The 66102-nt window shown below is 59.8% G+C and overlaps 2 protein-coding genes across 3 annotated transcripts in view; both read left to right on the top strand.

The window, feature by feature from the left end:
- The first annotated feature begins 5510 nt into the window (after nucleotides 1-5510).
- Nucleotides 5511-60866, top strand: SYNGAP1 (synaptic Ras GTPase activating protein 1). The gene is made up of 17 exons (XM_058822532.1): nucleotides 5511-5561; nucleotides 8896-9017; nucleotides 14650-14803; nucleotides 14906-15004; nucleotides 19441-19995; nucleotides 20418-20562; nucleotides 23883-24027; nucleotides 24134-24370; nucleotides 28432-28633; nucleotides 31403-31578; nucleotides 32917-32958; nucleotides 36539-37436; nucleotides 40448-40621; nucleotides 44073-44284; nucleotides 49087-49174; nucleotides 52745-52802; nucleotides 59884-60866. The coding sequence occupies exons 1-17, from the start codon at nucleotides 5526-5528 to the stop codon at nucleotides 60864-60866; spliced, it is 4326 nt and encodes a 1441-aa protein (XP_058678515.1). The 5' UTR covers nucleotides 5511-5525.
- Nucleotides 60867-63556: 2690 nt separating this feature from the next.
- The window catches only part of LOC131570246 (uncharacterized), a 4476-nt gene continuing 1930 nt past the window's right edge, over nucleotides 63557-66102 (top strand). Inside the window, exons 1-4 of one of the 2 annotated variants that reach the window (XM_058822609.1) lie at nucleotides 63557-63877; nucleotides 64293-64594; nucleotides 64973-65078; nucleotides 65553-66102. The exon at nucleotides 65553-66102 is cut by the window's right edge and continues 407 nt beyond it. In XM_058822609.1, coding sequence (XP_058678592.1) covers nucleotides 63863-63877; nucleotides 64293-64594; nucleotides 64973-65078; nucleotides 65553-66102 — 973 coding nt within the window. In that variant the 5' untranslated portion in view covers nucleotides 63557-63862. Of the gene's footprint in view, nucleotides 63878-64292; nucleotides 64595-64972; nucleotides 65100-65552 lie in introns of both variants that reach the window. The other variant, XM_058822608.1, reaches the window with a different exon arrangement.

Raw genomic sequence — 66102 nt, 5'->3', positions numbered from 1 at the left:
GCTCCGGTGAGTGTGCAAGGCCGGGGGGGGGGGGCTCAGGTGTGCAAGGGCTGACAGGGGGGAGAGGTGTGAGTGTGCAAGGGGGAATCGGGGGTGAGTGTGCGAGGGTCAGGTGAGTGTGCGGGGGGGGCGGCGGAGGTGTGCAAGGGCCGCGGGCACAGGTGAGGGTGAGTGTGCAAGGCCGGGGGGCTTTGGGGTCAGGGCAGGGCCTGGGGGGGCTCAGGTGTGCAAGGGGGGCTCGGGTGAGTGTGCGAGGCTGGGGGGGTCACAGTGAGTGTGCAAGGCCTCAGGTGTGTCTGAGCCCCCCCAGGTGAGTGCGTGCGTGCGCCCCCCCCAGGTGTGTCTGACCCCCCCCCCCAGGTGTGCCCGTGCCCCCCAGGTGTGTCTGACCTCCCCAGGTGTGCCCAGGTGTGCCCGTGCCCCCCCCCAGGGTGTGTTTGACTCCTCCCAGGTGTGAGTGTGACCCCCCCCCTCTCCCTCAGGTGTGTGCCCCCCACCCAGGTGTGCCCGTGCCCCCCCCCCAGGTGTGCCTGACCCCCCCCAGGTGTGCCCCAGGTGTGTGTGAGCCCCCCCCCCCTCCGGTGTACTCAGGTGTGCCCAGGTGTGTGTGCCCCCCCCAGGTGTGCCCAGGTGTGTCTGACACCCCCCCCAGGTGTGCCTGGCCCCGCCCCCCAGGTGTGTCTGACACCCCCCCAGGTGTGCCCAGGTGTGCCTGGCCCCCACCCCCCAGGTGTGTCTGACACCCCCCCAGGTGTGCCCAGGTGTGTCTGACACCCCCCAGGTGTGTGTGCCCCCCCCAGGTGTGTGTGCCCCCCCCAGGTGTGCCTGGCCCCGCCCCCCCAGGTGTGCGTGGCCCCGCCCCCCAGGTGTGCGTGGCCCCGGCCCCCCCCCGGTCTCAGCCGTGTCTGGCCCCGCCCCCCCCAGGTGCCCCCCCCCGCCGCCCCCCCCCGATGCTCTCCGGGGTCTCCGGGCCCCTCCGGGGGGGCTCGGGGGGGCCCCTCCCCCCCGGCCGCTTAGCCCCGCCCCCCATGTGGGGCCCCGCCCCGCCGCGCCCCCCCCCCCGCACCCCGGGGTCCCCCCGGAGCCTCCGCGGCCCCCCCGGGACCCCCCGGGCCCCCCCGGGCGCCTGCAGCACCCTGGCCGGTAGGAATTGGTTAATTGATTATTGATTCATTAATTGATTGATTCATTGATTGGGGAGGGGGCTCACAGGGCGCCTGCAGCACCCTGGCCGGTAGGAAACCGTTAATTGATTATTGATTCATTAATTGATTCATTCATTGATTGGGGGAGGGGGCTCACAGGGCGCCTGCAGCACCCTGGCCGGTAGGAATTGGTAAATTGATTATTAATTGATTGATTCATTCATTCATTGATTGGGGAGGGGGCTCAAAGGGCACCTGCAGCACCCTGGCCGGTAGGAATTGCTTAATTGATTAATTAATTAATTGATTCATTCATTCATTCATTGGGGAGGGGGCTCACAGGGCGCCTGCAGCACCCTGGCCGGCAGGAATTGGTTAATTGATTATTGATTGATTAATTCATTGATTGATTGATTGGGGAGGGGGCTCACAGGGCGCCTGCAGCACCCTGGCCGGTAGGAATTGGTTAATTGATTATTAATTGATTGATTCATTGATTGATTGATTGGGGAGGGGGCTCACAGGGCGCCTGCGGCACCCTGGCCGGTAGGAAACCGTTAATGATTAATTGATTCATTAATTCATTAATTGATTGATTGATTGGGGAGGGGGCTCACAGGGCGCCTGCAGCACCCTGGCCGGCAGGAGAGCATTGATTCATTAATTCATTAATTGATTAATTAATTGGGGAGGGGGCGAGGGGGGGGGGATTTGGGAGGGGATTTAGGGGGGAAAAGTTCGAGGGATCCCAAAATTCTGGGGAGGAGGAGCTCGAAATTTGGGGAGGGGCTCCGGAGTGGGGAGGGGGCTGAGAACTGGGGAGGGGCTCAGATTTAAGGACGGGGCTCCAAACTGGGGAGGGGGCTGGGATTTGGGGAGGGGGCTCCAGACTGGGGAGGGGGCTGGGATTTGGGGAGGGGGCTCCAAACTGGGGAGGGGGCTCGGATTTGGGGAGGGGGCTCCAGACTGGGGAGGGGGCTCAGATTTGGGGAGGGGGCTCCAAACTGGGGAGGGGGCTCGGATTTGGAGCCCTCCGAACTGGGGAGGGGGCTGGAATTTGGGGAGGGGGCTCGGATTTAAGGACGGGGCTCCAAACTGGGGAGGGGGCTTGGGATTTGGGGAGGGGGCTCGGATTTGGGAGGGGGGCTCCAAACTGGGGAGGGAGCTGGAATTTGGGGAGGGGGCTCGGATTTGGGGAGGGGGCTCCAAACTGGGGAGGGGGCTCCAGACTGGGGAGGGGGCTGGAATTTGGGGAGGGGGCTCCGGACTGGGGAGGGGTTAGAGGGATTTGGGCCTGGAATTTGGGGAGGGGGCTCGGGGGGAAAAGTTCCGGGGACCCCAAAATTCTGGGGAGGGGATTGGAGAGGAGGAGCTCGAAATTTGGGGAGGGGTCTCGGGGTTCGAGGGGATTTGGGGAGGGGGAGAATTTTGGGAGGGGGATTTTAGGGGATTGGAGGGGGGGGCACGATTGAAGGGACCCCGAAATTTGGGGAGGGGTCTCGGGGTTCGAGGGGATTTGGGCAGGGGGGAGATTTTGGGGGGATTTTGGGGGGGGGGGGGGAAAGTTCGAGGGATCCCAAAATTTTCGAGGAGCAGGAGCTCGAAATTTGGGGAGGGGGCTCAGATTTTTGGGGGGGGAGCTGGAATTTGGGGAGGGGGCTCGGGGGTTCAAGGGGGTTTGGTGGGAGGGGGAAGAATTTTGGGGGGATTTTGGGGGGCCACAATTAAAGGGACCCCAAAATTTGGGGAGGGGGTTTGGGGTTCAAGGGGATTTGGGGGGAGGGGGAAGAATTTTGGGGGAGTTTTGGGGGGGCCAGAATTGAAGGGACCCCAAAATTTGGGGAGGGGGTTTGGGGGAGAGGATTTGGGGAGGGGGAAGAATTTTGGGGGGCAAAAGTTCGAGGGACCCCAAAACTGGGGGCAGCAGGAGCTCGAAATTTGGGGAGGGGGCTCAAATTTTGGGGGGGGAGCTGGAATTTGGGGAGGGGGCTCCGGGGTTCAAGGGATTTGGGGGGAGGGGGAAAAATTTTGGGGGGCCACAATTAAATGGACCCCCAAATTTGGGGAGGGGGTTTGGGGTTCAAGGGGGTTTGGGGGGAGGGGGAAGAATTTTGGGGGGATTTTGGGGGGCCACAATTAAAGGGACCCCAAAATTTGGGGAGGGGGTTTGGGGTTCAAGGGATTTGGGGGGGGGGGGTTAGGGAGATTTTTTGGGGTCCCCCCCAATTTTGGGGTGGGATTTTGGGGTCCCCCCCAATTTTGGGGTGACATTTGGGGTCTCCCCCGGGTTTTGGGGTGGGATTTTGGGGGTCCCCTTGGGTTTTGGGGTCTCCCCATATTTGGGGAGGGATTTTGGGGTCCTGCTGCATTTTGGGTTGGGATTTTGGGGTTGGATTTTGGGGTCCCCCCCCAGGTTTTGGGGTCCCCCTGGATTTGGGGCTGGGATTTTGGGGACCCCCCATATTTTGGGGAGGGATTTTGGGGTCTCCCCCATTTGGGGCTGGGATTTTGGGGTCCCCCTGGGTTTTGGGGCTGGGATTTTTGGGGTCCCCCCATATTTTGGGGTGGGATTTTGGGATCCCCCGGGTTTTGGGGAGGGATTTTGGGGTCTCCCCTATTTTGGGGAGGGATTTTGGGGTCCCCCTGGGTTTTGGGGCTGGGATTTTGGGGTCCCCCCATATTTTGGGGTGGGATTTTGGGGTCTCCCCAATTTTGGGGTGGGATTTTGGGGTCCCCCCATATTTTGGGGTGTAATTTTAGGATCTCCCCAGGTTTTGGGGTCCCCCCTGGGTTTTGGGGCTGGGATTTTGGGGTCCTGCTGCATTTTGGGGTGGGATTTTGGGATCTCCCCAATTTTTGGGGTGGGATTTTGGGATCTCCCCATATTTTGGGGTGGGATTTTGGGGTCTCCCCCATTTTGGGCTGGGATTTTGGGGTCTCCCCAATTTTGGGGGTGGGATTTTGGGGTCTCCCCCATTTTTTGGGGTGGGATTTTGGGGTCTCTCCAGGTTTTGGGGTCCCCCTGGGTGAGGGGTGTAATTTTGGGGTCTCCCGGGTTTTGGGGTGGGATCTGTGTTCCCCCGGACTTTGTGGTGATATTTGGGGTCCCCCTCGGGCTTTGGGGTGACATTTTGGGGGTCCCGTTACATTTAGGGGTGACATTTTGGGGTTCCCCCAAGTTTTGGGGTGGGATTTTGGGGTCCCCCAAGTTTTGGGGTGGAACTTAGAGTTCCCGCGGGTTTGGGGCTGGGATTTTGGGGTCTCCCCAGATGAGGGGGTGGGATTTTGGGGTTCCCCCCCAGGTTTTGGGGTGCGATTTGGTCTCCCCAGGTTTTGGGGTGAGGTTTTAGGGTCCCCCCAGGTTTTGGGGTGGGATTATTGTTTCTCCTGGATTGTGGGGTGGGATTTTGGGGGTCCTGCTGCATTTTTGGGGTGGGGTTTTGGTTCCTCACCAGTTTTGGGATGGGGTTTTGGGTTTCCCTCAGGTTTTGGGGTGGGACCCGAGGTGCCCCCCCCCCCCCCCAGATTTGGGGTGCAATCTGGGTTCCCCTGGGTTTTGTGGTGGAGTTTGGGGTCCCCGTGGGTTTTAGGGTGGAATTTTGGGGTCCCCCTGGGTTTTGGGGTGGGATTTCGGTTTCCCCGGGTTAGGGGTGTAATTTTGAGGTCCCCCCCGGGTTTTGGGGTGGAATTTTTGGGGTCCCCCTGGGTCAGGGGTGAGATTATGGGCTCCCCACAGGTTTTGGGGTTGGGTTTGGGTTCCCCTGGGTTTTGGGGTAAATTTTGGGTTCCCCTGGGTTTTGGGGTGGGATTTTGGGTTCTCCCCCTGGGTTTTGGGGTCCTGTTGCATTTTGGAGTGGGATTTTGGGGTCTGAGTTTTGGGGTGTGATTTTGGGTTCTTCCCCCGGGTTTTGGGGTGTGATTTTGGGGTCTGGGTTTTGGGGTGTGATTTTCTCTCCCCCTGGGTTTTGGGGCTCCCTGACCCCCGTTCCCCCCCCAGGTTTTGGGGTGGTGTTTTGGGTTCTGCCCTGGATTTTGGGGTCTGGGTTTCAGGGCTCCCCCCGGGTTTTGGGGTGTAATTTTGGGGTCTGGGTTTTGGGGTGGGATTTTGGGTTCTCCCCCTGGGTTTTGGGGTGGGTTTTGGGGTCCTGCTGCATTTTGGAGTGGGATTTTGGGGTCTGGGTTTTGGGGTGGGATTTTGGGTTTTCCCCCTGGGTTTTGGGGTGTGATTTTGGGGTCTGGGTTTTGGGGTGTGATTTTCTCTCCCCCCGGGTTTTGGGGCTCCCTGACCCCCATTATTCCCCCCCTGCCCCACTCCCAGATTACCACGGCGGCCGCTCCCGCAGGAAGAGCGTTCCCGGGGGGAAGCAGTTCAGCATCAACATGGACGCGCCGCCCGCGCCGCCCTTCCGGCCCTCGGTGAGCGCCGGCGCCATGGCAACCGCGGCCTGACCGTCGCCGTGGCAGCCGCGGCCTGTCACTATGGCAATGGTGACCTGTTACCATGGCAACCGTGGCCTGAACGTCACCGTGGCGACTGCAGCCTGACTGTTGCCATGGCAACAGCGACCGGTCACCATGGTGACCATGGCCTGACCGTCACCCATTGCCGCGGCAACTTCAGCCTGACCGGCACCATGGCAACCACAGCCTGACTGTCACCATCGCAACTGTGGCATCACCGTGGCAACCGCAGCCTTACCATCACCATGGCAACCACGGCCTGACTGTTGCCATGGCAACTGCGGCCCGACCATCACTGTGGATACCGTGATCCCTCCCATCATGTGTTGCTATGGTTGCCATTGTCATCCGTTGCCATGGTTACAGTTGTCATCGATCGTCCATATCCATGGTTACCATTGTCATCTATAATCTGTTGCCGTGGTTACCGTTGTCATCTATAATCCATTGCCATGGTTACTGTTGTCACCCATCATCCGTTGCCATGGTTACCATGTTCCCCCCACCTCCCATTGGTTACCAGCGTAAAACCCATCATCCATTGCCATGGTTACTCTTCCCATCTATCATCCGTTGCCATGGTTACCATGGTACCACCCTCCCCCCGTCATTCCGTTGCTTTGGTTACTGTGGTCCCCCACGTGCCCGTTGCCATGGTTATCATGGCATTGTCACTGATCATCTGTTGCCATAGTTACGATGGTCCTGTGCACCCCCCGTTGCCATGGTTACGATTGTCATCCGTTGCCATGGTTACCGTGGTTAGTCCCAACCCACCCGTTGCCACGGTTACCCCATTCCACACCCATTGCCGTGGTTACACCGTCACACACCCGTTTCCATGGTTACCAATTGCCCAGCCCCTGTTGCCACACTTACACTGGTGCTCAGCTGTTGCCATGGCTACCCTGGTCCCTGTTCCCGTGTTACCATGGTTACCCACCACCACCCATTGCCATGGTTACTGTTGTCCTCCATCACACATTGCCATGGTTACCATGGTCACCCCATCACACACACCGTTGCCATGGTTACCCCATCACATGCCTGTTGCCATGGTCCTCCATCACACATTGCCATGGTTACCATCCCATTTCCGCGCTGCCATGGTTACCGCTGTCCCCACGTGCCCGTTGCCATGGTTACCCCATCACACACCCATTACCATGGTTACCGAGTACACAGCCCCTGTTGCCGTACTTACACTGGTTCTCAGCCGTTGCCATGGTTACCGTGTTCCCTGTCACCCGTTGCCATGGTTACCCTGGTCCCTGTTTCTATGTTACCGTGGTTACCACAGTCGTGAATCACCTGTTGCCATGGTCACTGTGATCCTCCATCACGCGTTGCCACGGTTACCATGGTCCCTCTTTCCATGTTGCCATGGTTACCACAGTGCCCCCCCCCCCAATCACACACTCGTTGCCATGGTTACCAAGTGCCCATCCCCCGTTTACACGTTTACACAGGCACTCAGCCATTGCCATGGTAACCCTGGTCCCTGTTCTGTGTTGCCATGGTTACCGCAATCATGCGTCACCTGTTGCCATGGTTACTCCATGACACACTCGTTGCCATGGTTACTGTGTTCTCTGTCACCCGTTGCCATGGTTACCCTGGTCCCTGTTTCTGCATTGCCACAGTACCGCAACACCTGTTGCCATAGTTACTTCATCACACACCTGTTGCCATGGTTACTGCGGTCCTCCATCACTCGTTGCCGTGGTTACTGAGGTACCCAGGCAACTGTTGCCATGGTTACCATGGCCCAGCACATCCCTGTCATTGTGGTTGTTATGGTCCTGCCTGTTGCCATGGCTACCTCATTGCACACCTGTTGCCATGGTTACCCCTCACACACGTTGCCATGGTTACTGCACCCCCATTGTTGCCATGGTTACCGTGGCCTGGCACATCCCTGTTGTCATGGTTGTTGTGGTCCTGCCTGTTGCCATGGTTACCCTGGTCCAGCCCATCCCCGTTGCCATGGTTACCATGATCGTACCAATTCCCATGGTAACGGTGACCCATTGCCTCCCCGTTGCCATGGTTACCGTGACCCCTGTGGTCTCCGTGCTCAGGAACCGCGATGCTTCGCTGCCCATCACCATGGCAACCGTGGCCCTGTGGTACCTGTTACCATGGTAACCGGGTAACCTGGGGCCTACCTCACCTGTTTCCATGGCAACCATGGCCCTGAATGACCCGTTGCTATGGTAACCAGGTAACCACACACACTTCCCCCCCCCCCCCCCCCCCCCCAGGACAGGATCCAGGTAACCTGGTTACCATGGTAACGGGTTATTGCAGACCCAGGTGACCCAGAATAACCTGTTACCATGGTAACCAGGTCACACACACACCCCCCCCCCCCCCCCCGGTCTGAAATAATTCATTGCCATGGTAACCAGGTAACTGGACCCGGACTGACCTGTTGCCATGGTAACCATGCAGCACACACACTGAGTGACCCGTTACCATGGTAACCACTTTGACCCGGATGTGGAATAACCCGTTGCCATGGTAACTGGGTCAACCGGGCCCTGCCTGAGCCCTTGCCATGGTAACCGGGTAACTGACATCCTGTGTGACCCGTTGCCATGGTAACCGGGTAACTGACATCCTGTGTGACCTGTTGCCATGGTAACCAGGTCCCCCTGTGCCTGAGCAGTCTGTTGCCATGGTAACCGGGTAACTCAGGTCCCGAGTAGTTTGTTGCCATGGCAACTGCTGCTCATCCCCATGGAAACCGTGACCCAATGACCACGTGGTGACCTTTTGGTGACCCCTGACCCCTCAGTGACCCCCTTGACCTCAATGACCCTGTGACCCCTGGGTGACCTCTTGACCCCAATGACCCCCGGATGCCCCCTTGAGCACCCAGAGCCCAAGGACCCCAATGACCCCTCGGTGACCTCTGACCCCCAATGATCCCAATGTCCCCTGACCCCTGCCTGACCGCTGACCCCCGGCGACCCCGCGTGACCCCCGGGTGACCCCGTCACCCCTGGGTGACCCCTGTGGCCCCTGACCTCTGAGTGACCCCTGGGTGACCCCTGACCCGTGAGTGACCCCATGACCCCTTTGTGACCTCCATGTGACCCCGTGACCCCGGTGTCCCCAGCAAGGCCCCCTGAGCCGGCGCCTCAAGAGACTCCCTGACCCCTGGGTGACCCCTATGACCCCTGACCCCCGGGTGACCCCTGGGTGACCCCCGAGTGACCCCCGGGTGACCCCCGGGTGACCCCCGGGTGACCCCCGAGTGACCCCGTGACCCCGGTGTCCCCAGCAAGGCTTCCTGAGCCGGCGCCTCAAGAGCTCCATCAAGCGCACCAAGAGCCAGCCCAAGCTGGACCGCACCAGCAGCTTCCGGCAGATCCTGCCCCGCTTCCGCAGCGCCGACCACGACAGGTGAGACACACCTGGGCACACACCTGGGCACACACCTGGGGCATTGGGGATACACCTGGGCACACCTGGGCACACCTGGGGCAGCTTCCGGCAGATCCTGCCCCGCTTCTGCAGCGCCGACCACGACAGGTGAGACACACCTGGGCACACACCTGGGCACACACCTGGGCACACACCTGGGCACACACCTCATACACCTGGGCACACCTGGGCACACCTGGGGCATTGGGGATACACCTGGGTACACCTGGGTACACCTGGGGCAGCTTCCGGCAGATCACGACAGGTAAATACACCTGGGCGCAGGTGAGACACACCTGGGATACACCTGGGTACAGGTGAGACACACCTCGTACACCTGGGTACGGCTGGGCACACCTGGGCACACCTGAGATACACTTGGGTACGGCTGGGATACACCTGGGGGCACCTGGGATACACCTGGGTACGGTTGGGTACACCTGGGGCACAACTGAGATACACCTGGGCACACCTGGGCACACCTGAGATACACCTGGGGGCACCTGGGATACACCTGGGTACAGCTGGGCACACCTGAGGTACACACCACACACCTGGGGCAGCTTCCGGCAGATCCTGCCCCACTTCCGCAGCGCCGACCACGACAGGTAAATACACCTGGGATACACCTGGGACATTCCTCATACACCTGGGATACACCTGGGGACAGCTGGGCTCACCTGAGTACACCTGGGTACACATGGGTACACCTGAGATACACCTGGGGCATTGGGGATACACCTGGGTACACCTGAGATACACCTGGGGTACACATCATACACCTGAGGCACACCTGAGACACACCCGGGGTATACATCATACACCTGGACACACCTGGGGCACACCTGAGGTACACATCATACACCTGAGATACACCTGGGATACACATCATACACCTGAGGCACACCTGGACACACCTGGGGCACACATCATACACCTGGACACATCATACACCTGGACACACCTGGGGCACACCTGGGGCAGCTTCCGTCAGACCCTGCTGCACTTTGGCAATGCCGGCTACAGCAGGTAAATACACCTGGGGGCACCTGGGCACACCTGGGGGCACCTGGGCACACCTGGGGTACACCTGGGCACACCTGGGGTACGCCTCATACCCCTGAGACACACCTGGGCACACCTGGGGTACACCTGGGCACACCTGGGCACACCTGGGGCATTGGGGTCACACCTGGGGCAGCTTCTGGCAGATCCTGCTCGGCTTCAGCAGCACCAACCATGACAGGTAAATACACCTGGGGGCACCTGGGGACACACCTGGGACACACCTGGGCACACCTGGGGCCATTGGGGACACACCTGGAATACACCTGGGCACACCTGGGCACACCTGGGGACACACCTGGGATACACCTGGGGCATTGGGGACACACCTGGGCACACCTGGGGCAGCTTCTTGCAGATCCTGCTGTGCTTCAACAGCACCAACTACAACAGGTAAATACACCTGGGGGCATTGGGGACACACCTGGGCACACCTGGGTACACCTGGGGCATTGGGGACACACCTGGGATACACCTGGGCACACCTGGGGCACTGGGGACACACCTGGGCACACCTGGGGACACACCTGGGGACACACCTGGGATACAACTGGGCACACCTGGGGGCACTGGGGACACACCTGGGCACACCTGGGCACACCTGGGCACACCTGGGGCATTGGGGTCACACCTGGGGCAGCTTCCAGCAGATCCTGCTGTGCTTCGGCAGCGCCGACCATGACAGGTAAATACACCTGGGGGCACCTGGGGCCATTGGGGACACACCTGGGGGCACCTGTGACACATCTGGGACACCTGGGGGATTGGGGACACACCTGGGCACACCTGGGGACAGCCGTGGGCACACCTGGGCACACCTGGGGTCACACCTGGGATCACCTGGGGACACCTGGGGACACACCTGGGCACACCTGAGGGAGTTTGGGGGCACCTTGGGATACCTGGGCACGCCTAGGACACACCTGGGGACACACCTGAGGGATACCTGGGCACACCTGGGGTCACCTGGGCACACCTGGGGACACACCTGAGGGATACCTGGGCACACCTGGGGTCACCTGGGCACACCTGGGGACACACCTGAGGGAGTTTGGGGGTACCTGGGGACACCTGCAAACACACCTGGGACACACCTAGGAGACCCGGACACACCTGGGGACACCAGGGCACACCTGGGGACACCACGGGGGCATTTGGGGACATGTGGGGGCACTGGACCAGCAGCTCCCACAGCGCCGAGCGTGACAGGTACCGGCAACACCTGGGGCACACCTGGGCACACCTGGGCACACCTGGGGGCACCCCGGGGGGATCTGGGGGTCCCACTGGGGGAGGGGCCCTGAGTTCCGCCAGGAACTGCCCAAAATCCCCCCAAAATCCCCCCAAAAATCCATGAAAATCTCCCCAAAATTCCATGAATATGCCCCAAAAATCCCCCCAAAATTCCATAAAAAACCCCCCAAAATTCCCCAAAATATCCCCCCAAAATTCCCCCAAAATCCCTCCAAAATTCCACGAAAATCTCCCCCCAAATGCTCTGAAAATCCCCCCCAAAATTCCATGAATATGCCCCAAAAATCCCCCCAAAATCTCCCCCAAATCCCTCCAAAATTCCACGAAAATCTCCCCAAAATTCCATAAATATGCACCAAAAATCCCCCCAAAATTCCACCAAAAATCCCCCCAAAATTCCCCCAAAATCCCCCCAAAATTCCACCAAAATCCCCCCAAAATTCCCGGAAAATCTCCCCAAAATTCCCCCAAAATCCCCCCAAAATTCCACCAAAATCCCCCCAAAATTCCCGGAAAATCTCCCCAAAATTCCCCCCGAAGTTCCCCAAAAATCCCTCCCAGGATGCCCCCCAAAATTCCCCAAAATCCCTCCAAAATTCCACGAAAATCCCCCCCAAAAAATTATCTGAAAATCCCCCCCAAAATTCCATGAATATGCCCCAAAAATCCCCCTAAAATTCCACCAAAATCCCTCCAAAAATTCCCGGAAAATCTCCCCAAAAGTCCCCCCGAAATTCCCCAAAAATCCCTCCCAGGATGCCCCCAAAAAATCCCCCCAAAATTCCACGAAAATCCCCCCCCCCAAATTCCCTGAAAATCCCCCCCAAAATTCCACGAAACCCCCCCCCCCCCCAAATTCCCTGAAAATCCTCCCCAAAATTCCACCAAAAATCCCCCCGAAATTCCCGGAAAATCTCCCCAAAAGTCCCCCCGAAATTCCCCAAAAATCCCTCCCAGGATGCCCCCCCAAAATCCCCCCAAAATTCCCCAAAATCCCCTCCAATTCCCCAAAAATCTCCTCAAATGCCCCCGAACCCTCTCAGATCTCCCCAAATTCCCTCAAGCCCCCCAAAAATCCCCTCAAACAACGCAGAACCCCCCAAACCTCCCCAAACCCGCCAAAATCCCCCCAAATTCCCTCCAATCCCCCTCCCCAAATCTCTTCCCAACCCCTCCAATCTTTGCCAATTCTCCCCCCCCGAATCCTCCCTAAATCCCCCCAAAATCCCCCTCCCCAAACCCCGAATTCCCAAAATTCCCAAAATTCCCAAATCCCCCAAAATCCCCAGACCCCCTCAGAATCCCCCGCAATTCCCGAAATTCCCGAACCCCCCAATCCAGGGCCGAGCTCTGAAGAGTCGCACTGGCACGACCCTCCCCAAATGGCCCCAAATCTCCCCAAAATGGCCCCAAATCCCCCCAAAATGGCCCCAAATCCCCCCTCAAATCCCCCCCTAGGCTCCCCCAGACCCCCCCAAATTCCCCAAAAATCCCAAACCCCCGCGATCCAGGGCCTGGCTGATGCAGAGATTTACAGAGTTGCGCTCGCACAAAATCCCCCCAAATCCCCCCCCAAAATGTCCCCAAATTACCCCAAATCCCCCCCCCCAAAAATGTCCCCAGATTCCCCCAAATCCCCCCCAAAATGTCCCCAAATTCTCCCAAATACCCCCCAAAATGTCCCCAAATTCCCCCAAATCCCCCCCAAAATGTCCCCAGATTCCCCCAAATCCCCCCCCAAAATGTCCCCAAATTACCCCAAATCCCCCCCAAAATGTCCCCAGATTCCCCCAAATCCCCCCCAAAATGTCCCCAGATTCCCCCAAATCCCCCCCAAAATGTCCCCAAATTCCCCCAAATCCCCCCACAAAATGTCCCCAGATTCCCCCAAATGTCCCCAGATTCCCCCAAATCCTCCCCAAAATGTCCCCAAATTACCCCAAATCCTCCCCAAAATGTCCCCAAATTCCCCCAAATCCTCCCCAAAATGTCCCCAAATTACCCCAAATACCCCCCAAAATGTCCCCAAATTCCCCCAAATCCCCCCCCAAAATGTCCCCAAATTCCCCCAAAATGTCCCCAAATTACCCCAAATCCTCCCCAAAATGTCCCCAAATTACCCCAAATCCCCCCCAAAATGTCCCCAGATTCCCCCATATCCCCCCCAAAATGTCCCCAAATTACCCCAAATCCCCCCCAAAATGTCCCCAGATTCCCCCAAATCCCCCCCAAAATGTCCCCAAATTCCCCCAAATCCCCCCCAAAATGTCCCCAGATTCCCCCAAATTCCCCCCAAAATGTCCCCAAATTGCCCCAAATCCCCCCCAAAATGGCCCCAAATGCCCCCCCAGGCCCCCCCCCCCCCCCAGATAACCCCCAGCCCCCCCGGGATCCCCCCGAATTCCCGAAATTCCCAAATCCCCGCAATCCAGGGCGCGACCGATGCAGGGGTCGCATTCACAGAAACTCCAAACCCCCAAATCCCCCCAAAATGGCCCCAGGTCTCCCCAAATGGCCCCAAAATGGCCCAAATTCTCCCCAAATCCCCCCAAAATGGCTCCAAATCCCCCCCCGGACCCCCCCCCAGCCGCCCGAATTCCCAAAATTCCCAAATCCCCGCACTCCAGGGTGCGGCTGATGCGGAGCTTTAAGGAGTCACACTCGCACAAACCCCCCCAAATTCCCCCAAAATGGCCCCAATTTTCCCCAAATGGCCCCAAATGGCCCCAAATCCCCCCCCAGCCCCCCCATTCCCCCCGGATCCCCCCGAATTCCCGGCATTCCCGCGGCAGGGCACGGCTGATGCAGAGCTGTAAGGAGTCGCACTCGCACTCGCTCCCCCAAATTCTCCCAAATCCCCCCCAAAATTGCCCCAAATTCCCCCCAGAACCCCCCCAGACCCCCCCAGCCCCCCGAATTCCCTGAATTCCCGCTGCAGGGCACGGCTGATGCGGAGCTTTAAGGAGTCGCACTCGCACAAACCCCCCCAAATTCCCCCAAATTTCCCCAAAATGGCCCCAAATCCCCCCAAAACTGCCCCAAATCCCCCCCAAATCCCCCCCAAATCCCCCCCAGATCCCCCCCAGCCCCCCGGATCCCCCCGAATTCCCTGAATTCCCGCTGCAGGGCACGGCTGATGCGGAGCTTTAAGGAGTCGCACTCGCACGAGCTCCCCCAGATTCCCTCAAACCTCCCCAAAATGGCCTCAAATCCCCCCAAAACTGCCCCAGATCCCCCCCCGGACCCCCCCAGCCCCCCGGATCCCCCCGAATTCCCGGCGTTCCCGCGGCAGGGCGCGGCTGATGCAGAGCTTTAAGGAGTCGCACTCGCACGAGTCGCTGCTGAGCCCCTCGAGCGCGGCCGAGGCGCTGGAGCTGAACCTGGACGAGGATTCCATCATCAAGGCCGTGCACAGCAGCATCCTGGGCCAGGAGTTCTGCTTCGAGGTGCGCCCGCCTGCCGGAACCTTCCGGAACCTTCCGGAACCTCCCGGGGGCGCCTCCCCGGGGAGGGCGTGGCTCACCTGGGGCTGGGGGCGGTGCCCGCAGGTGACGACGGCGTCGGGCACCAAATGTTTCGCCTGCCGGTCGGCGGCCGAGAGGGACAAATGGATCGAGAACCTGCAGCGCGCCGTGAAGCCCAACAAGGTGGGGGAGAGCAGGGGGAGGGGCTGGGGGGAGGGGCTAAAGGAAGGGGGGAGGGGCTAGTGGGAGGGGGGAGGGGCAACTGGTTGGGATGGGGTTGGTCAGTGGGGTTTGGCGGTCAACTGGTTATGGGGAGAGTCAATGGGTCATGGGGATGGTCAACTGGTCATGGGGATGGGTAATTGGTCATTGGGGTGGTCAACGGGTCATGGGGACGGTCAGCGGGTCATGTGGTTGGTCAACTGGTCATGGAGATGGTCAGCGGGTCATGGCAGTGGGCAACTGGTCAATGGGGGTTGGCAACTGGCCATGGGAGTGGTCAGCTGGTCATGGGGATGGGCAACCGGTGGGGATGGGGATGGTCATTGGAGTTTGATGGTCAACTAGTGTTCAATGGGCAATTGGTCATGGCGATGGTCAGCGGGTCATTGGGTTGGTCAACGGGTCATGGGGATGATCAGCGGGTCATGTGGTTGGTCAGCTGGTCGTGGGGATGGGCAACTGGCCATGGGAGTGGGCAACTGGTCAATGGGGGTTGGCAATTGGTCATGGGGTTGGTCAATGGGTCATGGAGATGGACAACTAGTCATGGGGATGGGCAACTGGTCATGAGGATGGGGGTCATTAACTGGTGTTTGATGGTCAACTGGTCATGGGGATGGGGGTGGTCAGTGGGGTTTGATGGTCAACTGGTAATGGGGAGGTCAATGGGCCATGGGGGTGGGCAACTGGTCATGGGGGTAGGGGTGGTCAATGGTGTTTGATGGTCAGTTGGTGTTGTGGTCAACTGGTCATGGGGATGAGCAGCTAGTGGGGATGAGGGTGGTCAGTGGTGTTTGATGGTCAGCTGGTTATGGGGAGAGTCAGCTGGTCATGGGGATGGTCAGGGGGTCATGTGGTTGGTCAACTGGTCATGGGGTGGGCAACTGGTGGGGATGTGGGTGGTCAGTGGGGTTTGATGGTCATCTGGGGTTCGATGGTCAACTGGTCATGGTGGTGGGCAACTGGAATTGGGGATGGGCAACTGGTCATTGGGTTGGTCAAGGGGTCATGGGGATGGGTAACTGGTTGGGATGGGGTGGTCATTGGGGTTTGGTGGTCAACTGGTTATGGGGAGGGTCAGTGGGTCATGGGGATGGGCAACTGGTGGGGATGGGGTTTGTTAACTGGTGTTCGATGGTCAACTGGTGTTTGATGGTCAGTTCTTCATGGGGATGGGCAACTGGTCATGGGGGTGGGCAATGGGTCATGGGGGTGGGCAACTGGTCATGGGGGTGGGGCTCATTAACTGGTGTTTGATGGTCAGCTGGTTATGGGGAGAGTCAATGAGTGATGGTGGTGGGCAACTGGTCATGGAGATAGGGGTGGTCAGTGGAGTTTGATGGTCAGCTGGGTATGGGGAGTCCATGGGTGATGGGGGTGGGCAACTGGTCATGAGGATGGGCAAGTGGTCATGGAAGAGGGCAACTGGTCACGGGGGTGGTCAGTGGTGTTTGATGGTCAACTGGTGTTTGATGGTTGGCTGGTTATGGGGAGGGTCAATGAGACATGGGGGTGGTCAACTGGTCATGGAAGAGGGCAACTGGTCAGGGGGGTGGGCAACTGGTCATGGGGATGGGGATGGCCAATGGGGTTTGATGGTCAACTGGTGTTTGATGGTCGGCTGGTTATGGGGAGAGTCAGTGGGCCATGGGGATGGGGGTGGTCATTGGTGTTCAATGGTCAGCTGGTTATGGGGAGGGTCAACCGTCCATGGGGATGGGCAACCGGTCATGGGAGAGGGCAGCTGGCGGGGATGACGTTCAATGGTCAATTGATGTTGGATGGTCAACTGGTTATGGGGAGATTTAACTGGTCATAAGGGTGGGTGGCTGGTCAAGGGGGTGGGCAACTGGTCATGGGGACGGGGGTCGTTAACTGGTGTTCAATGGTCAACTGGTTATGGCGAGAGTCAGCGGGTCATGGGGGCGGGCAACTGGTCATGGAGATGGTCAGCTGGTGGGACTGGGATGGTCAGCTGGTGTTGGTGAGCTGGTCATGGGGGGATGAACTGGCCATCAGGATGGTGAGGCAGTAGGAATGGAAATGGTCAGCTGGTGTTGATGATTAACTGGTCATGGGAATGGTCAGCTGGTGGAGATGGTCAGTTGATGTTGGATGGTCAGCTGGTGGGGATGGTCAGGTAGTGATGGGGATGGTCATGGTGTCGATGGTCAACTGGTGATGGAACTGGACAGCTGATGTTGATGATCAATTGTTGATGGAGGTGGTCAGCTGGTGTTGATGGTCAGCTGGTGGGGTTGGTCATCTGGTGCCGATGGTTAACTGGTGTTTGATGGTAAACTGGTGGTGGTAGTGGTTGACTGGTAATGGAGGTGGTCAACTGCTATTGATGGTCATGTGGTGTGTGATGGTCAGCTGACATCGATGGTCAACCGGTGGTGGGGGTGGTTATGGTGTTTATGGTCAGAAGTTGTCGATGGTTGCCTGGTGTTGATGGCTAACTGGTGGAGACGAAGATGGTCACTTGGTGTTGATGGTTAACTGGTGGGGTTGAAAATGGTCAGCTGGTGTGGATGGTCATCTGGTGGGGATGAAGATGGTCAGCTGGTGTTGATGGCTAACTGGTGGGGTTGAAGATGGTCAGCTGGTGTGGATGTCAGTGGGGATAAGGATGGTCAAGCAGTGGTGATGAGCCCGGTCAACTGGTCTTGACGGTCACCTGTGCTCGATGGTCAACTGGTGAGGATGAGAATGGTCAAGTGGTGTTGGTGGTCACCTGGTGGGAATGGGGATGGTCCATTGGTGTTGATGTCAGCTGGGCTAGAGATGGTCAAGCAATGGTCATGAGCCTGGTCAACTAGTGTTGATGGTCATCTGGGTGGTCAGTTGGAGGGGATGTTGATGGTCAGTTGATATTGATGGTCAGTCAGCAGGGGATAGAGGTGGTCATGATGTTGATGGTCATCTGCTGTCAATGGTCAGCTGGTGTTGCTGCCAGCTGGTGTTGGTGGTCATCTGGTGACAGTGGTCAGCTGGTGTTGAAGGCAACTGGACTAAGGATGCCCAAGCCACGGTGATGAGCCTGGCCAGCCGCTGTTGATGGTCAGCTGGTGTGGATGGTCAGCTGGTGGGGGTGAGGATGGTTGAGCAATGGTGGTGAGTGTGGTCAGCTGGTGTCAATGGTCAACTTGTGTTAATGATCAGCTGGTGAGTATGGGGATGGTCAACTCGTGTTGACGGCCAGCTGGTGTTGATGGCCAGCTGGTGTTGATGGTCAGCTGGTGTTGAAGGTGAACTGGTGTTAACAATCAACTGGTGAGTGTGGGGATGGTCAGCTGGTGTTGATGGTCAGTGGTGTAGGTGGTCAACTGGAGTAAATGGTCAGATGGTGTAGGGGGTAAAGGGGTGTTAATGATCAGCTGGTGAGTATGGGGATGGTCATCTGGCATTAGTGATCACCTGGTGTCAGTGAGGATGATCACCTGGTGTTGATGGTCACCTGGTGTTGATGGTCACCTGGTGGCAGTGAGGATGGTCACCTGGCATTGATGGTCATTTGATGTTGATGGTCACCTGGCATTGATGGCCAGCTGGCATTGATGGTCACCTGGTGTTAACGATCACATGGTGTCTGTGGGGATGGTCACCTGGCATTGAGGGTCAGCTGGTGTTGATCACCTGGTGGCAATGGGGATGGTCACCTGGTGCTGATGGTCAGGTGGCCTTGATGGTCAGATGGTGTTAACGATCACCTGGTGTCAGTGGGGATGGCCACCTGGTGTTGATGGTCACCTGGTGTTAATGATCACCTGGTGACAATGGGGATGGCCACCTAGCATTGATGGTCATGTGGTGTTGATGGTCACCTGTCATTGATGGCCACCTGGTATTAACAATCACCTGGTGTCAATGGGGATGGTCAGCTGGTATTGATGGTCCGTTGGTGTTGATGGTCACCTGGTGTTGATGGTCACCTGGTGCTAACAATCACCTGGTGGCAGTGGGGATGGCCACCTGGCATTGATGGTCAGTAGGCGTCGGTGGTCACCTGGTGTTGAGGGTCCCCTGGTGTTAATGATCACCTGGCGGCACAGGGAATGGTCACCTGGCATTGATGGTCAGTTGGTGTTGATGGCCACCTGGCATTGATGGCCACCTGGTGTTAACGATCACCTGGTGGCAATGGGGATGGTGACCTGGCATTGATGGTCAGTTGGTGTTGATGGTCAGTTGGTGTTGATGGCCACCTGGCATTGATGGCCACCTGGCATTGATGGCCACCTGGTGTTAACGATCACCTCGAGTCAATGGGGATGGTCAGGTGCTGTTGACGGTCACCTGGTGGCCATGGGGGTGTCCACCCGGCCAAGGCCACCCCGTGGCGGCTCCGAGCCGCTCCGCAGGGGTCACCACCCCGCGGTGCCCCGCCCCCGCAGGACAACAGCCGCCGCGTGGACAACGTGCTGAAGCTGTGGGTGATCGAGGCGCGCGACCTGCCGCCCAAGAAGCGCTACTACTGCGAGCTGTGCCTGGACGACATGCTGTACGCGCGCACCACCAGCAAGGCCCGCACCGACAACGTCTTCTGGGGCGAGCACTTCGAGTTCAACAACCTGCCCGCCGTGCGCACCATCCGCCTGCACCTCTACAAGGACACCGACAAGAAGAGGAAGAAGGACAAGAGCAACTACGTGGGCATGGTGAGCATCCCCATCGCCAGCGTCACCGGGCGGCACTTCGCCGAGCAGTGGTACCCGCTGAGCCAGCCCAGCGGCAGCAAGAGCAAGGCCGGGTGCCCCGCGCTGCGCGTCAAGAGCCGCTTCCAGACCATGAGCATCCTGCCCATGGAGCTCTACAAGGAGTTCGCCGAGTACGTCACCAACAACTACCGCATGCTCTGCGCCGTGCTGGAGCCCGTGCTCAGCGTCAAGAGCAAGGAGGAGGTGGCCTGCGCGCTGGTGCACATCCTGCAGAGCACCGGCAAGGCCAAGGTGGGACAGCAGGGTTGGGGTGGTGGGATCTTGGCAGGGTTGGGGTGGTGGGATGAATGGATGGATGGAGATGGAGGTGGCCTGCGCGCTGGTGCTCATCCTGCAGAGCACCGGCAAGGCCAAGGTGGGACAGCAGGGTTGGGGTGGTGGGATCTTGGCAGGGTTGAGGTGGTGGGATGAATGGATGGATGGAGATGGAGGTGGCCTGCGCGCTGGTGCACATCCTGCAGAGCACCAGCAAGGCCAAGGTGGGAGAGTGGGATGGAATGGTGGGATCTTGGGAGGGTTGAGGTGGTGGGATGGATGATGGATGGACGGATGGATGGATGGGTGGATGGATGGATGGATGGATGGATGGATGGATGGATGGAGATGGGACAGAAGGACACCCGCCACTGGCCCACACTGACGGTTGTTGACAGGACTTCCTGTCGGACATGGCCATGACGGAGGTGGATCGTTTCATGGACCGGGAGCACCTGATCTTCCGGGAGAACACCTTGGCCACCAAAGCCATCGAGGAGTACCTGAAGCTCATTGGCCAGAAATACCTCAAGGACGCCATTGGTGAGCGCCAGCAGCACTGGGGGGTGTCGGTGGGGGCGTGGTCTCCTTGGCAGGGGCGTGGTGGGTGGGTGGTCCCACTCATGGCCATGACATGGTTGGGTGGGCCTTTCTTTTGGTCATGAGGTGATTGAGTGGTCCCCACTCATGGCTATGAGGTCATTGCATGGTGCCCATTCATGGCTAGGTTCCACCACCACCATCATGAGACCATTGGGTGGTCCTCACTCATGGACAGGTTCCATCACCACCATCATGAGATCGTTGGATTGTCCCTTCTCATGGCCATGACATTGTTTGGGGTCCCACACATGACCAAATTCCATCACCACCATCATGAGATTGTTGGGTTGTCCCTTCTCACATCCACAAGAAATTTGGGTGGTTTCTACTCAAGGCCATGACATGGTTGGGTGTCCCCTTGTTGTGGTCATGGGATGTTTGGGACGTCCCTGCTCACAGCCTGGTTCCATCACCACCATCATGAGGTCATTGGGTGGTCCCACAGGTGGTCATGAGATGGTTGGGCATCCCCTTGTTGTGGTCATGGGATGGTTGGGAGGTCCCTGCTCACAGCCTGGTTCCATCACCACCATCATGAGATTGTTGGGTTGTCCCTTCTCATGGCCATGAGATCATTGGGTGGTCTCTTTTCATGGCCATGTCCCCACTAGATGGTTCTGGGATGGTTGGGTGGTCCCTACTCACAATCAAGTTCCATCACCTTCATCAATGAGATGGTTGGGTGGTCTCTTCTTGTGGCCATGTGACTTTGTGTGCTCCCTGCTCATGGTCCTGACATGGTTGGGTGGCCTCTTCCTGTGGTCATGAGATGGTTGGGAGGTCCCCACTGATAGCCTGGTTCCATCACCATCATCGTGAGATTGTTGGGTCGTTCCTTCTCATGGCCACGAGATCCTTGGGTGGTTCCAGGTTCCATCACCACCATCATCATGAGATCTTGGGTGGTCCCCACTCATCGCCAGGTTCTATCACCACCATCATGAGATCATTGGGTGGTCACTTTGCAAGGCCATGATAGGGTTGGGTCCCTTCTTGTGGTCATGGCATGGTTGGGAGGTCCCCACCAATGACCAGGTTCCATCGCCGCCGTCACAGCATCGTTGGGTAGCACCCACTCATGGCCATGAAATCATTGGGAGGTCCCTTCTTGTGACCATGAGATTTTTGGGTGGCTGGTTCTCATGGCCATGACATGGTTGGGTGGTCCTCACTCATGGCCATTAGGTCATTGGATAGTCCCCATTCATGGCCATGAAATCATTGGGTGGTTCCCACTCACAGCCATGTTCCATCCCCACCATCATGAGATCATTGGGTGGTCCCCACTCATGGCCGTTAGGTCATTGGATGGGTCTCCACTCAAGGTCGTGTTCCATCCCCACCATCAGAAGGTTTTTCAGTGTTCCCTTCTCACATCCATGACATGGTTGGGGGGTCCACCTCAAGGCCATGTTCCATCTCCACCATCATGAGTTCATCCATGACATGGTTGGGGGGTCCATCTCAAGGCCACGTTCCATCTCCTCCATCATGAGATCATTGGGTGGTCCCCACACATGGCCGTTAGATAATTGGATGGGTCCTCACTCATGGCCATGTTCCATCCCTACCATCATGAGATCTTTGGGTGGTCCCTTCTCACATCTATGATACGGTTGGGTGATCCCCACTCGTGGCCATTCGGTCATTAGATGGGTCCCCACTCATGGCCATGAAAGCATTGGATGCTACCCACTCATGGCCATGTTCCATCACCGCCACCATGAGATTTTTGGGTGTTCCTCACTCACGGCCATGTTCCATCCCCACCATCATGAGATCTTTGGATGGTCCCCACTCACGGCCATGTTCCATCACCGCCACCATGAGATCTTTGGGTGTTCCTCCCTCACGGCCATGTTCCATCCCCACCACCATGAGATCTTTGGGTGGTCTCCACTCACGGCCATGTTCCATCCCCACCATCATGAGATCTTTGGGTGGTCTCCACTCACGGCCATGTTCCATCCCCACCATCATGAGATCTTTGGGTGTTCCTCACTCATGGCCATGTTCCATCCCCACCATCATGAGATCTTTGGGTGGTCTCCACTCACGGCCATGTTCCATCCCCACCATAATGAGATATTTGGGTGGTCCCATTTCATGTCTATTATTTCATTGGATGGTCTCCACTCATGGCTAGGTACCATCCTCACCATCATGAGATCTTTGGGTGGTCCCTTCTCACATCCATGAGATCTTTGGGTGGTCCCTACTCATGGCCATGACATGGTTGGGTGGTCCCCAGTCAAGTCATGTTCCATCACCACCATCATGACATCTTTGGGTGTTCCTCACTCATGGCCATTAGGTCATTGGATGGTCCTCACTCATGTCCAGGTTCCATCGCCACCACCATGAGATCATTGGGTGGTCCCTGTCATGGCCATTAGGTCATTGGGTGGTCCCCACTCAAGATCATGTTCCATCACCACCATCATGAGATCTTTGAGTGGTCCCTTTGCATGGCCATGACATAGTTGGGTGTTCCTCACTCATGGCCATTATGTCATTGGATGGTCTCCACTCATGGCTATGTTACACCCCCACCATCATGAGATCTTTGGATGGTCCCCACTCACGGCCATGTTCCATCCCCACCACCATGAGATCTTTGGGTGTTCCTCACTCACGGCCATGTTCCATCCCCACCACCATGAGATCTTTGGGTGTTCCTCACTCACGGCCATGTTCCATCCCCACCATCATGAGATCTTTGGGTGGTCTCCACTCATGGCCATGTTCCATCCCCACCATCATGAGATCTTTGGATGATCCCCACTCACGGCCATGTTCCATCCCCACCATCATGAGATCTTTGGGTGTTCCTCACTCATGGCCATGTTCCATCACCACCATCATGAGACCTTTGGATGATCCCCACTCATGGCCATGTTCCATCCCCACCATCATGAGATCTTTGGGTGTTCCTCACTCATGGCCATGTTCCATCCCCACCACCATGAGATCTTTGGGTGGTCCCATTTCATGTCTATTATGTCATTGGATGGTCTCCACTCATGGCCATGTTCCATCCCCACCATCATGAGACCTTTGGATGATCCCCACTCATGGCCATGTTCCATCACCACCATCATGAGATCTTTGGGTGGTCTCCACTCATGGCCATGTTCCATCACCACCATCATGAGATCTTTGTCTTGTCCCTCCCCCCCTCCATGACACATCCGGGTCCCTTCTCCCCCCGCCCCCCGGTGTCCCCCCGGTGTCCCCTGGGTGTCCCCGCCGTGCCGCAGGCGAGTTCATCCGCGCGCTCTACGAGTCGGAGGAGAACTGCGAGGTGGACCCCATGAAGTGCTCGGCCTCCACGCTGGCCGACCACCAGGCCAACCTGCGCATGTGCTGCGAGCTGGCGCTCTGCAAGGTGGTCAACTCCCACTGGTGAGTGCGGGGACGCGGCGGGGACGTCCCTGGGCTCCGCGTGACGCCGCGTGACGTGACGCCGCGTGACGTCCCGCCGTGTCCCGCCGTGTCCCGCCGCGCGCAGCGTGTTCCCGCGGGAGCTGAAGGAGGTGTTCGCCTCGTGGCGGCTGCGCTGCGCCGAGCGCGGGCGCGAGGACATCGCCGACCGCCTGATCAGCGCCTCGCTCTTCCTGCGCTTCCTGTGCCCCGCCGTCATGTCGCCCAGCCTCTTCGGCCTCATGCAGGAGTACCCCGACGAGCAGACGGCGCGGACGCTGACCCTCATCGCCAAGGTCATCCAGAACTTGGCCAACTTCACCAAGTGAGGGCGGAGACGGCGGCGGGAGGGAGCGGGGAGGGGTGGGGGTGGAGGATGGATGATGGATGGATGGATGTATGGATGGATGATGGATGGATGGATCATGGATGGATGATGGATGGATGGATGGATGGATGGATGGATGGATGGATGGATGATGGATGGATGGATGATGGATGGATGGATGATGGATGGATGGATGATGGATGGATGGATGGATGGATGGGGGATGGATGATGGATGATGGATGGATGGATGGATGGATGGATGGATGGATGGATGATGGATGGATGGATGATGGATGGATGGATAATGGATGGATGGATGGATGGATGGATGATGGATGGATGGATGATGGATGATGGATGGATGGATGGATGATGGATGGATGATGGATGGATGGAGATGGATGGATGGATGGATGGATGGATGGATGATGGATGGATGGATGATGGATGGATGGATGGATGGATGGATGGATGGATGATGGATGGATGGATGATGGATGGATGATGGATGGATGGATGATGGATGGATGGATGATGGATGGAGATGGATGGATGATGGATGGATGGATGATGGATGGATGGATGGATGGATGGATGATGGATGGATGGATGGATGGATGGATGATGGATGGATGGATGGATGGATGGATGATGGATGGATGATGGATGGATGGATGATGGATGGATGATGGATGGATGGATGGATGGATGGATGGATGGATGGGGGATGGATGGATGATGGATGGATGATGGATGATGGATGGATGGATGGATGGATGGATGGATGGATGGATGGATGGATGATGGATGGATGGATAATGGATGGATGGATGATGGATGGATGGATGGATGGATGGATGATGGATGGATGATGGATGGATGGATGATGGATGGATGATGGATGGATGGATGGATGGATGATGGATGGATGGATGGATGGATGGATGGATGGATGGATGATGGATGGATGGATGATGGATGGATGATGGATGGATGGATGATGGATGGATGATGGATGGATGGATAATGGATGGATGGATGGATGGATGGATGGATGGATGATGGATGGATGGATGGATGGATGATGGATGGATGGATGATGGATGGATGATGGATGGATGGATGATGGATGGATGGATGGATGGATGGATGGATGGATGATGGATGGATGATGGATGGATGGATGATGGATGATGGATGGATGGATGGATGATGGATGGATGATGGATGGATGGATAATGGATGGATGGATGGATGGATGGATGGATGGATGGATGGATGGATGATGGATGGATGATGGATGGATGGATGATGGATGATGGATGGATGGATGATGGATGGATGATGGATGGATGGATGGATGGATGATGGATGATGGATGGATGGATGGATGGATGGATGGATGCTGGATGGATGATGGATGATGGATGGATGATGGATGGATGGAGATGGATGGATGATGGATGGATGGATGGTGACCATGGATGGATGGATGATGGATGGATGGATGATGGATGGATGATGGATGGATGGATGGATGATGGATGGATGGATGATGGATGGATGATGGATGGATGGATGGATGGATGGATGGATGACGGATGGATGATGGATGGATGGAGATGGATGGATGGATGGATGGATGGATGGATGGATGATGGATGGATGGATGGATGATGGATGGATGATGGATGGATGGATGGATGGATGGATGGATGATGGATGGATGGATGATGGATGGATGATGGATGGATGGATGGATGGATGGATGGATGGATGATGGATGGATGGATGGATGGATGGATGCTGGATGGATGATGGATGGATGGATGGATGATGGATGGATGGAGATGGATGGATGATGGATGGATGGATGGTGACCATGGATGATGATGGATGGATGGATGGATGGATGGATGGATGGATGATTACAGTGGTTGATGATGATGATGATGGATGGTGGGTCATGGTGGATGATGATGGATGGATGGATGGATGGGTGGATGGATGGATGGATGGATGGATGATAACAGTGGTTGACGATGATGATGATGATGATGGATGATGGGTCATGATGGGTCACAGATGATGATGGAAGGTGGATAATGATGGCTGATGGCTGATGATGGATGGTGCATGACAGATGATGATGGATGCATGATGGATGGTGACCATGGATGATGATGGATGGATGGATGGACAGGTGATGATGGATGATGGCTGATGGTGGATGGTGGATGACAGGTGATGATGGATGGATGATGGATAATGACTGTTGATGGTGATGACGATGATGACAATGGATGACAGATAACCACGGATGACAGATGATGATGGATGGTGGATGATGGCAATGGATGATGATGGATGATGGATGATGGATGACAGATATGATGGATGGATAATGGATGGTGACAATGGATGCTGATGGATGGTGGATGACGCTAGATGATGGATGATGATGGGTGATAACAGCGGTTGATGATGATGATGATGGATGGTGGATGCTGATGGATGACAGATGATGATGCATGGATGATGGATGGTGACAATGGATGACGATGGATGATAGATGACGATGGATGATGGATTATGATGGGTGATAACAGTGGTTGAGGATGATGATGATGGAGGGCGCATGATGGATGACAGATGACGGATGATGGATGATGGATGATGATGGATGGTGGCTGATGATGGATGACAGAGGATGATGATGGATGCTGGATGATGACAATTGATGATGATGATGACAATGGATGACAGGTAACTATTGATGGCAGATCACCATGGATGACAGATGATGATGGATGAAGGATGATGGAGGATGGATGGATGATCCATGATGACAGTGGTTGATGATGATGATGGATAGTGGATGATGGATGACAGATGATGATGCATGGATGGTGGATGGTGACAATGGATGATGATGGATGATGGATGACAGGCGATGATGGATGGTGACAATGGATGATGATGGATGGTAGATGCTGATGCATGAGAGATGATGATGATGATGATGATGGACAACAATGGATGCCAACAGCTGATGATGGATGATGCACAACCCCCCTTCCCACCCTTCCCCACCCCTCACCTGCCATGTCCCACATCCCACCCCACCCTCACACTGGGGACACCCTTCACCTGCCAGGCCCCACCTGCCGGCCCCGCCCTCATCTCCTGGGGCATGTTCCTGCCCACCTGCCTGCCCCACCTTCACCTTTTGGGAGGAGATGTTCCCACCCACCTGCCAGCCCCGCCCTCACCTGCTGCAGGTCTTCCCTCCCACCTACTGGCCTTGCCTTCACTTTTGGGGATGTTCTTGCCCACCTGGTGGCCCCATCCTCACCTGTTGGGTGTCCCTGCCCACCTGCCAGCCCCGCCCTTCACCTGCCAGGGCTCACCTGGTGGCCCCGGTCTCACCTGTGCTCACCTGCGCAGGTTCGGGAGCAAGGAGGAGCTCATGGCATTGATGAATGAGTTCCTGGAGCTGGAGTGGGCCAGCATGCAGCGCTCGGGTGTCCCTGCTCACCTGCCGGCCCCGCCCTCACCTGTTAGGTGTCCCCACCCACCTGGTGGCCCCACTCTCACCTGCTGGGGGGTATTTCTGCCCACCTGATGGCAGCAGGTGTCCCTCTCCACCTGTCAGCCCCACCCTCGCCTGTTGGGGATGTCCCCGCCCACCCGGTGGCCCCGGGCTCACCTGTGCTCACCTGCACAGGTTCGGGAGCAAGGAGGAGTTCATGGCGTGGATGAACGAGTTCCTGGAGCTGGAGTGGGCCAGCATGCAGCACTCAGGTGTCCCTGCTCACCTGCCGGCCCCGCCCTCACCTGTTGGGGGTGTCCCTGCCCAGCTGCCGTCCCTACCCTCACCTGCTGGGGCCCACCTGGTGGCCCTGTCCTCACCTGTCAGGAGGTGTTCCTGCCCACCTGCCGGCCCCACCCTCACCTGTTGGGCGTCCACACCCATGTGCCGGTGCCACCCTCACCTGTCAGGAAGCGTCCAGACCCACCCGGTGGCCCCGGGCTCACCTGAGCTCACCTGCGCAGGTTCGGGAGCAAGGAGGAGTACATGGCGTTCATGAACGAGTTCCTGGAGCTGGAGTGGGCCAGCATGCAGCAGTTCCTGTACGAGATCTCCAACCTGGACACGCTCACCAACAGCACCAGCTTCGAGGGCTACATCGACCTGGGCCGCGAGCTGTCCACGCTGCACGCACTGCTCTGGGAGGTCATGAGCCAGCTCAGCAAGGTAACGCACCTGGGGCGCACCTGGGGAACCCGCCACGGCCTCACCTGTGCAGTGAGAACCTCACCTGTGCAGACACAGCCTCACCTGTGGGGTGGCCATGGGGATGGACATCCTGCCTGAGCTGCTCTGGGAGGTCATGAGCCAGCTCAGCAAGGTAACGCACCTGGGGCGCACCTGGGGAACCCGCCACGGCCTCACCTGTGCCGTGACAGCCTCACCTGTGCTGCCATGGCCTCACCTGTGCAGTGAGAACCTCACCTGTAAGGGCTTAGTGTCACCTGGGGGTGGCCATGGGGATGGACATGGTGCACAAGGTGCTCTGGGAGGTCATGAGCCAGCTCAGCAAGGTAACGCACCTGGGCCGCACCTGGGGAACCCGCCACGGCCTCACCTGTGTGGTGAGAACCTCACCTGTGCAGCCATGGCCTCACCTGTGTGAGCACAGCCTCACCTGGGGCACACCTTGGGGGGGTGGCCATGGGGATGGACATGGTGCACGCGCTGCTCTGGGAGGTCATGAGCCAGCTCAGCAAGGTAACGCACCTGGGCAGGCCTCACCTGTGCCGTGACAGCCTCACCTGTATGGGCACAGTGTCACCTGGGGGTGGCCATGGGGATGGACATCCTGCCAGAGCTGCTCTGGGATGTCATGAGCCAGCTCAGCAAGGTAACGCACCTGGGGCGCACCTGAGGATCCCATCATGGTCTCACCTGTGCAGTGAGAACCTCACCTGTGCAGACACAGCCTCACCTGTGGGGTGGCCATGGGGATGGACATCCTGCCAGAGCTGCTCTGGGAGGTCATGAGCCAGCTCATCAAGGTAGCGCACCTGTGAGCCCCTCACCTGTGCAGTGACAGCCCCACCTGGGCAGCCACGGCCTCACCTGCGTGGGCACAGCCTCACCTGGGGGTGGCCATGGCCATGGTGACCCCCCCAGCCTCCGCAGGTGTCCCCCCCCCCCCCCCCGTGGGATCTTCCTGGGCTCCCCCCAGGTGAGGTCCCAAGGGTCCCAGGTGAGCTCGCCAGGTGTGCCCAGGTGTGCCCAGGTGTGCCCAGGTGTGCTGTCTCCTGCAGGAGGCGCTGCTGGAGCTGGGCCCTATCACAGTCACTGGGGTAACCCTGCATGAGGTCCCAGGTGTCCCCAGGTGTCCCCAGGTGTCCCCAGGTTTGCTCAGGTGCGCTCAGGTGCTCTCACCTGTCCCCCCACAGGAGGCGCTGCTGAAGCTGGGCCCCATTGCAGGCACTGTGTTTCCCCTAGATAAGGTCCCAGGTGTTCCCAGGTGTCCCCAGGTATCCCCAGGTTTGCTCAGGTGCGCTCAGGTGCTCTCACCTGTCCCGCAGGAGGCGCTGCTGAAGCTGGGCCCCATTGCGGCCATTGGGAGATCAACGCCCTGGTACCCCTGGATGAGGTTCCAGGTGCACTCAGGTGTGCCCAGGTGGGCTCGAGTGTTCCCAGGGGTTCCCAGCTCCTCTCAGGTGTGCTCAGGTGCGCTCAGGTGCCCTCACCTGTCCTGCAGGAGGCTCTGCTGAAGCTGGGCCCTGTCAGAGTCCTTGGGGTTGCTCTAGTTGAGGTTCCAGGGACACTCAGGTGCGCTCAGGTGCTCTCACCTGTCCCCTCACAGGAGGCGCTGCTGAAGCTGGGCACCATTGCAGGCATTGGGAATTCAATGGGGTACCCCTAGATGAGATCCCAGGTGTGCCCAGGTGTGCTCAGGCACACTCAGGTGCCCTCACCTGTCCTGCAGGAGGCGCTGCTGAAGCTGGGTCCCATTGTAGTCAATGAGGTTGCTCTAGTTGAGGTCCCAGGTGCACTCAGGTGCCCCCAGGTGCACTCAGGTGCTCTCAGGTGTGCTCAGGTGCCCTCACCTGTCCCTCGCAGGAGGCTCTGCTGAAGCTGGGTCCCACTGCAGTCATTGTGTTTCCCCTGGATAAGGTCCCAGGTGTGCCCAGGTGTGCCCAGGCACACTCAGGTGCTCTCACCTGTCCCTTGCAGGAGGCTCTGCTGAAGCTGGGCCCCATTGTAGTCAATGAGGTTGCTCTAGTTGAGGTTCCAGGCACACTCAGGTGCTCTCAGGTGTGCCCAGGCACACTCAGGTGTCCCCAGGTGTGCCCAGGTGCGCTCAGGTGCCCTCACCTGTCCTGCAGGAGGCTCTGCTGAAGCTGGGCCCCATTGCAGGCATTGTGTTTCCCTTAGATAAGGTCCCAGGTGTGCCCAGGCACACTCAGGTGCTCTCAGGTGTGCCCAGGCACACTCAGGTGCTCTCAGGTGTGCCCAGGTGCGCTCAGGGGCCCTCACCTGTCCGTCCCACAGGAGAGTCTGCTGAAGCTGGGCCCCATTGCAGTGATTAGGGTTGCTCTAGTTGAGGTTCCAGGCACACTCAGGTGCATTCAGGTGTCCCCAGGCACACTCAGGTGCTCTCAGGTGTGCCCAGGTGCACTCAGGTGTGCCCAGGCACAGTCAGGTGCACTCAGGCACACCCAGGTGTGCTCAGGTGCCCTCACCTGTCCCCCTCGCAGGAGGCGCTGCTGAAGCTGGGCCCCATTGCAGTGATTAGGGTTGCTCTAGTTGAGGTTCCAGGCACACTCAGGTGCTCTCAGGTGTGCCCAGGTGCGCTCAGGTGCCCTCACCTGTCCCCCTTGCAGGAGGCGCTGCTGAAGCTGGGTCCCATTGTAGTCAATGAGGTTGCTCTAGTTGAGGTTCCAGGTGTTCTCAGGTGCTCTCAGGTGTGCCCAGGTGCGCTCAGGTGCCCTCACCTGTCCCCCGCAGGAGGCGCTGCTGAAGCTGGGCCCGCTGCCCCGCCTGCTGACGGACATCAGCGTGGCGCTGCGGAACCCTCACCTGCAGCGCCAGCCCAGCCAGGGCGAGCGGCTGCCGCCCAAGGGGCTGGTGCTGCGCGGGCCCTCGGCCGACCTGCAGCCCTACCTGGTGCGCGACCTCAACAGGTGAGCGCGCCGGCCCGGCCGCGCCCTCCCCGCCGCGTGCCCTTGTGTGGCCAAAGCGTCCTCCTGTCCCACCTGGTGACCGCTGGCCTCACCTGGGGCGGCCCCACCCGGCTGTCACTCCCCCAGTTGTGTCTGGTTGTGTGGCCGAGGTGTCCTCCTGTCTCACCTGGCCTCACCTGGGCTGGCCCCACTCACCTGGCGTGTCCTGTTGTGTGGCCGAGGTGTCCCCCTTTCTCACCTGGCCTCACCTGGGCTGGCCCCACCCAGGTGTGACCCCCTTCTGTGTCCCCCTGTCTCACCTGGTCTCACCTGGGCTGGCCCCACCCAGGTGTGACCCCCTTCTGTGTGCCCCTGTCTCACCTGGTCTCACCTGGGGTGGTGCCACCCACCTGTGACCCCCCACCCCGTGTCTGGTTGTGTGGCCAAGGTAACCCCTCCATCTCACCTGGTCTCACCTGGTGGCCCTTGGTCTCACCTGTGATCCCCCGGTCGTACCCCCTTCTGTAGCTGAGGTCTCACCTGGCCTCACCTGGGCTGGCCCCACCCACCTGTGACCACCCCATCGTGTCCGCTTGTGTGACCGAGGTGTCCCCTCCATCTCACCTGGCCTCACCTGGGGTGGCCCCACCCCCCTGTGAGCCCCTCTCATGTCCCCCTGTGTGGTTCAGGTGTCCCCCTGTCTCACCTGGCCTCACCTGGTGGCCCTGGGTCTCACCTGGGGTGGCCACACCCAGCTGTGACCCTCTTCCCCATGTCCCCATGGTGACCCCAAATACCTGCGGGACCTTCACGTCCCACCTGTGACCCCAATGTCACCTGTTGTTGCCGGGTCTCACCTGGGGTCTCACCTGTCCCCCCCCATGTCCCCTCGTGCCCCCACCTGTCCCAGGTGTCCCCAGGGGTGTCACCTGTCCTGCTCTGGTGTTCCCCAATGTCCCTCACCTGTCCCAGGTGTCCCTGGGTCTCACCTGGGTCTCTCACCTGTCCCCCCCCCACCCATGTTCCCTTGGTGTCCCTGGGTGTCACCTGGAGGTCTCACCTGGGGTCTCACCTGTCCTGCCCCAGTGTCCTCCCAGTGTCCCCACCTGTCCCAGGTGTCCCCAGGGGTCTTACCTGGGGGTGTCACCTGTCCTGCTCTGGCGTTTCCCACCTGTCCCAGGTGTCCCCAGGAGTGTCACCTGTCCGGCTCTGGTGTCCCCACCTGTCCCTGGAGGTGTCACCTGTCCTCCTCTGTGTCCCCCCCCCATGTCCCCACTTGTCCCAGGTGTCCCCAGGTCTCACCTGGGGGTGTCACCTGGGTCACACTGGGCTCTCACCTGTCCCCCACCTGTCCCACAGCTCTGTGGATCTCCAGTCCTACATGGTCCGGGGGCTCAACAGGTGAGGGGCGTGGCCTGGGAATTTGGGGGTTGGGGTTTGGGGTTTTTGGGGTTTGGGAATTTGGGATTTGGGGTGTGGGATTTGGGAATTTGAGAATTTGGGGTTTGGAGTTTGGGAATTTGGGATTTTGGGGTTTGGGAATTTGGGATTTGGGATTTTTGGGGTTTGGGAATTTGGGATTTGGGATTTTGGGGTTTGGGATTTTGGGGTTTTGGGGATATGGGGTTTGGAGTTTGGGGGATTTGAGATTTGTGGTTTGGGGGATTTGTGGTTTGGGGAGTTTGGGATTTGGGGTTTGGGGTTTGGGAATTAGGGTTTGGGGTTTGGGAATTGGAGATTGGGGTTTGGGGTTTGGGATTTGGGGTTTGGGATCAGGATGGAGACCGTGATTGGGATTGGGGTGGGGATGGAACTGGGATCGGGGACAGGGATGGGGACGGGGACACTTGGGATGGGAACATTGGGGACCGGGACATTTGGGGTGGGAGTGAGAATGTTTGGAAATGGGATGGGGACATTCGGGATGGGGATGGGAATGTTTGGGATGGGGAGGTTTGGAACGGGATGGGAATGTTTGGGATGGGGAGGTTTGGAAATGGGATGGGAATGTTTGGGATGGGGACATTCGGGATGGGGATGGGAATGTTTGGGATGGGGAGGTTTGGAACGGGATGGGAATGTTTGGGATGGGGAGGTTTGGAACGGGATGGGAATGTTTGGGATGGGGAGGTTTGGAAATGGGATGGGAATGTTTGGAAATGGGATGGGAATGTTTGGGATGGGGAGGTTTGGAATGGGATGGGAATGTTTGGGATGGGGACATTCAGGATGGGGATGGGAATGTTTGGGATGGGGAGGTTTGTAATGGGATGGGAATGTTTGGGATGAGGAGGTTTGGAATGGGATGGGAATGTTTGGAAATGGGATGGGAATGTTTGGGATGGGAATGTTTGGAAATGGGATGGGAATGTTTGGAATGGGGACATTCGGGATGGGGATGGGAATGTTTGGAAATGGGATGGGAATGTTTGGGATGGGGACATTCGGGATGGGAATGTTTGGAAATGGGATGGGAATGTTTGGGATGGGGAAGTTTGGAATGGGAACATTCGCGATGCGGGCGGGAACATTCAGAATGGGAACATTTGGGATGGGGACAGGAACATCCAAGACGTTCGGGACGGGAACATTTGGGATGAGGATGGGAACGTTCGGGATGGGAACGTTTGAGATGGGAGGGGAATGTTCGGGATGGGGACATTTGGGGTGGGGATGGGAACGTTTGGGGTGGAGACAGGAACATTCAGGCCAGGGATGGGACAGGCGGGGATGGGACGGGGACAGGGACAGCAGTGGGACAGCGATCCCAGAGATGGATTTGGGGCCGTGTCCAACCGCCCTCACCCGCTGTGTGTGTGTGCTCTCCACCCCGTGTCCCCCATCCCCTGTCCCCAATCCCGTGTCCTCTCCATCCCTCGCTATCGCCCCATCCCATATCCCATATCCCATATCCCCATATCCCGTATCCCATCCCATCTCCTCCCACCCCCTGTCCCCAATCCCGTGTCCTCCCCATCCCTCGCTATCGCCCCATCCCGTATCCCCATATCCCCATATCCCATATCCCATATCCCCATATCCCCATATCCCATATCCCCATATCCCATATCCCATATCCCATATCCCATATCCCCATATCCCATATCCCCATATCCCATATCCCATATCCCATATCCCGTATCCCCATATCCCCATATCCCCATATCCCCATATCCCATATCCCCATATCCCCATATCCCATATCCCGTATCCCATATCCCCATATCCCCATATCCCATATCCCCATATCCCCATATCCCATATCCCATATCCCATATCCCGTATCCCATATCCCCATATCCCCATATCCCATATCCCGTATCCCGTATCCCCATATCCCCATATCCCATATCCCGTATCCCCATATCCCCATATCCCCATATCCCATATCCCATATCCCCATATCCCCATATCCCATATCCCGTATCCCGTATCCCCATATCCCATATCCCATATCCCCATATCCCATATCCCATATCCCATATCCCATATGCCGTATCCCATATCCCATATCCCATATCCCATATCCCATATCCCATATCCCCATATCCCCATATCCCATATCCCGTATCCCCATATCCCCATATCCCCATATCCCATATCCCATATCCCATATCCCGTATCCCCATATCCCATATCCCATATCCCCATATCCCATATCCCATATCCCATATCCCCATATCCCATATCCCCATATCCCCATATCCCGTATCCCGTATCCCGTATCCCCATATCCCCATATCCCCATATCCCATATCCCATATCCCATATCCCCATATCCCATATCCCATATCCCATATCCCCATATCCCATATCCCATATCCCGTATCCCGTATCCCCATATCCCATATCCCATATCCCCATATCCCATATCCCATATCCCATATCCCATATCCCATATCCCATATCCCGTATCCCATATCCCATATCCCATATCCCATATCCCATATCCCCATATCCCATATCCCATATCCCATATCCCATATCCCGTATCCCCATATCCCCATATCCCATATTCCATATCCCCATCCTGTATCCCCCATCTCCCCACCCCATATCCCTCGCCCCATTTCCCCCTCCCCATCCCACATTGCCCACCCCATATCCCCTGTACCCCACATGCCCGTACCCCACATCCTTCCCCATATCCCACCCCCACATCCCACCCCACACCCCCATCCTGCCCCACATCCCACCCCACACCCCCATCCTGCCCCACATCCCGCCCCACATCCCCCCCAATACCCCGATATCCCATACCCCCCATCCTGCCCCACATCCCGCCCCACACACCACCCCCATCCCACCCCACATCCCCCAATATCCCCATATCCCACATCTTCATCCCATAACCCCCATCCCTCCCCACATCCTGCCCCATATCCCACAACCCCCATCCCTCCCCCCATCCTGCCCCACATCCCGCCCCACACACCATCCCCATCCCACCCCACATCCCCCAATATCCCCATATCCCATACCTTCATCCCATAACCCCCATCCCTCCCCGCATCCTGCCCCATATCCCACAACCCCCATCCCTCCCCGCATCCTGCCCCATATCCCATAACCCCCATCCCTCCCCACATCCTGCCCCATATCCCATAACCCCCATCCCTCCCCGCATCTTGCCCCATATCCCACCCCATACCCCACCTCCCACCCCACATCCCCCCCAATATCCCCACACCCGCGTACCCCCTATCCCCCCGCATATCCCCACACCCCATTACTACATGCCGCCCCACATCCCCGTATCCCAAACCCCACCCCAAATTCCCGTGCTCCACACCCCCGTACCCCACATCCCTCCCCGCACCCCCGTACCCCCATCCCACCCCACATGCCCCCCGATATCCCCCACATCCCATACCGCCATCCCCGTACCTCACACCCACGTACCCCCATCCCTCCCCACCTCCCGCCCCACATCCCCCCCCGTCCATCCCCGTGTCCGTCCGTCCGTCCGTCCGTCCCGCAGCTCCATGGACGTGCCGCGCCTGCCGTCGCCGCCGCAGGAGAAGGGTCCGCCCGAGGTGCTGGTGCTGAGCCGCCCGCCGCTCGCCCGCTCCTCGCCCGCCTACTGCACCAGCAGCTCGGACCTCACCGAGCCCGAGGGCGGCCGCGGCGGCGCGCTGGGCGTGGGCAAGAGCGTCTCCATGCTGGACCTGCAGGACGGACGCGTGGACAGCATCCCCAGCCTGCCGGCCGAGCTGCTGGCCGGGGGCGCGGCGCCGGGGGGCGCGGGCCAGGGGGGGCTGCGGCCCGGGCGGCTCTCGCAGGGCAGCGCCTCCAGCCTGGCCCCGCCGCGCCTGGGCGTGCCCGAGCCCGGCGGGCCGCAGCTGCGGGTGCCGCTCTCCTTCCAGAACCCGCTCTTCCACCTGGCCGCCGACGGGCCCCTGCGCGGCCCCGACGGGCCCGGAGGAGGCGGCGGCGGCGGCGGCGGGAGGGGCGAGGGGGGCGGCCCGCCGGACGGGGGACACTACGTGGGGGGAGTGGCCCCGCCGCCGCTGCACGGCTACAGCAAGAGCGAGGAGCTGGCGACCCCTCCCCAAAAACACATCACGCACAGCCACAGCTACAGCGACGAGTTCGGGCGGCCCGGGGGCGACTTCGGGCGCAGGCAGCTGTCGCTCCAGGACACGCTGGCGCCGCCCCAGATCACCATCGGGGCGCCCCCGCCGCCCACCCCGCGGGGGTCGCGGGCGGGGAAGGGGGGCGGGGGGCCCCAGGCGCTGGGGGTGCCCCAGAAGCCGCGCCCGGCCAGCGGGAACCTGCTGGCATCGCCCGAGCCCGCCTACGGCCCGGCCCGCTCCCGCCAGCCCTCGCTGGCCAAGGAGGCCTCGGTGGCCGGCATGAAACCGCCCGTCACCAAGCAGGTGAGGGGACAGCGGGGGGGACAGCGGGGGGCACAGCAGAGAGGGGACAGCAAAGAGGGGACAGCAAAGGGGGGACAGCAAAGGGGGGACAGCAAAGAGGGGACAGCAAAGGGGACAGCGGAGAGGGGACAGTGGGGGGGACAGCAAAGAGGGGACAGCAAAGGGGGGACAGCAAAGGGGGGACAGCAAAGGGGGGACAGCAAAGAGGGGACAGCAAAGGGGGGACAGCAAAGGGGGGACAGCAAAGGGGGGACAGCAAAGAGGGGACAGCAAAGAGGGGACAGCAAAGGGGGGACAGCAAAGAGGGGACAGCAAAGGGGACAGCGGAGAGGGGACAGTGGGGGGGACAGCAAAGGGGGGACAGAGGGGACAGCAAAGAGGGGACAGCAAAGGGGGGACAAAGGGGATAGCGCGGGGACAGCAAAGGGACAGAGGGGACAGCAGGGAGAGAAGGGATTGCAGGTAGAGAGGGGACAGCAGCTGGGATAGGGGGGACAGAGGGGACAGCGGCGGGACAGCGCGGGGACAGCAAAGGGGACGCTCTTGCCCACGCCCAGCGCGCCCAGCAAAGAGGGGACAGCAAAGGGGGGACAAAGGGGACAGCGCGGGGACAGTGCCGGGACAGAGGGGACAGCGGGGAGAGAGGGGACTGCGGGGATAGAGGGGACAGAGGGGACAGTGCTGCGACAGTGCGGGGACAGCAGCGGGGACAGCGCGGGGACAGAGGGGATACTAGGAGGGAGGGGACAGAGGGGACGGGGGGACAGCGGGGAGAGAGGGGTCGGCGGGGACAAAGGGGACAGCACCGAGGAGAGCGCGGGGACAGCGGCGGGGACAGAAGGGACAGAAGGGATAGCGGTGGCGACAGCGGGGACAGAGGAGAGAAGGGACGGCGGGGACAGAGGGGACAGCGGCAGGGACAGTGACGGGGGGAACAGTGGGGACAGAGGGGGACAGCGGGGATGTGGGGGGACGTGGGGAAGTACGGGGAGCTGGGGATATGTGGGGTATGGGGACATGGGAGACGGGGGGACATTGGGGACAGCGGGACATTGGGGGGTGTGGGGGACATTGGGGACAGCGGGACATTGGGGGGTGTGGGGGACATTGGGGACAGCGGGACATCGGGGGGTGTGGGGGTGTGTGCAGGATCTGGGGAGATGTGCAGGGTGTTGCGAGGTGTGAGGACAAGGGGACGCAGGGGACGTGGGGGGATGTGAGGACATTGGGGACATTGGAGGGTGTGGGGGACATTGGGGACATTGGGGCTCGGGGATGTGCAGGATGTTGGGGGAGGTTGTGGGGGCATGGGGACACTGGGGGACACTGGGGGGGCACTGGGAATTGTAGGGGACATTGGGGACACCGAGGGATGTATGGGATATGGGGACATTGGGACACAGTGACATTGGGACATCGGGGACGTTGGGGGTGTGGGGAGGTATGGGGACATTGGGGGCACTGGGGGACATGGGGACATTTGGGGGCATTGGGGACATTGGCATGTGGGACACGGGGACACGCTGGGGACAGGGTGGTGAAGGGGGAACCGAACTCATCTTTGTGTCCCCCATGTCCCCCATGTCCCCCATGTCCCCACATCCCCATGCCTGCCTGGTGTCCCCAATGTCCCCTCAATGTCCCCAATGTCCCCCTTTATCCCTGTGGTCCCCGTGTCTGCCATCTCTTCCATATCCCCATATTCCCCACTGTCCCTGTGTCCCCTCCCTGTCCCTGCCCTGTCCCTTTGTGTCTCCTGGGTGTCACCATGTCCCCACTGTCCCCATGTCCCCTCACCGTCCCCACTGTCCTCATGTCCCCACACTGTCTCTTCACTGTCACTGTGTCCCCACTGTCCCCATGTCCATCTATCCCTGTGTCCCTTTGGTATCCCTCTGTCCCCTCCCTGTCCCCTCACTGTCCCCGTGTCCCTGCACTGTCTCCACACCCCCTCACTGTCCCTGCATCCCACTGTCCCCATGTCCCCTCACTGTCCCCATGTCCCTGTGTCCTCTCCCTGTCCCCTCACTGTTCCTATGTCCCCATGCTGTCCCCTTATCCCCACGCTGTCCCTGTGTCCCCTCTGTGTCCTCTGGATGTCGCCCATGTCCCCACGCTGTCCCCTCACTGTCCCCCTATCCCCCTATTCCCCTGATGTCCCCGTGTCCCCTCATGTCCCCCGTGTGTCCCCTCCCTGTCCCCGTTTCCCTTCACTGTCCCCATGTCTGTCTCCAATGTCCCCTCACTGTCCCTTCACTGTGTCCCCACTGTCCCTATGTCCATGTCCCTCCATGCCCCTCCCTGTCCCCGTGTCCCCTCCCTGTCCCTCCATGTCCCCATGTCCCTTCACTGTCCCCATATCTCCATATTCCCCTCCCTGTCCCTCCATATCCCCATGTCCCTTCTTGTCCCCATGTCCCTGATGTCCCCTGTGTGTCCCCTTGGTGTCCCCTCACTGTCCCTGTGCTGCCATGTCCCCTCCCTGTCCCCATGTCCCCGTGTCCCCTCACTGTCCCCATGGCCCTTGTGTGTCCCCATGTCCTCTCACTGTCCCCACATCCCCACGTTCTCCTGATGTCCCTGTGTCCCTGGGCTGTCCCCATGTCCCCGATGTTCCCATGTCCCCTCCCTGTCCCCATGTCCCTTGTGTGTCCCCATGTCCCCTCACTGTCCCCATATTCCCAAATTGTCCCCATGTCCCTTCCTGTCCCCATGTCCCCTCCCTGTCCCCATGTCCCTGGGCTGTCCCCATGTCCCCAATGTTCCCACGTCCCCTCACTGTCCCCGTGTCCCTCCCTGTCCCCCATGTCCCCGCTGTCCCCCGGTGTCCCTGATGTCCCCATGTCCCTCCCTGTCCCCCATGTCCCCGGGCTGTCCCCATGTCCCTCCCTGTCCCCCGGTGTCCCTGGGCTGTCCCCATGTCCCCAATGTTCCCACGTCCCCTCACTGTCCCCGTGTCCCTCCCTTTACCCCATGTCCCCGCTGTCCCCATGTCCCCGCTGTCCCCGCAGGCGTCGCAGACGCCGTCGACGCTGAACCCGGTGCTGCCGGCGTCGGAGCGCACGGTGGCCTGGGTGTCCAACATGCCGCACCTGTCGGCCGACATCGAGAGCGCGCACATCGAGCGCGAGGAGTACAAGCTCAAGGAGTACTCCAAGTCCATGGACGAGAGCCGGCTGGACCGGGTAGGGCAGGTGTGACTGCCACAGGTGTGAATGGGACAGGTGTGCCCAGGTGTGACTGAATGATACAGGTGTGCTCAGGTGTGTGAGTGACCCAGGTGTGAGGGGTACAAGCTCAAGGAGTGCTCCAAGTCCATGGACGAGAGCCGGCTGGACCGGGTAGGGAAGGTGTGAGTGACCCAGGTGTGAGTGTACAGGTGTGCCCAGGTGTGTGACTAGTACAGGTGTGTGATTGGTACAGGTGTGATCAGGTGTGTGACTGGTACAGGTGTATAATTGGTACAGGTGTGTGAGTGATACAGGTGTGCCCAGGTGTGAGGGGTACAAGCTCAAGGAGTACTCCAGGTCCATGGACAAGAGCCAGCTGGACCAGGTAGGGACTCAGGTGTGAGTGCACAGGTGTGAGTGATCCAGGTGTGCCCAGGTGTGCTCAGGTGTGTGACTGGTACAGGTGTGTGAGTGACCCAGGTGTGAGCGGTACAAGCTCAAGGAGTACTCCAAGTCCATGGACGAGAGCCGGCTGGGCCGGGTAGGGCAGGTGTGACTGCCACAGGTGTGACTGCCACAGGTGTGACTGGGACAGGTGTGAGTGACTCAGGTGTGCTCAGGTGTATGATTGGTACAGGTGTGTGAGGGATCCAGGTGTGAGGGGTACAAGCTCAAGGAGTGCTCCAAGTCCATGGACGAGAGCCAGCTGGACTGGGTAGGGCAGGTGTGACTGCCACAGGTGTGACTGCCACAGGTGTGACTGGGACAGGTGTGAGTGACTCAGGTGTGCTCAGGTGTATGATTGGTACAGGTGTGTGAGGGATCCAGGTGTGAGGGGTACAAGCTCAAGGAGTGCTCCAAGTCCATGGACGAGAGCCAGCTGGACTGGGTAGGGCAGGTGTGACTGCCACAGGTGTGAGTGACACAGGTGTGAATGGGACAGGTGTGCCCAGGTGTGACTGAATGATACAGATGTGCTCAGGTGTGTGATTGGTACAGGTGTGTGAGGGATCCAGGTGTGAGGGGTACAAGCTCAAGGAGTGCTCCAAGTCCATGGACGAGAGCCGGCTGGGCTGGGTAGGGCAGGTGTGACTGCCGCAGGTGTGACTGCCACAGGTGTGCTCAGGTGTGCCCAGGTGTGCCCAGGTGTGTGACTGGTACAGGTGTGACTGAGTCACGCAGGTGTGACAGATACAGGTGTGAATGATACAGGTGTGCTCGGATGAGCCCAAGTGTGCAGGGATCCAGGTGTGCTCAGGTGTGAATGACACAGGTGTGCTCGGACTGAGCCCAGGTGTGCAGGGCTCCAGGTGTGCTCAGGTGTGAATGGTGCAGATGTGCACAGATGTGCCCAGGTGTAGTGATCCAGGTGTGCTCAGGTGTGTGTGGTACAGGTGTGCTGAGATGTGCTCAGGTGTGCAAGGATCTGGTGGACGATGCTGGTGGAGCTCAGGTGTGCTCAGGTGTGCAGGGATCCAGGTGTGCAGATATTCCCGTATCCAGGTGTGCCCAGGTGTTCAGGGATCCATGGGATGGTCCTGGTGGAGCTCAGGTGTGCAGGGATCCAGGTGTGTGCAGGTGCCAGGAGATGATCCTGTGGACCCTGGTGTCCCTGGATCCAGGTGTGCCAGGATCTAGGTGTGCTGGGAGCCAGGTGTGCCCAGGTGTGCCGGGATCTAGGTGTGCTGGGATCCAGGTCTGGAGATGTTCAGGTGCACAGGGATCCAGGTGTGCCCAGGTGTGCAGGGATCCAGGTGTGCAGGGATCCAGGTGTGCCCAGGTGTGCAGGCTTCAGGAGATGACCCCATGCACCTCAGGTGATGATGCTGGTGGATCTCAGGTGTGCCCAGGTGTGCCCAGGTGCCCCCAGGTGTGCCCGATGGCAGGTGGGGAGTATGAGGAGGAGATCCAGGTGTGTCAGGTGTCCCCAGGTGCATCAGGTGTCCCCAGGTACCGCAGGTGTGCCCAGGTGTGCTCAGATGTGCCTGTAGCTGGGTGTAGGTGGTACCCAGGTGTGCCCAGGTGTGCAGGGCCCTGCAGTGTCCCTTTGGCAGGTGAAGGAGTATGAGGAGGAGATCCAGGTGTGTCAGGTGTCCCCAGGTGTCACCTCTGGCAGGTGAAGGAGTACGAGGAGGAGATCCACTTGCTGAAGGAGCGGCTGCACAGGGACAGGGGGGTGTGACAGGTGTGCCCATAGATGTGCCCCGGTGTGACAGGTGTGACAGGTGTGCCCATAGCTGTGCCCAGGTGCGACAGGTGCGCCCATAGCGGGGTGTAGAGGTTCCCATGTGTGACAGGTGTGCCTGTAGCTGTGCCCAGGTGTGGCCAGGTGTACCCAGGTGTGACAGGTATGCCCATACCAGGGTTGTAGCTGTGCCCAGGTGTGCCTGTAGCTGTGCTCAGGTGTGGCCAGGTGTACCCAGGTGTGACAGGTATGCCCATAGCAGGGTTGTAGCTGTGCCCAGGTGTGCCCAGGTGCGCCCAGGTGTGGTCAGGGCCCTGCAGTGTCCCTCTGGCAGGTGAAGGAGTACAAGGAGGAGATCCACTCGCTGAAGGAGCGGCTGCACAGGGACAGGGGGGTGTGACAGGTGTGACAGGTGTGCCCATAGCTGTGCTTATGTGTGACAGGTGTGACAGGTGTGCCCATAGCAGGGTTGTAGCTGTGCCCAGGTGCGCCCAGGTGTGGCCAGGGCCCTGCAGTGTCCCTCTGGCAGGTGAAGGAGTATGAGGAGGAGATCCACTCGCTGAAGGAGCGGCTGCACAGGGACAGGGGGGTGTGACAGGTGTGCCCATAGCAGGGTTGTAGCTGTACCCAGCTGTGCCCAGGTGTGACAGGTGTGCCCATAGCGGGGTGTAGAGGTTCCCATGTGTGACAGGTGTGCCCATAGCTGTGCCCAGGTGCGGCCAGGTGTACCCAGGTGTGACAGGTATGCCCATAGCAGGGTTGTAGCTGTACCCAGCTGTGCCCAGGTGTGACAGGTGTGGCCAGGGCCCTGCAGTGTCCCTTTGGCAGGTGAAGGAGTACGAGGAGGAGATCCAGGTGTGTCAGGTGTCCCCAGGTGTCACCTCTGGCAGGTGAAGGAGTACGAGGAGATCCACTCGCTCAAGGAGCGGCTGCACAGGGACAGGGGGTGTGACAGGTGTGCCCATAGCTGTGCCCAGGTGTGACAGGTGTGCCCATAGCTGTGCTCGTGTGTGCCCAGGTGTGCCCATAGCGGGGTGTAGAGGGTTCCAGGTGTGCCCAGGTGTGGCCAGGGCCCTGCAGTGTCCCTTTGGCAGGTGAAGGATTACGAGGAGGAGATCCACTCGCTGAAGGAGCGGCTGCATGGGCACAGGGGGGTGTGACAGGTGTGCCCATAGCTGTGCCCAGGTGTGACAGGTGTGCCCATAGCGGGGTTGTAGCTGTGCCCAGGTGTGCCCAGGTGCGGCCAGGTGTGGCCAGGGCCCTGCAGTGTCCCTTTGGCAGGTGAAGGAGTACGAGGAGGAGATCCACTCGCTGAAGGAGCGGCTGCACATGTCCAACCGCAAGCTGGAGGAGTACGAGCGGCGCCTGGTGACGCAGGAGGAGCAGACCAGCCGCATCCTCCTGCAGTACCAGCAGCGCCTGGAGCTCAGCGAGAAACGGCTCCGGCAGCAGCAGCAGGAGAAGGACTCGCAGATCAAGAGCATCATCGGCAGGTGAGGGACACACGGGGACAGCGGGGACACCCTGGGGACACGGGGACAGATGGGGGACAATGGGGACAGACAGGGACACACAGGGACACGGGGACATGGGGACAGACAGGGACACAAAGGGACATGGGGACACATGGGCACTCGCAGATCAAGAGCATCATCGGCAGGTGAGGGACACACGGGGACAGTGGGGACACCCTGGGGACACAGGAACAAACAGGGGACAGACAGGGACATGGGGACAGACAGAGACAATGGGGACATGGGGACAGACAGGGGACACGGGGACACACAGGGACATGCACGGACGCACAGGGACAGGGCACACAGGGATATCAGGGACACTGGGGACACAGGGACACACAGGAACACTGGGGACAGACAGGGGACACTTGGGCACACAGGGACATGGGGACACACGGGGACTCACAGATCAAGAGCATCATCGGCAGGTGAGGGACACACGGGGACAGCAGGGACACCCTGGGGACACGGGGACAGATGGGGGACATGGGGACACACAGGGACACACAGGCACTCACAGATCAAGAGCATCATCGGCAGGTGAGGGACACAGGGGGACAGCGGGGACACCCTGGGGACACACGGGGACATGGGGACAGACAGAGACATTGGGGACAGACAGGGACATGAGGATACAGAGGGACACAGGGACATGGGGACACACGGGGACAGTGGGGACAGACAGGGACACACAGCGCCATGGGGGCTCGCAGGGACACGGGGACTCACTGATCAAGAGCGTCATCGGCAGGTGAGGGACACACGGGGACAGCCTGGGGACACGGGGACAGACAGGGGACAGATGGGGACAGACAGGGACATGGGGACACAGAGAGTCAGGGGCACAAAGAGACTCACAGAGCAAGAGGATCATCAGCAGGTGAGGGACAAACAGGGACAGCCTGGGGACACAGGGACATGGGAACATGGGGACATACAGGGACAATGGGACAGACAGGGACAGACAGGGACAATGGAGACATGGGGACACACAGAGATATGGGGGTACAGGGACACACAGGGACATGGGGACACATGGCGACTTTGGGGACACACAGGGACTCGCAGATCAAGAGCATCACTGGCAGGTGAGGGACACACAGGGATACACAGGGACACTGGGGACAGACGGGGACATGGGGACACAGAGGGGACATGGGGATATAGGAGTACAGGGGATGCAGGGGCACACAGGCACATGGGGACACACAGGGATTCGCAGATCAAGAGCATCACTGGCAGGTGAGGGACACACAGGGATACACAAGGACACTGGGGACAGACGGGGACATGGGGACACAGAGGGGATGTGGGGATATAGGGGTACAGGGGACAGCTAGGGGACGCAGGGGCACACAGGGACATGGGGACACACAGGGATTCGCAGATCAAGAGCTTCATTGGAAGGTGAGGGACACACAGGGACAGCGGGGACAGCCTGGGGACACGGGGACATTGGAGACACTGGGGACACACGGACATGGGGACAGACGGGCACATGAGGACAGACAGGGGACACAGGGACACACAGGGCCAGGGGCACAAAGGGACTCACAGATCAAGAGCATCACCGGCAGGTGAGGGACACGCGGGGACAGCAGGGTCAGCCTGGGGACACACTGGGACACAAAGGAACATGGGGAACATGGGGACAGATAGGGACATGGGGACAGACAGGGGACATGGGGTACACAGGGACATGGGGACACACAGGGACATGGGGACAGACAGGGTGCACAGGGATATGGGGGTACAGGGACACATAGGGACATGGAGACAGCCTGGGGACATGGGGACACACAGGGACATGGGGACAGACAGGGTACACAGGGATGTGGGAGTGCAGGGACACACAGGGACATTGGGGACAGACAGGGCCAGGGGCACAAAGGGACTCACAGGTCAAGAGCATCATTGGCAGGTGAGGGACACATGGGGACAGCGGGGACACCCTGGGGACACACTGGGACACAAAGGAACATGGGGACACACAGGGACATGGGGACAGACAGGGGACATGGGGACAGACAGGGACATGGGGACACACAGGGACATGGGGACAGACAGGGTACACAGGGATGTGGGAGTGCAGGGACACACAAGGACATTGGGGACAGACAGGGGACATGGGGACATGGCGGGACAGGGACATACACGGGCACACAGTGACTCGCAGATCAAGAGCGTCATTGGCAGGTGAGGGACACACGGGGACTGCCTGGGGACATGGGGACACACAGGGCCATGGGGGTACAGGGATACACAGGGACAGACAGGGACAATGGTGACGTGGGGACACACAGGGACATGAGAGTACAGGGACACACAGTGTCACACAGGGACTTGCAGATCAAGAGCGTCATTGGCAGGTGAGGGACACACGGGGACAGCGGGGACACCCCTGGGGACACACGGGGACATTGGGGACACACACAGCTATGGGGACAGAGGAACAGACGGGGCTGTAGGGGACAGACAGGGACACAGAGGGACACAGGGACAGGGGCACACGGGGACTCACACATCGAGAGCATCATCGGCAGGTGAGGGACACACGGGGACAGCGGGGACACCCTGGGGACACGGGGACATTGGAGACACTGGGGACACGCGGGGATATTGGGACACACAGGGACACTGGGACATGGGGACAGACAGCGATACGGGGATACAGGGACACACAGGGACATTGGGAACATACAGGGACAGAGGGACACACAGGGACATGGGGACACACAGATCAAGAGCGTCTTCATCAGATGAGGGACACACGGGGACAGCGGGGACAGCCTGGGGACAGCGGGGGCACACAGGGATATGGGGACACACAGGGACATTGGGACATGGGGACAGAGGGACATTGGGACATGGGGACACAGAAACTCACAGATCAAGAGCATCATCGGCAGGTGAGGGACACATGGGGACAGCGGGGACATGGGGACAGAGAGGAACCGGGGACACACAGGACACGGGGACATGGGGACACACAGGGTCAGGGGCACACGGGGACTCGCAGATCGAGAGCATCATCAGCAGGTGAGGGACACATGGGGACAGACAGGGACAGCAGGGACATGGGGACAGACAGAGACTCTGGGGACAAACAGGGGTATGGGGACATGGGGACAGACAGGAACACCAGGACACAGGGACATCGAGGGGACAGTGGGGACACGGGGACTCACAGATCAAGAGCATCATGGGCAGGTGAGGGACCCACGGGGACAGCGGGGACAGACAAGGACATTGGGGACAAGGGGACACGCAGGGACAATGGGGACATTGGGGACACTGGGGACATCAAGGGGACAGACACAGTTATAGGGACAAACAAGGATATGGGGATACAGGGACATGGGGACACTGGGGACACAGGGACTTGGATCAAGAGCATCATCAGCAGGTGAGGGACACACGGGGACAGCCAGTGGCATGGGGACACGGGGGCACACAGGGACGTGGGGGCACACAGGGACATGGGGACACACAGGGATGTGGGTGTACAGGGACACATGGGGACAGTGGGGACAGACGTGGGGATGTTGGGGACAGAAAGGGACACAGGGACACGGGGACAGCCAGTGGCACGGGGACATGGGGGCACACAGGGATGTGGGACACACAGGGACAGCCAGGGCACATCAGGGACATGGAGGGGGACACAGGGACATTGGGGACACAGGGACACGGGACACAGAAGGACATGGGGATGACACAGGCACACGTAGGACGTGGGTGACACAGAGGTGACAGGGGCCATGGGGACATCACAGTGTGGCCCATGTGTGTCCCCAGGGCGCTTGCATGTCCCCAGGGGTGTCCCCAGGGTGTCCCCGTGTCCCTGAAGGTGTCCCCAGGATGTCCCCGGGTGCCCCTGGGCTGTATCACAAGTGTCCCCATGACCTTGAGGTGTCCCCAAGGTGTCCCCAGAATTTTCCCTGTGGCTCTGGGCATCCCAAGGTGTCCCTGGGCTGTCCCCGGGTGTGTCCCCCTGTCCCTGGGTGTGTCCCCATGACCCCTGAGGTTGTCCCCGTGTCCCTGGGCTGTCCCTGGGTGTTTCCCCCTGTCCCTGGGCTGTCCCCTCTGGCCCGGGGCGTGTCCTTGGGTTGTCCCCCTGTCCCTGGGCTGTCCCTGGGCGTGTCCCCGGGTGTGTCCCATGTCCTTGGGTTGTCCCCATGCCCCTGGGTGTGTCCCTACATCCCCGGGCTGTCCCCAGGTGTGTCCTCCTGTCCCTGGGTGTGTCCCCATGTCACTGGAGGATGTCCCTGGCTGTGTTCCCATGTCCCCGGGGGCTGTCCCTGGGCTGTCCCCATGTCCCCGGGAGGTGTCCCTGGCTGTGTCCCATGTCCCCGGGTGTGTCCCCATGTCCCCGGGGGGTGTCCCTGGCTGTGTCCCCTGTCCCCGGGTGTGTCCCCTGTCCCCGGGGGCTGTCCCCCTGTCCCCGGGAGGTGTCCCTGGCTGTGTCCCCCTGTCCCCGAGTGTGTCCCCTGTCCCCGGGGGGTGTCCCTGGGCTGTCCCCATGTCCCCAGGAGGTGTCCCTGGCTGTGTCCCCATGTCCCCGGGTGTGTCCCCCTGTCCCCGGGGGGTGTCCCTGGGCTGTCCCCATGTCCCTGGGAGGTGTCCCCGGGTGTGTCCCCATGTCCCCGGGAGGTGTCCCTGGCTGTGTCCCCCTGTCCCCGGGTGTGTCCCCCTGTCCCCGGGGGGTGTCCCTGGGCTCGGCCGGGGATGTCCCCGGGGGGGTGGCAGCATGACCCCGGTGAAGCCTGGCCCCGCAGGCTGATGCTGGTGGAGCAGGAGCTGCGCAGGGATCACTTGGGCGCCCACGACCCATCCGAGGGCCGGCGGCGGCTGCTCGACGCTCAGGTGGAAATTACAATGTCATTGCTCTGCTCCGTGTGACATCGGCCATCCCACGCCGCGCTGGGGGCGGGCTGCGGGTCCCTGGGGGTCCCTATGGGGGTGTTTGGGTGTTTTAGGGGCGTTATTGGGGGTCCCTAGGGGGGTATTTGGGTGTTTTGGGGGCGTTATTGGGGGTCCCTATGGGGGTATTTGGGTATTTTGGGGGCGTTATTGGGGGTCCCTAGGGGGGTATTTGGGGGCGTTATTGGGGGTCCCTAGGGGGGTATTTGGGGGCGTTATTGGGGGTCCCTAGGGGGGTATTTGGGTGTTTTGGGGGCGTTATTGGGGGTCCCTAGGGGGGTATTTGGGGGCGTTTTTGGGGGTCCCTATGGGGGTATTTGGGTGTTTTGGGGGCGTTATTGGGGGTCCCTAGGGGGGTATTTGGGGGCGTTTTTGGGGGTCCCTATGGGGGTATTTGGGTGTTTTAGGGGCGTTATTGGGGGTCCCTATGGGGGTATTTGGGTATTTTGGGGGGGTTATTGGAGGTCCCTATGGGGGTATTTGGGTGTTTTGGGGGCGTTATTGGGGGTCCCTAGGGGGGTATTTGGGGGCGTTAATGGGCGTCCCTATGGGGGTATTTTGGGGGTTTTGGGGGGAGTTATGGCCGTCCCTAGGGGGGTTTGAGGGGGTTTTGGGGGGATTATTGGGGGTCCCGGGGGGCTATTTGTGTATCTTGGGGGGGTTATTGAGGGTCTATGGGGGTATTTAAGTAGTTGGGGGGGTTATTGGGTGTTCCTAGGGGGGTATTTGGGGGGTTATGGGTGTCCCTAGAAGGGTCTGGGGGTATTTTGGGGGGGTTATGGGTGTTCCGAGGGGAGTTTGGGTGTCCCTAGGAGGTATTTGGGGAGGTTTTGGGGGGTTATGGGTGTCCCTGTGGGGGTATTTGGGTATTTTGGGGGGTTATGGGTGTCCCTAGGGGGGTATTTGGGTATTTTGGGGGAGTTTGGGTGTCCCTAGGAGGTATTTGGGGAGGTTTTGGGGGGTTATGGGTGTCCCTGTGGGGGTATTTGGGTATTTTTGGGGGGTTATGGGTGTCCCTAGGGGGCTTTGGGGGGGCCTGGGGGGGTTTAAGGATGTCCCGAGGGGGTATTTGGGGGGTTATTGGGGGTATTTGTGGATTTTGGGGGTGTTAAGGGTGTCCCTAGAGGGGTTTGAGGGAGTCTGGGAGGGTTTTGGGGGGTTATGGTTGTCCCTAGGGGGCTCTGGGGGGGGTTTTGGGGGATTACGGGGGGCTATGGGTGTCCCCATGGGGGTATTTGGGGGAATTTGGAGGGTTATTGGGGGGATTTGGGGGGGTCATGGGTGTCCCTAGAGGGGGTCTGGGGGTATCTGGGGGGGGTCATGGGTGTCCCTAGGGGGGTTTGGGGGGGGTCTGGAGGAGTTTTGGGTGTCCCAGAGGGGTATCTGGGTATTTTGGGGGCATTATTGGGGGGCTTATGGGAGTCCCTGAGGGTATTTGGGGGGGTTTGGGTGTCCTGGGAGGGTATTTTGGGGGCTTTTGGGGGGGTTAGGGGTGTCCCGAGGGGGTATTTGGGGGGGTTATGGTGTCCCGGGGGGTATTTGGGGGGGTTTGGGGTGTCCCGAGGGGGTATTTGGGGGGGTTGTGGTGTCCCGGGGGGTATTTGGGGGGGTTATGGCTATGCCTAGGGGGGTTTGGGGGGGTTAGGGGTGTCCCGAGGGGGTATTTGGGGGGGCTAGGGGTGTCCCGGGGGGTATTTGGGGGGGTTGTGGTGTCCCGGGGGGTATTTGGGGGGGTTATGGCTATGCCTAGGGGGGTTTGGGGGGGTTATGGTGTCCCGAGGGGGTATTTGGGGGAATTTGGAGGGTTATTTGGGGGGGTTTATGGTGTCCCGAGGGGGTATTTGGGGGGGTTAGGGGTGTCCCGAGGGGGTATTTGGGGAATTTGGGGGGGTTATGGTGTCCCGAGGGGGTATTTGGGGGGGTTATGGTGTCCCGAGGGGGTATTTGGGGGGGCTAGGGGTGTCCCGGGGGGTATTTGGGGGGGTTATGGCTATGCCTAGGGGGGTTTGGGGGGGATTTCAGGGCGTTGTGGGTGTCCCGAGAGGGGTTTGTGGGGGTTTTGGGGGGGTTGTGGGGGTCTCTGGTTGTCCCCGCGGGGGTTTAGGGGTGTCCCTAGGGGGGTTTTGGGGGGTAATTTGTTGTCTCTGGGGGGCGTTCGGAGATTTTGGGGGGGTTTAGGGGATTTTGGGGTGTTATTTGGGGTCTCTGGGGGTATTTGGGTGTCCCGTGGGGGGTTTGGGGGGGTCTGGGGGGCTTTTGGGGGGGTTATTGGGGGTTTTGGGGGGGTCTTTGGGTGTCCCCGGGGGGTTTTGGGGGGATAATTTGGGGTCTGTGGGGATTTTTGGGGGGTCTGTGGGTGTCCCCGGGGGGATTTTTAGGATTATTTGGGAATTTTTGGGGACCCTCGGGAGGGGCTCCTGTCACCTCTGGGGGCCTTGGGGGGACAGGGCCACCCCCGAGGGGACAATGGGACCCCTGGAAGGGGGGGACAGGGACCCCTGGAGGGGACAGGGCCACCCCCAGAGGGGACAGAGCCACCTCCAGAGGGGACAGGGCCACCACCAGGGGGGACAGGGACCCTTGGAGGGGACAACAGGACCCCAAGAGGGGACCTGAGGGGGACAGGGCTACCCCTGGGGGGACAAAGTGACCCCCCAGAAGGACAGGGCAACCCCCCAGAGGGGACAGCGCCACCCCAGTGGGGACAAAGTGACCCCTGGAAGGGACAGGGCCACTCCTGGAGGGACAGGGCCACCCCCGGTTGGGACAAGGCCACCCCTGTGGGGACAGAGTGGCCCCCTCAGGACACAGGGCCACCCCCGGGGTGACACCAGAGGGACATTTCCAGGCGGAGGTGACACCGCCCCACCCCCCACGCCAGGGACAGCGCCACCCCCGTGTCCCCAAGGCCACCCCCGTGTCCCCAAGGCCACCCCTGTGTCCCCAAGGCCACCCAGGTGTCCCCCCCCCAGTGACGGGGCCATTCCCGAGCCCCCTCCTTGGGTCGGGGACACCCCGGGGCCACCTTGGGGCCACCTTGAGGCCACTTCAAGGCCACCTCAGGGTCATCCTGGGGCCATCTCAAGGGCCACTTCGGGGTCACCTCAAGGCCACCCCAGGGTCACCTCAGGGCACCCCAGGGGCCACCTTGGGGCCACCTTAAGGTCACCCCAGGGGCCACCTCAAGGCCACCCTGGGGTCACCTCAGGGTCACCCCGGGGCCACCTCAGGGGCCACCCCAGGGCTACCTCAAGGCCACTTTGGGGCCACCTTGGGGTCACTTTGGGGCCACTTCAGGGTCACCTCAGGGCCATCTAGAGGCCACTTTGGGGTCACCTCAGGGCCACCCCAGGGCCACCTCAGGGCTACCCTGGCGTCACCTCAGGACCACCTCAGGGTCACCCCAGGGCCACCTCGGGGTCAGCCCGGCCGGGCCGTGTCCCCGCGCGGCGCGGTGGCCGCGGTGGCCCTGATGTCCCCTCCCGTGTCTCTCTTGTCACAGCTGTCCGTCAGGTAGCGCGGCCCGGCCCCGCCAGTGGCACCGGACCCTCGGCCACCGGTGACACCCCAGGTGGGTCCTTGTCCCCTCCCTGTCACCCCCCGGGCCGCACAGGGGGACCCTTGGGGACACGGATCCCACATGTCCCCAAGGCCCTCCTGTGTCCCTAAGGGACATTGGGGACCCTTGGGGACATGGATCTGGAATGTCCCCAAGCGCTCTGCTGGCCCCAAGGGACACTGGGGACACTTCACGGGTGTCCCCATGTCCTTCCCATGTCCCCGTGTCCCTCCCATGTCCTTCAGGCACACTGGGGTCATGGATCCAGGTGACCCAAGGGACATTGGGGACCACTGGGGACATGGATCTGAGATGTCCCCAAGACCCTTTTCTGTCCCCAAGGGACATTTGAGACCCTTGGGGACATGGATCTGGAATGTCCCCATGTCCCTCCCTGTCCCCGTGTCCCTCCCATGTCCCTCAGGCTCATTGGGGACCAGTGGGGACACGGATCCAGGTGTCCCCAAAGGACATTGGGGAGCACTGGGGACACGGATCCAGGTGTCCCCAAGACCCTTTTCTGTCCCCATGGGACATTTGAGACCCCAAGGGACATTTCTGTCCCCAAGGGACATTTGAGACATGGATCTGGAATGTCCCCATGTCCCTCCCATGTCCCTCATGGGAACTTGGGACTCCTTGGGGACACAGATCTGGGTGTCCCCATGTCTCTCCCATGTCCCCGTGTCCTTCATGGGCATTGGGGACTTTTTGGGGACACGGATCCAGGTGTCACCAAGGGACGTTGGGGACCAGTGGGGACACGGATCCAGGTGTCCCCAAGACCCTTTTCTGTCCCCAAGGGACATTTGAGACCCTTGGGGACATGGATCTGGAGTGTCCCCATGTCCCTCATGGGCACTGGGGACTCCTTGGGGACATGGATTCAGGTGTCCCCAAGGGATGTTGGGGACCACCGGGGACACAGATCTGAGTGTCCCCATGTCCCTTCCGCCTCCCTCAGGAACACTGGGGACACAGATCCAGATGTCCCCATGTCCCTCCCATGTCCCGTGTCCCTCCCATGTCCTTCAGGCACATTGGGGACACGGATCCAGGTGTCCCCAAGGGACATTGGGAACTACTGGGGACACGGATCCAGGTGTCCCCAAGACCCTTTTCTGTCCCCAAGGGACACTGGGGACACAGATCTGGGTGTCCCCATGTCCCTCCCGTGTTCCCATGTCCTTCATGGGCATTGGGGACTCTTTGGGGACACGGATCCAGGTGTCCCCAAAGGACGTTGGGGACCAGTTGGGACACGGATCCAGGTGTCCCCAACCCCCCAAACTGTCCCCAAGGGACATTTGAGACCCTTGGGGACATGGATCTGGAATGTCCCCATGTCCCTCATGGGCACTGGGGACTCCTTGGGGACGCGGATCTGGGTGTCCCCATGTCCCTCCAGTGTCCCCATGTCCCTCGTGGGTACTGGGGACTCCTTGGGGACACGGATCTGGGTGTCCCCATGTCCTTCCCATGTCCCCATGTCCCTCAGCCACATTGGGGAGCACTGGGGACACGGATCCAGGTGTCCCCAAGACCCTTTTCTGTCTCTAAGGGACATTGGGGACACTTGGGGACATGGATCTGGAATGTCCCCATGTCCCTCCCATGTCCCTCATGGGCACTGAGGACTCCTTGGGGACATGGATCTGGGTGTCCCCATGTCCTTCCTGTGTCCCCATGTCCCTCCCATGTCCCTGAAGGACATTGGGGACCCTTGGGGACACACATCCAGGTGTCCCCAAGACCCTTTTCTGTCCCCAAAGGACATTGGGACCCCTTGGGGACACAGATCAGGGTGTCCCCGTGTCCCTCCTGTGTCCCCATGTCCCTTGGGGACATGGATTCAGGTGTCCCCACATCCCTCCTGCTGTCCCCATGTCCCTCCTTGTGTCCCCATGTCCCCCGGGGACATGGACCGAGGTGTCCCAATGTCCCTCCTGGTGTCCTCTTGTCCCTGCCGTGTCCCTCCCGTGTCACCTGGGCACACGGATCCAGGTGTGCCCTTGTCCCTTCTGTGTCCCCATGTCCTTTAGAGACATGGGGAACCCCTTGGGGACGCTGTCCCAGGTGTCCCCATGTCCTTCCTGGTGTCCCCTTGTCCTTCCTGGTGTCCCCATGTCCTTTGTGGACACTGGGGACCCTTTGGGGACGTCACCTCAGGTGTCCTCATGTCCTTCCTGGTGTCCCCATGTCCCTTAGGGACACTGAGGACCACTTGGGGACACTGAGGACCACTTGAGGACACCACACCAGGTGTCCCCATTTCCCTCCTGGTGTCCCCATGTCCCTTGTGGACACTGAGAACCCTTTGGGGACACCACACCAGGTGTTCCCATGTCCCTTAGGGACACTGGGGACCCCTTGGGGACACCACCCCCAGTGTCCTCATGTCCCTTCTGGTGTCCCCATGTCCCTCCAGGTGTCCCCATGTCCTTGAGGACACTGGGGACCCTTTGGGGACACTGGGGACCCTCTGGAGACACCACCCCAGGTGTCCCCATGTCCCTTGTGGACACTGGGCACCCTTTGGGGACACCACCCCAGGTGTCCCCATGTCGCCTCAGGTGCCACCACCGGCCCTGTCCCCACCCCCTGGAGGTGCCACCATTGTCCCCATTGGTGTGGGGGGGGGGGGGGTTTGGGGTGGGGTTGTCACCAAATGTCCCCCAGCGCTGGCGCCGCGTCACCGTCACCATCCTCGTGTCTTGTGTCTGTCCCCATCTCACCGGGGGGGAGGTGACACCCGTGTCCGTGTGCCATGTCCTGTCACCAGGGTGGGTGGGGACAGTTCGGGGGGGTGGGGACAATTCAGGGGGGTTGGGGACAGTTCAGGGGGGGTGGGGACAGTTTGGGGGGTTGGGGACATTTTAGGGGGGGTGGTTGGGGACAATTTGGGGGGGGTTGGAGACATTTCAGGGGGTTGGGGACAGTTCAGAGGGGGCTGGGGACATTTCAGGGGGTTGGGGACAATTGAGGCAGCGCCAGGACAATTTTGGGGGTGGGGGGGACAATTTTGGGTGGGGGTGGGGACAATTTTGGGGGTCAATCTCCTCCATTTTGGGAGGGCGTGGGGACAAACCGAGGGCGTCCCGCCTTCAATTTTTGGGGTTAATTTTGGGGTGAAACTTTGAGGGTCGGGGTTAATTTGAGGGGTTCAGGGTTAAGTTTAAGGGTTCGGGGTTAATTTTAGTGTTAATTTTAGGGGTTCACGGTTAATTTTAGGGGTTCAGGCTTAACTTTAGGGTTAATTTTAGGGGTTCAGGCTTAACTTTAGGGTTAATTTTAAGGGGTCGGGGTTAATTTTAGGGGGTCGGGCTTAATTTTAGGGTTAATTTGAGGGGTCGGGGTTAACTTTTGGGGGTCAGGGTTAGTTTTAGGGGGTCCGGATTAATTTTGGGGTTAATTTTAGGGATTCAGGGTTAATTTTACGGGTCCAGGGTTAATTTGAGAGGTTCAGGGTTAATTTGTGGGGTTCGGGATTAATTTTAGGGTTAATTTTAGGGAATTGAGGTTTATTTGAGGGGTTCAGGGTTAATTTTAAGGGGTCAGGGTTAATTTTAGGGTTAACTTGAGGGTTTCAGGGTTAATTTTAAGGGGTTCAGGGTTAATTTTAGGGGTTCAGGGTTATCTTTAGGGGTTCAGGGTTAACTTTAGAGGGTCGGGGGTAATTTCAGGGGTTCAGGGTTAATTTTCGGGGGTCAGGGTTAATTTTAGGGGTTCAGGGTTAACTTTAGGGCGTCAGGGTTAATTTTAAGGGGTTGGGGTTATTTTAGGGGGTCGGGGTTAATTTGAGGGGTTCAGAGTTAATTTTGGCGTTAATTTTAGGGGGTCAGGGTTATTTTGAGGGTCAGGGTTAATTTTAGGAGTTCAGTGTTAATTTTAGGGGGTCGGAGTTAATTTGAGGGTTATTTTTAGGGGGTCAGGGTTAACTTTAGGGGTTCAGGGTTAACTTTAGGGGTTCAGGGTTAATTTGAGGGGGTTCAGAGTTAATTTTAGGGTTAACTTTAGGGGTCAGGGTTAATTTTAGGGTTAATTTTAGGGGTTCAGGGTTAACTTTAGGGGTTCAGGGTTAATTTTAGGGTTAATTTTAGGGGTTCAGGGTTAATTTTAGAGTCAATTTTAGGGGGTCAGGGTTAACTTTAGGGTTAATTTTAGGGGGTCAGGGTTAATTTTAGGGGGTCGGAGTTAATTTGAGGGTTATTTTTAGGGGGTCAGGGTTAACTTTAGGGGTTTAGGGTTAATTTTAGGGGGTCGGGGTTAATTTTAGGGTTAATTTTAGGGGGTCAGGGTTAACTTTAGGGGTTCAGTGTTAATTTTAGTGTTAATTTTAGGGGTTCACGGTTAATTTTAGGGGTTCAGGCTTAACTTTAGGGTTAATTTTAAGGGGTCGGGGTTAATTTTAGGGGGTCGGGCTTAATTTTAGGGTTAATTTGAGGGGTCGGGGTTAACTTTTGGGGGTCAGGGTTAGTTTTAGGGGGTCCGGATTAATTTTGGGGTTAATTTTAGGGATTCAGGGTTAATTTTAGGGGTCCGGGGTTAATTTGAGAGGTTCAGGGTTAATTTGTGGGGTTCAGGATTAATTTTAGGGTTAATTTTAGGGAATTGAGGTTTATTTGAGGGGTTCAGGGTTAATTTTAAGGGGTCAGGGTTAATTTTAGGGTTAACTTGAGGGGTTCAGGGTAAATTTTAGGGTTAATTTAACGGGTTCAGGGTTATCTTTAGCAGTTCAGGGTTATCTTTAGGGGTTCAGGGTTAACTTTAGAGAGTCGGGGGTAATTACAGGGGTTCAGGGTTAATTTTCGGGGGTCACGGTTAATTTTAGGGGTTCAGGGTTAACTTTAGGGCGTCAGGGTTAATTTTAGGGGGTCGGGGTTAATTTGAGGGGTTCAGAGTTAATTTTGGCGTTAATTTTAGGGGGTCAGGGTTATTTTGACGGTTAGGGTTAATTTTAGGAGTTCAGGGTTAATTTTAAAGTTAATTTTAGGGGTTCGGGGTTAACTTTAGGGTTAATTTGAGGGGTTCAGTGTTAATTTTAGGGGGTCGGAGTTAATTTGAGGGTTATTTTTAGGGGGTCAGGGTTAACTTTAGGGGTTCAGGGTTAATTTTAGGGGTTCAGGGTTAATTTTAGGGGTTAAGGGTTAATTTGAGGGGTTCAGAGTTAATTTTAGGGTTAACTTTAGGGGGTCAGGGTTAATTTTAGGGTTAAGGGTTAATTTTAGGGGGTCAGGGTTAATTTTAGGGGATCAGTGTTAACTTTAGGGGTTCAGGGTTAATTTTAGGGGTTCAGGGTTAATTTTAGGGTTGATTTTAGGGGGTCAAGGTTAACTTTAGGGGTTCAGGGTTAATTTTAGGATTATTTTTAGGGGTTCAGGGTTAACTTTAGGGGTTCAGGGTTAATTTGAGGGGTTCAGAGTTAATTTTAGGGTTAACTTTAGGCGTTCAGGGTTAATTTTAGTGGTTCAGGGTTAATTTTAGGGTTGATTTTAGGGGTTCAGGGTTAATTTTAGGGGTTCAGGGTTAATTTTAGGGTTAATTTTAGGGGGTCAGTGTTAACTTTAGGGGTTCAGGGTTAATTTTAGGGTTGTTTTAAGGGGTTCAGGGTTAATTTTAGGGGTTCGGGGTGAACTCCGGGGCGGGTCAGGGATGGTTTTTGGGTGCATTCGCGTTGATTTGGGGCCGCCCCGAGGGCCCCGCGCCGGTGCCGCAGGTGAGTGAGCCCCGCCCGGGGTGGGGCGGGGGACGCTCGGGGACACCGGGGGACAATCAGGGGACACCGGGGGACACTGAGGGGACACTCGGGGGACACTGAGGGCGGCGCTGGCCGGGGCGGGGGGGTGAATGAGCCCCCTCGGTGCCTTGCAGGAGAGGCAGCTTTCCGCCGTGGGTGCAGCAGACCCGGGTGTGATTTGGGGGGCCGGGGGGGTCCCCGGGCGGCCCCCGCCTCCGCCCCCGCCACCCCCGATCACGGCCAACGGCTGCGAGCGGCGCGGCCCCGCTGCTGAGCACTGACCCCCGCCCCGGGGGTCGCCGGGACCCCCCCCCCCTCGAACCAAACCGCACCCGCACCCCCCCTTGAGTCCCCCCGAAACCCCCCCAGCCCTGGGGGAAAAAAGGGGGAAAGGGGAGGGCGGGGGGGAGGGGGGGAACACCCGGAGACCCCCGGGGTGAGGAGGAGGAGGAGGAGGAGGAGGAGGAGGAGGCGAGGGGGGCTCGCGTTTGGGGGGGGGTCTCTGTCACGCGAGGAATTCGGGGGGGTTTGCGCGAGGAATTTTTGGGGGGGGGGGGTCCTCGTGCAGCAGATCCTCGTGCAAAGGGCTCCTCGCGCGGGGAAACGGGGGGGGCCGGGGCAGGATTTGGGGGTCCCCGTGCAACAATTTGGGGTCCCCGTGTGAGGATTTTGGGGTCCTGTTGCGGATTTTGGGGTCCTCGTTCCAGGAATTGGGGTCCCCGTGTGACGATTTGGGGGTCCCCATGTCAGGAATTTGGGGTCCCCGTTTGAGAATTTGGGGTTCCCGTGTGGATTTTGGGGTCCCCGTTCCAGGAATTGGGGTCTCCGTGTGACGATTTGGGGGTCCCCATGTCAGGAATTTGGGGTCCCCGTGCAGATTTTGGGGTCCCCGTTCCAGGAATTGGGGTCCCCATGTGAGAATTTGGAGTCCCCGTGTGAGAATTTGAGGTCCCCATGTCAGGAATTTGGGGTCCCCATGTGACAATTTGGGGTCCCCGTTCCAGGAATTGGGGTCTCCGTGTGGATTTTGGGGTCCCCGTCTGAGAATTTTGGGGGTCCCCGCGCGACGATTTCGGGGTCCCCGTTCCAGGAATTGGGGTCTCTTGGTGGATTTTGGGGTCCCCGTCTGAGAATTTTGGGGTCCCCGTGTGAGAATTTGGGGTCCCCGAGCGAGAGTTTTGGGGTCCCCCTGCAAGGGCCCCTCGTGCCACCATCACCTCACGTCACCAAGAGGAATTTGGGGGTCCTCGTGTGCCAGAGCCCCCCGAGTGTCACCAGCTCCTCACCGAGGGCTCCGAGTGTCACCCTGAGGAATTTGGGGGGCTCCGAGTGCCACCAGCTCCTGGTGTCACCAAGAGCCCCCCGAGTGCCACCACGTCCTCGTGTCACCAAGAGGAATTTGGGGGGTCCTCGTGTGCCAGAGCCCCCCGAGTGTCACCAAGAGGAATTTGGGGGGCTCCGAGTGGCCACCAGCTCCTCTTGTCACCAAGAGCCCCCCGAGTGCCACCACGTCCTTCTGTCACCAAGAGGAACGGGGGGGTCCTCGTGCAAGAGCCCCCCAAGTGCCACCAGCTCCTGGTGTCACCAAGAGCTCCTTGGGTGCCACCAGTTCCTCAAGTGCCACCAGCTCCTCGTGTCACCAAGAGCCCCTTGGGTGCCACCAGCTCTTCATGTCACCAAGAGCTCCTCAAGTGCCACCATCTCCTCGTGTCACCAAGAGCCCCCCGAGTGCCACCAGCTCCTCGTGTCACCAGGACCTCCTGCAGGAGAAATTGGGGGGGGGGGTCTTTGTGCCACCAGGAGCCCCCCGAGTGTCACCAGGCCTGGCCCAGCGGGTCCCTGGTGTCACCGGGGTCTCTCTGCCCTCGGGCACCCACCGGGACCCCCCTGAGCACCGGGACCCCCGAATTTCACCGTCCTCGTGCACCGGGACCCCCCCTCAGGACCCATCAGGACCCTCGAGTTTCCCTCCCCCCTCGGGACCACCAGAGACCCCCCCCCATCAATCAGCGCCGTCACCGAGCACCGGGACCCCCCCCTCGAGCATTGACCCCCACATTGTGCACCGGGACCACCGGAAACCCCCCCCGAATCACCGAGACCACCGGAGCCCCCCTCAAACATCGCCAGCCTCGGGCACCGGAACCACCGGAGACCCCCCCCCTAAATCACCGAACACCGGGACCCCCCCCTCCGTGCACCGGGACCACCAGAGACCCCCCCCCCCGAATCACCGAGCACCGGAGACCCCCCCGAATCACCGTGCACCGCCCCCCCCCTCGTGCACCAGCACCGGGACTGGACCCTCCTCGAGCACCGGGACCCCCCCCGTGCATTGACCCCCCCTCACCGAGCACCGGGACTGGGACTGGACCCCCCCCTTGAAACCCGGGACACCCCCGGGCACCGGGACCCCCCGGGCAGCGCCACCCCCGAGCACCGGGACTGGGACCGGACCCCCCCTCGTGTACCGACCCCTCCCCGAGCACCGGGCCCGGACCCCCCTTTGTGCCCCCCCACCCATCACGGGGGTTCCGCCCCCTCCCCTTTGACCCCCCCGGGAACAGCACCGGGACAGGGGGGGTTCCAGGAGCGGGACCGGGGGGGCTCCGAGCGCTGGGGGGGCACAGGGGGGTCCCCAGCACCGGGGGGTCCCTTGGGGCTCAATCCTGTGACCACCCCCCCCCCGTTATCACCAGGGACCCCTCCCAATTTACCGGGACCCCCCCCATTCACTGCCTCCCCCCTTCACCAACACCCCCAAAACGCTGGGACGCCCCCAGTCCATGAGACCCCCCCCCCAGTGCGCCAGGACCCCCCACTCACCGCCCCTGCACCATCCATGGGACCCCCGCCTCACCGCCCCCCACTCACCAGGACCCCCAATCCATGGGACCCCCCCCCACACTCACCAGAACCCCCAAACTCACCAGGACCCCCCAATCCATGGGACCCCCCACACTCACCAGACCCCTCCCCCCACTTCGGCACCCCCCGGGCCTCCCCCTCATTGGTTGAACCCCCCCCCGAAACGACCCCAGCCCCTCCCCTCTCGGCCCCCCCGAGCCCCCGGCCCGCGTTGGGCCCCGCCGGGGCCGGGCTGGCTCCACCCCCCGGGGCCCCCCTGAGCCCCCCCGGGCCCCCCAGGACCCCCCGAGCCCCCCCGGTGGGGCCGGGCTGGCTCCACCCCCCGGGGCCGCCGCTGAGCGGAGCCTTTCAATAAACGCCGATCGGTCTTGTAGCCACGCCCACAGCAGGGCGGGGCCGCGCGGGTCGGCCAATGGGGAGCGGGTGAGCGGGAGGGATACGATTATGAATGGGAGCGTGGGAAAAGGGGCGCGGCTCCAGGAGCACCGGCCAATGGAGAGCGGAGGGGGCGTGGCCTGGGATTGGGCGGGAAGGGGCCGGCAAGGAGTGGGGGCGTGGAAAGGGGGCGGGGCCCCAGGAGCGGCGGCCAATCGAGAGCGGAGGGTGCGTGGCCTGAGTTTGGGCGGAAAGGGGCCGGCAAGCAATGGGGGTGAAATTACCCCGAAATTACCCCCAAAAAAACCCAAATCCCCTCAAACTCCGGTCAAGTACCACGAAATACTCCAAGAATACCCCAAAATTGCCCCCCACCCAAAAAAAAAATCGAAACTCCAGTCAGGGACCATATAATGACCCCAAATCCCCACAAAATTGACCCAAATCCAGTCAGGGAGGCTCAAATCCCTGTAGGACCACCCAGATTTACTCGGGATGCCCAACACCCAGTCGGGACCCCCCAAAATCTCCTCAGGACCTCTTAAAATCCCCCCCCAGATTCCTGCAGGGCCCCCTCCAGATCCCCTCAGGACCACCCAAAATCCCCCTCACATCCTTTCACAACCCCAATTCTCCATAGCGACCCCCCAAAATCTCCACAAACCCCTCCAGGGCCCTCAATTCTCCCTCAGAAGGCCCCCAAATCCACTCCAAAGCCCCTCGGGAACCCCAGTTCTCCCTCAGGACCCCCCAAATCCCCTCATATCCCCTCAGCACCCCCAAACCCCCACACAACCCCCCTAAACTCCTTCGGGAACCCCGGTTCTCCCTCAGTGACCCCCAAAACCCCTCAGGATCCCCCACATCTCCTCATGACCCCTCACAGCCACTCAGGACCCCCCATTTCCCCACAGAACCCTCCAAAACCCCCCAAATCCCCTCAGATGCCTCCCAAATCCCCTCATGACCCCTCACATCAACTCAGGACCTCCAGATCCCCTCAGGACCCCCCAGATCCCCTCAGGACTCCCAGTTTCTCCTCAGGAACCCAAATTCTCCCTCAGGACCCCCCAGTCCGCCTCAGAATCCCCCAGATCCCCTCAGGACCCCCGGTTTTCCCTCAGGAGCCCACAAACCCCCTCATATCGCCCCAAATCCCCTCAGGATCCCCAAATCTCCCTCAGGACCCCACAAACCCTCTCAAGACCCCCCAAATCCCCTCAGAACCTCTCACATCCCCTCAGGAACCCCCCAGTCCCTCTCAGAAACCCCCAAATGCCCTCACGACCCCGGATTCTCCCTCCGGACCCTGCTCAAATCCCCTCAGGACCCCCCAAATCCCCTCACTTCCTCTCACAACCCCACCAAACCCCCTCAGGACCCCCCAGATCCCCTCACATCTCCTCAGCCCTCCCCATTCCCCTCATAATCCCCCCAACCCCCTCCTCCCCGCCCACCCCCGCTCCCGGTGCTGACCGCGGTCGCTGTCGCCCATCCCGCGCTGCCGGGGGGGGGTCCCGGGGCTCCCTCGGCGCCCCCAAATTCCCGCCCCGCCCCCGCTCCCCGCGGCCTCGGCCCCGCTGCGCCTCCGCTGGGCCCCACCGGGACCACAATGCCCACAATGCAGCGCGGCTCCGACGACCGCGGCCGCCCCAAGCCGCCGCCTGGGGGGGGACTTCTGACTACTTCTGTCAGGTACAGCTTCTGATTGGTCCGCGCGGCTTTTGGCGCTTCTCGCCGCAAGTCTCGCGAGAGAAACAAGACTCCAATTTGAGTGACGGCAACTCTGTGGGCTCCTTAAATGCGGCCGGTAACGGCGGAGTCCGCCTGGAAATGGCGAGATGGAGCCTAAACCCCCTGGGGATTGAGCCTAAACCCCCTGGGATCGAGCTGAAGCAGCCACCCATGCATTGGAGCGGTACCGGAAAGGGCGGGCGGTGGCCTCGCCTGGCCCCCTCCCCGCCCCATTTGGCGCTCCTCGCGCGACTGCTCCGCCATTTTCACTGCTAGCCGGGCCTGTTCTGTGCCTGGACCGGCGCCTGTCCCGGGACTCGTTCGCCACCCGAGTGTCCCCAAGGTGTCTCCAGTGACGATGGAGCTCCGACAGGTGCGACAGGAAAGGGGAGAGGTGACACGGAGGGGACAGCGGGGACGGGGTGGGGCGGGGACCCGGCCGGTAGCGGGGACGATGGGGGAGAAGGAACAGTGGGGGATGGGGGGGACACGGGGGGTGGCGGGAGGGGACAGGGGGGCGCAAAGGGGACAGGCGGGAGTGGCAGGAAGGGGGGAGGTGACAGAGGGGTGGAAGGGGGGTACAACGGGGGATGGTGAAAGGGGACAGTGGAGAACGGTGGGGGTGGGAAAGGGGGGACAAAGAGGGGACAAGGGGGTGACAAAGGGACAGAGGGGACAGCAGAGCCCTCCAGGGAAAGGACAAAGGGGACCCTGGGAGGGCACAGGGGCTACCGTAGGAGGCCGCAAGTGCCACCAGGTCCGTGACACCTCCCCTGTCCCCTGCCCAGTGGTTCAAGGCCCTGCTGGACCCACGGGTCACCATGCCGTTCATCACGGGGGTGGACCCCTTGTTCTGCGTAGCGAAGGAGACGCTGTTGCGCAGATTACAGAGAGAGTGGAAGTCGTGCTTCACCAGTGAGCTTCAGAAGCACCTGGTGTACATTGATGCCACCTGGGGGCACCGCACTGCCGCCTTCGATGGTGATAACCTTGTCGCCTTCCCGAGCATCTACGAGAGCAATCCATGGATTTGCCACAGGCGCATGACAACAGAACTGGAGGAACTGTTCGTGTCTCAACTTCTGTACAGGTGGGTCCAGCTGGCCAGGAAGGCCACCAAGCTCTGCAAAGCCTGCAGGGAGACAGCCACTGAGGTGGCTGCCAGCGAGGCAACAAGGGCCACCATGGAGAGACAGCGGGTGGAGGCAGCCCTGGGGCTGCTGGAGCGCTTGGTGGCCGCGTGTGACGAAGCCACCGCGTTCCCCCGGGAGCTGGAGCGCCTGCTCAGGGACACCAAGACCACTTTTGGGGGTAAAAATAAGGCATCCCGCAAAGTGCGCAGTGTCTCGGTGGCCAAGGTGGCCGTGGCCGAGCAGCTGTGGGAGGCTAGTGGCCACCTAGTCAAGGATTTCCTGGAGAGAGCGGTTGACAACATCATTGAGTTCTCTTTCACCATTTGTCCCGACAGCTCCCTTGCCTATGATGAGGCTGACTGGTGCCTAAGAGCCGTTGAGGACATCCCAAGGCCCCTCCGATCCCCGGAGCGTTCTCAGAGCAACCCCCAGGTGTCCCCAGTGAGTGTGGGGCCCCAAGAGGTGCGATGGGTGGGGGTGGGGACAGGGGGACAGAGGGGACACTGAGGGGATGGAGGCCATTACTGGGGATGGAGGAAACACGGGGATGGCAGGAGGGGACAGGAGGTTGCATGGGGGACAGGAGGGAGTGGCTGGAAGGGGGGAGGTGATAGAGAGGGGAAGGGACATGAGGGAGGAGGGTGCAGTGGGGAATGGGGGGGACACGGCAGGGAGGGGACACTGGGGTGGTGGTGGTGGCAGAGGGCACAGCAGTGGGAGCAGGGGGGTGGCAGAGTGGACAGCAGGAGGGCAGGGGCTGGGAGAGGTTACGAGGGGAGGGGCAGGGGGTGGCAGAGGGAACAAGAGGCTGACAAAGGGATTGAGGGGACAAAGGGGATCCCTCAGTGGCAGGGGTCACCACAGGGAGCCGTAAGTGCCACCAGGTCCCTGACACCTCCCCTGTCCCCTCCCCAGCTGTCCCCGGCCCTGCTGCTGCCGCAGGTCACCATGGTGGCCATCCTGGGCAAGCAGGTGGACATCCTGCCCAGGCGGGGCACAAAGCGGCTCAAGTTCCTAAATCACCTGCACTCGAAGTTGGTAGACTTCTGCAGGAAGCTGGGGGCCATCATGAAGTCCATTCAAGACCCATGGTGGCGCCGCAATGTCACCTCCAACGATGAAGCCCCTCCTGCCTCCCTGAGCATGGCTCTGGCTGTCTACCAGCACACCCCATGGACCACCTGGGGCCATGTGGTAGTGGAGGCCTGGCACTGGCTGGGGTCGCTGAATGGGCAATTGGAGAACAGCGCCGAGCTGGTCAGGGCAGCCACCGAGCTCCTCAGCATCTGCAGGAAATTGGCTGCCGAGGCGGCCATTGAGGAGGCCAATGCCCAGGCCAGGGCACGGGCTGCCCGTTATGGGAGAGCTCTGGAACACATGGTGGCGCTGGGCGAGCATGAGAGGGCCAGGTGGAAAACCCGGGTGAAGAGAGAGGCCAGGGTGGCTGCCAGCAGGGCAAGAAGGG

Source organism: Ammospiza caudacuta, chromosome 33 (assembly GCF_027887145.1).
Source record: "Ammospiza caudacuta isolate bAmmCau1 chromosome 33, bAmmCau1.pri, whole genome shotgun sequence".
In the NCBI taxonomy this organism is placed as follows: Eukaryota; Metazoa; Chordata; class Aves; order Passeriformes; family Passerellidae; genus Ammospiza; species Ammospiza caudacuta.
Note: the sequence above shows the minus strand (reverse complement) of the source record. Positions and strands in the feature narration are given on the sequence as shown.

Coding starts and splice junctions, on each gene's coding strand:
- SYNGAP1 (XM_058822532.1), top strand. CDS start 5,526: ATGGACGCGCCGCCCGCGCCGCCCTTCCGGCCCTCG. Junction 5,562..8,895: donor CGCCGCCCTTCCGGCCCTCG/GTGAGCGCCGGC, acceptor CGGTGTCCCCAG/CAAGGCTTCCTGAGCCGGCG. Junction 28,634..31,402: donor TCATGAGCCAGCTCAGCAAG/GTAACGCACCTG, acceptor TGTCCCCCGCAG/GAGGCGCTGCTGAAGCTGGG.